General features: G+C 42.3%; 6 protein-coding genes across 8 annotated transcripts; 2 read left to right on the plus strand and 4 right to left on the minus strand.

Moving 5' to 3' along the window:
- Positions 1-2498: 2498 nt before the first annotated feature.
- Positions 2499-26771, minus strand: galt (galactose-1-phosphate uridylyltransferase). The gene is made up of 11 exons (XM_076758848.1): positions 26586-26771; positions 25457-25626; positions 25155-25230; positions 23480-23528; positions 21318-21447; positions 20096-20152; positions 15689-15811; positions 10433-10565; positions 8398-8481; positions 4469-4623; positions 2499-4265 (listed from the first exon to the last, which is right to left on the minus strand). Exons 1-11 carry the CDS (start codon positions 26620-26622, stop codon positions 4167-4169), a joined length of 1113 nt encoding a protein of 370 aa, XP_076614963.1. The 5' UTR covers positions 26623-26771; the 3' UTR covers positions 2499-4166.
- A 284-nt stretch (positions 26772-27055) lies between these two features.
- sigmar1 (sigma non-opioid intracellular receptor 1) lies at positions 27056-30751 on the plus strand. Its single transcript, XM_076758823.1, has 5 exons — positions 27056-27336; positions 27495-27546; positions 27945-28093; positions 28387-28479; positions 28632-30751. The coding sequence occupies exons 1-5, from the start codon at positions 27192-27194 to the stop codon at positions 28859-28861; spliced, it is 669 nt and encodes a 222-aa protein (XP_076614938.1). The 5' UTR covers positions 27056-27191; the 3' UTR covers positions 28862-30751.
- A 1673-nt stretch (positions 30752-32424) lies between these two features.
- katnal2 (katanin p60 subunit A-like 2) lies at positions 32425-37851 on the plus strand. The gene is made up of 16 exons (XM_076758371.1): positions 32425-32556; positions 33155-33225; positions 33573-33739; positions 33873-33909; positions 34029-34125; positions 34225-34323; positions 34627-34698; positions 34877-34954; positions 35357-35455; positions 36231-36294; positions 36383-36501; positions 36614-36705; positions 36966-37076; positions 37200-37362; positions 37436-37538; positions 37631-37851. Exons 1-16 carry the CDS (start codon positions 32503-32505, stop codon positions 37768-37770), a joined length of 1566 nt encoding a protein of 521 aa, XP_076614486.1. The 5' UTR covers positions 32425-32502; the 3' UTR covers positions 37771-37851.
- Positions 37852-37996: 145 nt separating this feature from the next.
- On the minus strand, positions 37997-41699 carry hdhd2 (haloacid dehalogenase-like hydrolase domain containing 2). 3 transcript variants are annotated; one of them, XM_076758373.1, is made up of 9 exons: positions 41646-41699; positions 40387-40496; positions 40065-40167; positions 39863-39968; positions 39473-39557; positions 39020-39185; positions 38791-38841; positions 38531-38594; positions 37997-38383 (listed from the first exon to the last, which is right to left on the minus strand). In XM_076758373.1, the coding sequence occupies exons 2-9, from the start codon at positions 40485-40487 to the stop codon at positions 38280-38282; spliced, it is 780 nt and encodes a 259-aa protein (XP_076614488.1). In that variant the 5' UTR covers positions 40488-40496; positions 41646-41699; the 3' UTR covers positions 37997-38279. The 3 variants fall into 3 exon arrangements, with proteins under 3 accessions (XP_076614488.1, XP_076614487.1, XP_076614489.1); XM_076758372.1 differs by lacking the exon at positions 41646-41699 and adding an exon at positions 40644-41595; XM_076758374.1 differs by lacking the exons at positions 37997-38383; positions 38531-38594; positions 41646-41699 and adding exons at positions 38612-38747; positions 40644-41602 and having other exon boundaries at positions 38787-38841.
- A 1504-nt stretch (positions 41700-43203) lies between these two features.
- On the minus strand, positions 43204-44322 carry ier3ip1 (immediate early response 3 interacting protein 1). Its single transcript, XM_076758375.1, has 3 exons — positions 44149-44322; positions 43838-43939; positions 43204-43553 (listed from the first exon to the last, which is right to left on the minus strand). Exons 1-3 carry the CDS (start codon positions 44237-44239, stop codon positions 43498-43500), a joined length of 249 nt encoding a protein of 82 aa, XP_076614490.1. The 5' UTR covers positions 44240-44322; the 3' UTR covers positions 43204-43497.
- A 568-nt stretch (positions 44323-44890) lies between these two features.
- Positions 44891-57369, minus strand: skor2 (SKI family transcriptional corepressor 2). The gene is made up of 9 exons (XM_076758249.1): positions 57163-57369; positions 53044-55061; positions 52283-52346; positions 51506-51583; positions 49080-49145; positions 48861-48959; positions 48543-48610; positions 47246-47309; positions 44891-46837 (listed from the first exon to the last, which is right to left on the minus strand). Exons 2-8 carry the CDS (start codon positions 55030-55032, stop codon positions 47253-47255), a joined length of 2421 nt encoding a protein of 806 aa, XP_076614364.1. The 5' UTR covers positions 55033-55061; positions 57163-57369; the 3' UTR covers positions 44891-46837; positions 47246-47252.
- Between the last annotated feature and the right edge of the window lie 12719 nt (positions 57370-70088).

Below are 70088 nucleotides of genomic sequence, written 5' to 3' on the forward strand. Positions count from 1 at the left end.
GTTGCTTCTAAATGCATTGCTCTTGAAAAAGCCATCTGCTAAATGCCTGGTCTTATTGACATTTGAAAGAAAGCATTGCATCACCGTGGTCAAACGGTTCGGTTCCCTCAGTTGCATTTCCATTGGCTGTTCACTCAGTCACTCTGACTCACAGTCTCCCGCCTCCACGATATCCCGATAGGCCATTTCAAGTCTATGATGTGGTTAAGGTCAGACCCATATTGAGGCTAGTAAGTAGCAAGTTGTATAAAATGTGTTTTTGTTTTCAAATTACTACTTACTTTACATACACAGTATTTCCATGAATGAGAATGACCCTTGGCTTTTTAAAGGAGGGCTTTGTTTGTGTGTGGTTTAGTTTTTTCATGTTGTACATTTTACAGTTAGCACTACCTGGTGTTTTGGATAGAGGATTGGTAGGAATGGACAGCTCTGAGGGAGTTATTAGTGGAGAGAGACGATGTAACATATCTCTGTTTTTTCATGGCACCACTATACCCGCGCAAGACATGTTCAACATTGGCACCAAGACTTGTGCGCTGGATTGGCATCACACACCCTTTACTGCACCCCACCTCACCCTGTGGCGAAGGGTGAGTCGCCAAACTTGCACAGCTGAGGAAATAACCTCAGTACTCCCCAGGAAAACACCAGATTGTCGGTGCGCCAACAGGAAAACAGCCCAGCAAGTCTCTGCAAGCTGATTTTTTATATCATACTGAAATGAAGTGGAATAGTGGCTTCCTGGAAGGTGGGAAATAAAACTGAAGTGGTTTTGGGATAAATGGCCATATGGTCCTTACCAATCCTTACCATCTGACTAATTTGACAGGCAGTTGGAGCGCAAATTGGTTTAATTAAGATATGAAGAAGGCACACACTGGTTTGTACATCTATACTTGTGAGGACCCCCATTTATATATTTGATATGAGTTTTTTGGCCCCTATGCTTACCCGCAGCTATCATGACTTCATGCTGTCTGTATATGTATATGTATGTAATTGAAAGAGAGAGAGAGAGAGAGAGAGAGAGAGAGAGAGATCTCCAGTGAGCTTGAGGATTCATGATGTGAAGATACTCTAAGCAGGCACTAGAATTAGAAGTTGTAGCAGTTGATGAATGTGTATGCGTATGTATGTATATGTTTGTGTGTGTGTGTGTGTGTGTGTGTGTGTGTGTGTGTGTGTGTGTGTGTGTGTGTGTCGTCACTGCGTCACTTATTGCCAGCTAATCATAAAATCAGTGTTCTTACAGCATTGCATGCATCAGGTTGAGTGTTAAGTTGACTAATCATCCGTTATCAGGCACTGTTGTTACACAAGATTGTGAGGCAGTGATGGTCAGGAAGTGAAGAGGAGTAGATCCTGTAGATCCCGTAGCAGCACTGTAACCGTGTGTTTCTTAAACACAGGCAGTGAGAATTACTGGGATGCATACTCTTGTCTCATTAATGACGCACATCTTGCTCAATCCTGAGTACGTATTTTTGCTCTAGGGGAACTATAGCTGACCCTGACCACCCTGCTGAGGGAGAAAACATTTCCAAGCATGCTCAGAAACCTTTAGTTCAACTGATGGAAAGAGGGAGTATTTAAATGTGGTGGTGCAGGCTCAATCAGAGACGGATCCTCAGACTAAATCCAGGTCCCCACTTTTTAAGCAACACTACCATCTGCTGTTACTGCAGTGAGAGCACACCTCATTTAACATGTCAAGAATTAAGCTGGCATTTTATTTGCATGGTTTAACAATCACCTGATAAACACACTGCAGATTCTCTTTGTTTTTAGCCATTCTCCTGCAGTGGTTCATGCAGTACGTTTGGAGGACGCCGGCGTCTTAGTCCACATGAATCCTCTCGCTCGCTGAATCTTTGTCCACCCCCTCTCCAGTGAGTAAATGATTGTCAGGACAAGGGCTCTCAGTGATCCTTTTAGGCTTTATACCAGTTACAAGAGTATTCATTCAATTTCTCTGCATTCATACTTGTAGGAGCAGCTGATATTAAGATTCTAATTGTAATTAGTACATAATTATAATGAAGTAATTAGAATGAACATGGACATACCCACGTGGAGCGACTGTAGGGTCGTCATATCATGTGAAATCCATATTGTTCCATTTTAATACTTGATAAATCAGCAGCACGGTCCTCTGTGTCGAACTGTACTCTGCTAGGTGTCTGACAGATCTGACACTGGTACTGAGACGGTACATCTGGAGCAGATCCTGCCATTACTCTTGAGCCTGTGTGGTCTTCCAGCTGTCAGCGATGTGAACTGAACGCATAATCGCACCAGTGTAAACCAACTCTGCAGCTACCTAACAGCCTTGTCAATGAGTCCTAAGTCTGAACAATATTGCTTCAGGAGTGTGATATCCAGCAGTCACACTTCAAGAATAAGTTTTTAATTTAGATCTCCTGTTCATATTTGATACAAAGACATCATCTGGAAACAATATTGAGGGAAGAAATGTAAGACAAAAGAACACAATTAAGAATTATTTTTTAATCAGGACTGTAGATTTTGTTGCTTGAGGAAGGATCTCATTGCGGCTAGCCTGGACAAAGAAAACATCACAGCAACTAATAATCTTTCCAATGCACATATGTACATGTACTTAATATTATTAAGATACACTTGGACTCAATGTGATCCCAGCCTGTATCATGCATACAGCCTCTGTCCGTGGTGCTGAAACAGTCAAACTCGGCCACTCTGTGTCTCTGTCTGTGGTGCTGAACTATTCAGAGCCATGCTTTGTCCCAAATTGCTCCCTCATTCATTAATTAGCTATTCATTTATCTCTTATCTTTTGCGCCACCATTGTCAGGTGTACTGCTGAATAAGAATGATTAGCACATTTGTCAGTACGGTACTTTAGTGTACCACCAAAGTAGACCAAACACTCTAGCATTTTGGATTTCATTCCAGACTTGTTACAACTTGTTAACAGCTTATTATCAAGAAGAATTTCAGACTCTGAATCTTGTGATATTTATGTTCAAAAACACTGTTGCAGCATAAGAATGCCATGAAGTAAACTTGATTTTAATGCAGGGTAATACTGGCTCTGTTAACGCAAACAAGAGACATGGCAGTTGTTAAAGCATTTATTTTCTATATAAAAATAAGCATTACTCTAACACACCTTGGAGGCTGAAAGCTGTTAAACTAATTCAACAATTGCTTTCCATAAAAAAAAGCATTTTCAAGAAGCAAGGGCATTCATTTGAATCACAAATAACTCATTGTGTTGTTGGAGGGGGAAAAAAAAAAAAGCTCTGTTGTTGAAACAACAAACAAAGTTTGTTTGAATTGAGCAGAAGGGACAGCTGAGAAGAAAAGAATAATGTTCTCTCATTATCTCCCGAAAACATGGAGGACGGGTTCCATAACACATTTTGTTAGAAGCCCATTTTATAATTGCGGTAAGGAGACCAGTACCAGCTTCATGTACAGAACTCGAATTACCGCCTTGTGGTTGTCTGCCTCTGCCAACCAGTCAAGCTGTAGTTTAAATCCATGTCTGTCCAGACTCAGTACAGAGGACCGATAGAGCTTCATCACGTGACGCAATGACGATCACCTGAAGCTTGATATCAGCAAAACCAATGAGCTTGTGGCGACTACAGTGCTTCAAATATGGATGTAAAATTTTTGCTTCAACTCTCCAACCGGGCTGCACGGAAGATCTTTACAATCAGCACAGTTTGAAGGCGGACGCCCAAGATTAGTGTCACCAAATCAGTATCTGACCAAATGTCAAACATGGTCACAATCTCTCCTTCTGTTCCTGAGTTATGGTGTTGAATAAAGAAAGATGTTTTTCCAGGAACATTACGACGTCACTGAGAAGTTAACCTTTGACCTTTTGGATACAAAATGTCATCACGTCATCATTTTAATCCGTGACATCGTGACTAATGGCCAAATTTGTAATCGTAAACATATACAGTATCTTAAACCTCTGTGCTCAGAAAGGCACTTTAACATGTTGCACCGAGTGGGTCACAGTTACATATGATGAACTTTAAATCTTATTTTTACAGTCCTTTCAAAACCAAAAGCAATACACCAACCGCAAATGTCCAAAAAGACCACAGTGGTTTAAAAAAAAGCTTTAAATTCACGTCTCTTCTCTCCACCATCCACTTTGACCTTTACTTTCCTCCTTCGTCTCTCTCTTTTCCTCCTCCTTTTTCCTGGTTCTCTCTGGTTTTATAGTGCTCTTCAGGTAGGTTCCTTAACTTCTCAGCAGCCTGGAAATACAAAGAACACAGCGGTTTACACAGATTTAAAGACAAATCAGAAATTAATAACGCAAACATTTGAAGAAAGGTGAAAGTGGAATCTCTAAAGCTGGTACTTAAGTTAGGACTCATCTCTCCACCCACTCCCTTACAACAATAAGCTAAATTCCAGTGGTGTGTAAACCTGCAGATGTGTGTGTTTCATTACTCACCTGCTCAGGAGTGAGGTCCCGTTGTTCCTGGGCGAGCATCTCATACCCCACCATGAACTTCTTAACTGTGGCTGAACGCAGCAGAGGAGGATAGTAGTGCGCATGCAGCTGCCAGTGAGAGTTGTCCTCCTTTAAATGGGGGCCAGTCGGGGCTCCTGGATGAAGAGAGGAGGACGTTAGACTGGAGACACAGCACCAGCTTGACTCATCCCAGACTCTGTGTACCTATGCGTCTATCTGTCTCTGTCCGTGTCCTCGTCCTTCATCCAACCAGTCAGTACAGTCTGTAATGCGTTGTGTGTTTCGCTCCTGAAGGAATAAGCAGGTAGCTTTATCTCATCCATAATTTCCCAGGTGACTCAGCCACCATCCAACCACTTCTCTCTCCGCGCCGCCACTAATAAGCCTAGTCCCAAATAAAAGCCGGCTGCTTACAAATGAGCTAAAATAAAGCACAAACACAGATGGGGAGATAACGCGACTCATTATGTGGGCCAGGTCTGTGTGTGTGTGTGTGGATGAGAGTGTGTGTTTCCAAAATGAGGTGGTCAGCATGTGTGTGTGTGTGTGTGTGTGTGTGTGTGTGTGACAGACAAACCATGTGTTAGCGTACTACAGCACATCTATTATAATCTCAGCAGTCTCTTTTCCCTTAATCCCTGTTGATGACGTTAAAATAACACCATTATTTTGGGAGTTGAAAGTTCTCATGCCAATTAAAAAAAACGGTCGGAAGTATTCTGTTAACTTCTCGAGGAGCAATGCAGAACACCTGGAGAGCAGTCGATTGGGATCGGTAGCACGCCACAAGAAAAAAAAAAAAAAAAGATCTCTACCATTTGACACCACAGTGAATAGTAACTTTGCCTCTTCACCTCGCCCTGGATCTTTGCCTCTATTTTTCTGGCATCCTCTTCTTTATAGCTGCCCAGAATATCTCTCTCTCTCTCTCTCTCTCTCTCTTTCTCTCTCTCTCTCTCTCTCTCTCTCTCTCTCTCTCTCTCTTTCTCTCTCGACATTTTCCTGTCACTCTTTTCATGTTCTGAATAATGAACAATAGGTGGGTGCTCATAAACCAATTTGTGATACTTAACAGATAATTAGGCAGGTAGGTGGAGTCTGGAAACAGAAGATGAGGGAGGTGGTGTGAAAATGGCATTGTGCGCAATATTACCCCATTTTCTGGTATTATGTGTTTATTTAAGATTACTTTTTCAGTTTTTCTGCTTTACTGGAGACTGGAGAGAATGGGGAAACATCTGCAGCTCTCTTTGCCAAAATACAATGAACTGACTAAACACCTGCCTATAACCTTCAACACACTGCTGTAGCGTGACCTATGAGCTTTAGTCACTATCTCAGAAATAAAACAGACTCGGAGATTAAAGCCGTAACTTAACACAAGCCTTCACCACGGGCAACTTTTAGAGCGAGATTTTTACTTCAAAGATTTCACACCAGATAAAATAAAAAGAAGAGAGCGAGTCGATGACTGTGCCCTCTCGTGCCCTCTGTCCTTTTCTCCGCACTCCTCGCAGAGTGTATCATATCTCTCTTTTTATAAGCCATCTTTCATGTGGGCTGCCTTCCTTTGAGGAAAAAAAAAGAAAAAAAAAGGAGAAGAAGTAGAAAAACACAGTGCTTCATTCTCTGAACTGGATCTGAGTTCATGTGATCATGGCTTAAAAATAGGTCTCTTCAGCGTCTTTAATTTGATGAGTTACTTCACGACTATGGAGCTGTAGACTCAATCAATCAAAAAAAAACAAAGAAAAAACCTTGTACTCAGAGTGTTCGGCACTAAGGGAGAAAGAGGTCTACCGCCTGATGAAAACTATTGAGTAGGTTGCTCTTGTTAACATGGTTTTTTTCTCGCAGACAGCGATCGTCGGTCTGTGTTGAAATAATGCAGATGTACACGAGTGCCCTTAAACATCATTTCTCTGATTTCATTCAAACCTAATCAAATTAGATATTTCAGTCAGAGCCGAAGCCAACATAGCTAGCATGGCTTAAAAATAGAAAATTAAAATCTGGTTTAAAATGCTGCTCGAGCACAGAAACAGGCCTAAGGTCTGTCAGAGAAAAGTGCCCTATATGTGTACAAGCTGCCATCTAGATCCATGCTGTAGTCTTTATACTCTTATTCAGAATGATGCACAGTCAGCAAGCAGCGAGGCCTCCTCCCGCTGAAACAACTCAGCGGGACACAACTGCTACGGCGATTGAACCTGCAACCTTTAGTTTATACAAGGACGGCTGTGACCGCTCGGCCGTGATGACACCGCTCTCCTCCCTGTCACACATCACTCATCGCATCACTGCGCTCTGCTAACCTTTGTTTCAGTTTGAACCCGCTGCGAGGCGCTTCGCTGACATCGTTCACAATCGCTGTTTCCCTCGCTGTCTCGGTGCAGATAAATATCAGATGATGCCCCTGTGTTGAGCTGCGGCCGTCTCGCCGGTTATTCCTCACCTTTCTGGACAGAGCTTACAGTCTTTGGTGCGTCTGCGCGAGCTGCTTTGTCACGCCGAGCCGATCAAACGCTCGCCTGGCCGTGGTTAAAAGAAGATTCAGACCCACGTCTTGACTGCTGTGATGCCAAATACATGTTGTCACTGTGCGTGAAAGGTAATTTGGCCCTCATTACAAAAGGTGACGTTTGCCAGCATTGTTTTTGCAGGTGTGATTGCTCGTTTAACTGGTTCTTTCTTTGCCTGTGACTGTGGCGTTCTGCTGGCAGAAATGATGGGATTGGGACTGATCAAAATGGGCAAAAAAAAGGGCTAAACACTCAGATAACCACTGTCATGATTCCTTGCTTCAATTATTAAGATGAGCATAACGGCAGAGACTCGTAAAATGCACATATCTGATGCTTCGGTTGTTTCTGGGGCTCAAACACAGGATTACAACTCCTCTCAGCACCAGGCCCAGAGCGAAGTTCAGCGAAGCAAAGCAAAAACATTCTCGCATTCTGTAATGATTATTCAATATTTCTCTCGGGGATATGAATACGGGAGTCAGGCAGCACCTGGAAGGACAGGCATGAGAGAGAGAAACTCTTTTCATGGGAAAAAAAACCTAAATAAAAAATCCGACATATGTAATTTTGATGAACAGAGATGAGTTTTTAGAGCTTTAATCAATGCCTGGAGAGGAACTTTAAATAGGCTGATCTGTCTTGAGCGTGAAGGGGTAATAAGTGGGTGACATCAAAGCCAAGAGGTTCTCATTTGTCAGTTTATTACAGCAGAGATGAGTGAAATGCAACAGGAGTTATCTAACCTGAGGGAAGCGCACGCCGCACCGCCACTTATACATCTTTCCCATCACATTGTACAAGCTAATGAATATTTGGATTTGATATTAATGCCACGTTCATGCATGACATTAACTGATGTAAAAAGGCATTAAAGAGAAAAAAAAAAGTAGAGCGCACTGGCTGATTTGCAGCTTCTAATATTGCAATAGTATGAATAGCAAGGAAAGGAAAGAGAAGAGGAAGGATAGAGATAGGAAGGAAGGGAAGACAAGAAGGGTGGAAAGGAAAACGTGAGGTAAGTTGTGAAAGCATTTTAATGCATCTCTTCCCTCTTTGTCGCTCGTCATTGCGGTTTAATTTGGTGCAACACTAGAAGTCTTTTAAAATCCCGACTGCCACAAGACTCATACACACATTTCATGACTGGCTTTTGCAGATAATGACGCAGATGATTCGCGAACAGCCTCCAGTTTGTAGCAATATTTGTGTTATAATCCACCCATCCATCCACAGATTTTCATGTATTTAGATTAAAATTATCTCTAATCTCTCCCGCCATCTGTCCCCCTCTCCTTCTGTCACGCTACAAAAGAGACTTTAAACAGGTCATCGCATTTATACCCACACGATTTCTTTTTAGCACTCGCCCGCTTTTTGCCTTACCGTGCCAGCCCATGGAGTAGGGGAAAGAGATTTCAAACAGATTGTCGTACTTGGTCAGCAGGCGCTTCATAATGTCAGCCAGACCTGGAAAACAGGCGGACAGGAGAGAGAGAGAGAGTGAGATACAGTGAGAAACAGCTGGGAGGTGCGCAAGAGGAAGAAAGAACACATTTGTTAGGGAGCGTCGTTAAACAATGAGTGACAGCAGGAAGGGGAGTTGAACGAGGGTATGTAAGAGTGAAAACCAATATAGTGACTGAAAATTGAGAGAGAAATGTGAAACTAGAAATGCTATAAATTGAAAAAAGGATGAAACTATTATTATTCTTGGGGGGGGGGGGATTAAATATAAAAGAAATGCACGGCTACACGAGGAATACGTCAGACCAGAGCAGAGACAGATAAATACATAAACGCACACAAGTTTCTCTCTTACACACCAAGCACGGACAGACAGAAAGCATCAGGATATGGATTCAAATTTGAAGCAACTTAACAATCAATGAAGCATTAAAAGCCTGTAAATCATGTAAAGCATGTTTTTTCCTCCATGCAATCTTTATTTAATAATGTTTTATTTAAGAATATGAGAATATCTACTTAGTCAGGAGTGAATTGTCTATTTACTGTACAAATTGTAGGCTTTTTATTGGCAGAGGGACAAATGCCAGAAGGAGCAATAACGGTAAAGTGGTTTGATGTAAAGCTGCTTTCAAACCCAGACGTCGGCTGAAAACCGTCTGAAAATACTCAGAGAACTGATGTCCCAGCGATACACAAATGCTGTTGAGCCAACTTTGCCCATAATCAGCTAATACACTCGTCATTGATCTCGTTCTTCATAACAATCAACATCCCTCCATCAGACGCCAACAAAGCCATCGGTTGTTCTAACGGCTGCAGGCGGACTACAGGCGAAAAATTGATCCTGGCACCTCCCCACTGCAGGAGGATTTTGATTTGTTATTCGGCGCTGATTGGTCTCTTGTTCAGTGTGAAAGCGTGGTAATGGGCTGTGTCTCAGAAGACACCTATCCCGCTGATCCCTCTTATCTATGTGCCTTAGGCGTCACGTGTTCATTACACGCGAGCTCAATCAGCTAAACAGACTTTCGGCTCTCAGCAGAAGTCTCCCAAATGAGCCCTTAGTTAATTTAAAGATGCAGCGGTGTTTGTCCTTGAGAGGGAAGCGGTAGGTAATCTCACCAGATCACCTCGTTCTGAAGAGAATTCATTCCCCCGACAACAACAACAACAACATCTGCTGTCGTCATTTAAATGCCATAATGTTAGGAAGAAAGGCACATTCTTTTAGCTATTAAACAAGCATTTTGTTATCTTTAAGTTACACAATGTTGGGAGAGTTACTGGAACATAATATATGGAGCCACCATCAACCTAAATTCACCACCTCCAATCAACCCCGATGCCAAAAAGTGCTGCTGTGTGAAATGTAAATAAAAACCATGATATCATCTCCTGTTACCAATGGACCTGTTTACCTGTGGAACGTTCCAAACAGGTGTTTTTGGAGCATTCCACAACTTTCCCCATCTTTAGTTGCTCCTGTCCCAACTTGTTTGAAATGTGTTGCTGTCATCAATGACTTTGATGGTGAGAGAAAATGAGAGGAGCAAACCTTCACATTATTTATTTCCAGAAAACAATGTTGTGTAATAATGAGTTTGATTGATTTGATTCGTTTTTAGATTCACCTTTAATTTCCATAGTGTTACAAAACTGATTTGAGGTCAACTAAACACCATTGCCATGAGGTGAAAGTTCACGGAGGGTGTACAATGAAAAGTTCCCTCTCCTGGGAAGCCTGAATGTGTTGTGAATGATCATGGAAAATGAAACACACACACACACACACACACACACACACACACACACACACACACACACAGGAGGCACCTTGGCTGAGAATCAAACCTGCGGGTTCCCCACTGCGCCAGAGTCACCTTAAACTCGCCTTAATTGCCTTATCGCTCTCTCAGTCACTCACTCTGTCAGTATCTTGACACACACTCACCCTCCCTCTCCTCTGTCGTCAGGTCAATGATTCTGAGGACGTGTCGTCGTGGTAACAGCAGCGTCTGGTAGGGCCACGTTGCCCAATACGGAACCACTGCAAGCCAGTCGGAGCTCTCCACCACCACACGTTCCTGGAGAAGAGACAAAATCCTTTAATGCGAAAAACACGAACAGGACGTCGGAAAAACTTTCAGATTCTGTGCAGAAATAGAACAGAATTTAAAGTCACATGACATTTTTAATGACGCATATTACTACAAATCCAACCTCGTAGCTTAACCTGGCGCAACAGTACGCTGTGCGGTTCACTCTGTTTTTACATTTTAAAACTGGAACCTCTGCCATGGTGGATGGTGCCGTGCTAGCATTAGCACTTAGCTCAATGTGCAAGACTATAGACTCTAGTGCAATAGAGAGCTACAACTCGTTGGCCAGCTTCACATTCTATCAGATGCTTTTCCAGGAAGTGTGGCAGCCCATGTCCCTAGTCTGTGCTGCAGTAGAAAGTAGATTAGGTGCATATTAAACATGCACGAGCACTGAATGCAGACCAGGCTGTTGAGTTGTAGAGACTTCAGTGGAGCTCAGCAGAGCTACCATGCCAAAGATTCATCGTGGGTTTTTTTTTTTTTCAGATTTCCTCTAAAATAAGTAAAAAGCTGTTTTCTAAAAGGATTGAGAATTGTTTAAATCAACGGGAGCCAGCGAGCCTGACCCTGCATGTTCTGAAATTACTGTGAACAATGTGAGCCTCATTCAGCTGGTAGAGCTCCTTGAACAAATCTCTTCAGTGAAGGTTTTCTTCAGAAAAAAACAAAAAAAAACAGAACCATCTTAACAGTAAATTTATCAACTAGAAACCTTGTTCTCCACGCTCGAGAGGACTGCTACTACTTAACCTGTTGTCTCACTTCTTCTCATCTCATGATTTTGTTTCTCCTTTTCAGCTGTTTTGTGTGTTTTTTTTTCCCAATCCATCTTCTTTTATGTGGGCTGACATTTCTCCTATCCTGCAATAGACAATTCACCTCATGTAGGCTGTTTGTAGCAGCTAATTACGAAGCCATTTTAAAACTGAATCCCAGCCGAACGTGCTGATGAAATGATCCTGCATCATGGACGTTCACCTACACACATTATCACCAACACACCGTAAACAAAAACCAATAAGAAACACATGAATTTGATCAGACTGCTTAAGCCTATTAAGACGCCTCCCGACATGCGTTCAGACATGAATAAAAACGTGGAGTGCTAAGTAAAAGAGAATATGCAGGAAAGCTCGACTGAGTGAGCTCTTACTTTAGAACAAACTGATTTCAAACTGGTCGCAATGCAAGTCGGTGAGGATTGGCTGTTTGCAGCGAGAAGCCTAATTATGATAAACTGTTCAAATGCAAAATAAAATGTGGCATAAACTGAGATTTAAAAAGTGCATGAGTGGGCACAAACACGACCTGACCTTGGTATATCCATCAGAAATAGATTCACTCAGTGTATGCGTGTGTGCGTATGTGAGTGTTAAGGTCTGTAATGAACACGTCAGCTCCATACGAATCTCCAAACAACACGGAAAATCTCTCTCTCTGTTGTTTTTCTTTGCACCGGATGTCCAGTCACTGCGTGTTAACATACATATCCAGAAACACAACTCAGTCTGATCATGAACAGAAACGGAAATGCTGGTGTGTTAAGGCCTCAGAGCATAAAAAGCACCTTGCCATCGGATCGATAATCAGTGGAGTGTAGTTATTAGAGCTGTATTAATTGATTTCTTTGGCCACTTGAGGGCGGAAGAACCGAATAACAAGCCGAAAAACTCGCAGCCCTGACAGATTATATAAAGTTGTTACGGCCATGGTGCTAGCAAGACAGAAAGCGACACTGGCATTCATGTGCTTTCGGCCAAATATTGCCCTTCCTATTTATTCTTTACCCACATGACAGCAGTGACATCACATCCTCTTTCGGGGTGAGCGCAGGGCAGTTTCATTGAACGCTCAACAGCCCAACACTACATGTCCACTTTCAGATATGCTGGCATGGAGGCTCTAAAATAGGAGGAGGTGATGCTGACTCTGCTCTTGAGACACCTATTTTCAGATATCTATGGGCTGGATATTGTAGATTTCTATTCCTACAGGATATATTTTAGGATAATCCTACTTATTCTTAGTATAGAAGCGCCTCTATTTAGATCAAGCTACAGCCTGATGTTAACTTTCCATGCTGTGAGGATCTTGTCTATATTCTTATGTATTCTTATGTTTTTAGCATGTATTTCTATTTAATATAACTTCTTGTTTGTGGACTTTATGTTTCACTGTGCTGCTGGCTGTTAAATAAACAAGAAAACAACTGATTATCAGTAACCAGATGCCAAAGCAAAGAGTCTTAGGCCATCCCAGGCTGTAAATCTCCCAGAGGTCTGAACAAACTTGTCCAAGCGTTAGTGCCTAATTACGGGATCTACGGGGAACGAGCTGGTGTTTGATAACTGCAGGAAAACACGGAATCATCAAACAGAATCCCAAGGTGTTCGGTTCTCCTAATGAACCGTATTAACAGTAAAGGCTTCTTCTTAACGCCTGGTGCAACAACGCTTCGACTGTAGCTTCCCTTTCCACATTCTTCAGCCTCTCCTCCTCCTCAATCTTCCCCTCCACACACCCTTTCATCCACTGCATTTGTCATCCGCCGCCATTAACGGGATTATAAAAGGAGTACGATGAAGATAGAGAAATAAGAGGGAGCCAGGATGGAGAGGGAAGACGGAGGAGGAGTGGAGGATGTCCTAAAACACACGCCTCGCTGACTGCGAATCCCAGAGAGCATTATTCAATTAGTTGAGAAAGTTTTTGTTTCAAAGTCAAGAGTGTCACCAAGGAGCCGAACCCCAATTCAGACTCCTCCAAACACTGCAGTGTGCCAATTTACGGTCGTAACCCCGGCTCAGAGAGGCAGGTGCAGAAAGAAACACTCCCGCATGCGCGCATGTCCACACACACACACAAACACAAGAATGAGTAGTTTAAGGCATTCGTGCGAACACACACACACACTCCTGCTTCCACTCTGATTATATAAAGGTCAGTCCCCATGAGCTGCTGCCTTGTGTCTACTCTGCTCTTCTCCAAACCTTAATGCTATCCCCTCTTTCTCTCTCACACACACACACTCCCAGCAGAACGGGTATCAGCTCCTGCCCTGAATGAATCAGTAGCTGTCTGATTTCTCTTTTCCGTCTTAGCTGCACATCTCTCTCTCTCTCTCTCTCTCTCTCTCTCTCTATCTCTCTCTATCTCTCTCTCCGATGTTGTGTCTCTGCCCTTACTCGTCTCCGTCCACTCTTTTGTCTCCTTTTGTTCTCCCTCCCCTCTCTGGTCAACCGCTCTCTCTCCTCTGCCTCCGTCTTACTTTGCGCTCAAACTCCTTTGGTCAATTTTACACTCTATCATCAAGCCCATTGTCCCTTTCTCCGACTATTCCTGAAGAGGAATTAAATACTTTTCCTTCAGTCACTCGAAAGAATCAGCTTTGATTCGAGGGTAGAAAAAGAGTAGAAAAACCCTGCTCTTAAGTTAGACCCCGAGTGGATTCCAGCTTCATGTGTGAAGTGGCTAATCAACCCAAATAATGATTGTGATTTGTCCCAGGAAATCGAACAAGTCGCAGAAATGAGACCCACTGAAGGAAAAGACGGAGAAGAAGTTGCTGTTCGGATTTTCCCCAAACTTCTGAGACGGCATGATGTTTGAGCCACTGATGAACTCAGCCAGTATCCGTCCAGTCAGCTCCTGGAGTCTACACCGGTTGCATGCCAACTACTCCAGGCAAGCTGTTTCCCCCTGTTTCCATTCTTTATGCTAAGCTAAGCTAATGGCTCCAGCTACACATTTGCAGTACAGCTGTGAGAGTGGTATCGATCTCCTCATCAACCCCAGACAGGAAAGCTGATAAGAACAAGGAAACATGGGAAGGAAGATGATAAACAGCGACATCATCATACGACCCGAATGACAAAAACTTAACTGTTCTTCACCGTTTCGACTCAAAGGCCGACTTCCAGGTGGAAGCCTAAAAAGGTGAGGCGATACCAGTTAATCTCATTAGGACACTGGCAGCACATTTGATTGGCTCATCGCTGGATAAACACAACTGAAGGCAGTTTCAAGAGGGGTTATGGCTGCGACTGTAACCTGAGATTATGTGCGTTCAATAATAAAGTATAAGTGAGCCGTCTCGTTTCAGCTCAAGGGAGCAAAGCAAAAACGTCACGGCTCTGTCAAGTTTAATTCTCCTGCAGAGAGTTCGTTCACGCTTTCCACGAAGTGTCTGCTTACTAATAAGACATTTGCCAACATGCTTAATGCGCTCACTGCTCCGTTAGACCCCCTCTCCTCGATGGTTCCCGCCGCCGCACACACACGACTGGAAAATCGCTCTCACGCTCACACGCGAACACGCAAACGTAGAGTTGCTTTTCCTAATCTTCATGCAGGTTGGAGATGGATGCCGCAGCATTATGCTAATGAGGGTCTCTGCTGTCCAATCACACGCTTCACTGACTGAAAGACAGGCAGAGGATGCAGATGGGAAAAACAAGAGGAAGATGAAGTAAGAGGAAGAGAGAGAAGCATGGCGGGAAAGGGGGAGAGTAGATGGATGAAGGGAGAGGCAAGGGGGGCATGAGACAAATATGGCGCCGCTGTTTTGCATATTTAGGGTTTTTTTTTTTTTTCGGAGCGAGCCTCTGAAGTTTATCATAAACCATTATCTCACATAATGACTCCGTTGGCCATCACCGCTCATGATGCTGCCCGTGATCATCAAATCCAAATTTCAGTGAGGAAAGTCTAATTCAAAATAAGCACCTCATTTAAGAAAACACGACCTTTAAGCCGTGCGTTATTGATTTACTGTGTCTGACCTCTGTTGCCTGGGACGCCAGATTTGTTGAACAGCTTCCCATGATGCACAGGTTTTCTGCACTACTCAATATGAATTCCAGGACTGAACACTTACCGCTGCTTTTGTATCCATTTCGACCCTGATATGTAATAGAATCTATACATGTTTTATTCCAGAAAATGCACTGATTTCATTTCAATTTTCAGCACTAAAAGTCCCTGAACGTGGTACTTAGTGAGGCCAGCCGAGCAGTAAATTGCACATTTCCGAGGGCGAAATTCTGCCATAGATGTTCTTTTAAAACATTATTTGCCTTTTGTGTTGTGCATGTGTACAGCTGTACCTTTCTCTCAGCCTCTAGTCTGGCGTACTGCAGCAGCAGCGGCTCTCCGTGTTTCTGATAGTAGGCTCTCTGGCAGCGGTCCGACAGAGCCGGCTCATTAGGCAGGAAGTTGCTGGCCCACACCTATGATGTCACAGGAAGATGGAGGAAGATGACGATGAGACAGATAAATCGAAAAAGTTATTTGTTGTGTTCCCCTCTTCCTCTATAGCCTCACAACCTTTATGTTCTCTTCTTGCCCCCATGAATTTTCTGGAACTCAGACCCCACTGAACGCCCTCAGAGTTTCCACCCTTTGCAAGAACAGGACTCTTCTTCCTCCTTGCACAACTGTTCTTCATTAATTCCCAGAATATATACCAGCGCCTGCCCTTCTCCCCTCAGCCAAGGCATCTATACAGTCTTTGCCAGCCAGTTGGTATCCTGACCCGCTGCTGGTCTGTGACCTGCTCTTTTGGACGTGTTGGCCTGTGCTTACCTGCCCATCCATTTCTGAACTGGACGCATTCTGTTGTTTGACCTCTATCTCACTGCAGTGCCTTTAACCAATCCTGCCTGCGTGTCTGCCTTTAGGTCCTCAACCCCGTTGCCCAAAACCTAAATTCTGACAATATCTGCTTTCACGTCATGGTAATGTTGAGTGGCAATGCTGCTGAAAGTGTGGATTGATTAAAGAAGAATAATAATATGTGCTTAACCACACTACAGAGCCTCTGCAAAATATATTTCATACTGAAAATATAGAATGATTCGGAGATACTGACATGATGTATTATTGTCTTTTACAAAGTTACATGCATGTATTGCTAAAGGGGGGTTTAAATTGCACCATTTTACATTCATGCAAAATACATGAACAAAGGCATGAATTTAACTTACAGTCAGACTGCCATGCATGATATTAAAGTCACAATAAATTAGAGCTATAGCAACTAAACATTTTAGTTAACTATCACAACAGTTATACCGAACATACTGTAAATGTCAGAGCAATGATACACACACACACACACACACACACACACACACACACACACACTGACAAAATTGGCTCCCTGACTGTGATTAATAACCTCTCTAAACAAAAATGTAAAAGTTAAAAGCAGCTGTTTTGACGGCAGACAAACACATTGTTGAAACGTTCCCCTCATCAGCCACCAACTGTCACCGTGCAGCAGACAGTGTTTACTCCAAATGAGCCGCTGGTATTAACTGTGATTGAAAAAGTAAACATCCCTGGAGAAAACAGGCGGACGGATTGAGATCCCGCAGGTCATTCCATTTGCGGAAAAGCATTCGTCTGCGTTACTCACCTCCACAAACAGCGCTCCGGTTCATTTTCAATCTCACTTTGGGGAAAACACTTTTAGCCCGCAGAATTAGCTTCATAATGCACTTCTGCTGCATTTAAGAAAGCTTTTTATGGACAACAGTGAACGTCACGGCAGACATTCGGATAATTTATGCTTGCGCTCGATGGTATTTTAATGGCTGTAAAAGCAGGGAAAGAGTGCCAAATGACTCTAACGTGTAACTACTGGCTCACTGCTGCGTGATGAATCACTACCTGAGATAACAAGTTACTAGTGCTTTGAATAGGAAGCATTTCCATATGTGTTTAGCGTAATGAGCATCCAAACTAATGGGCACACGTATATGCAAGAATGCAATACTCAACATATATTCATGCTCTGATGAGTGAGACCTTCACCGGAATATTGATTGCTAGCTACTGGGGAGCAAAGCTGTTTGTGTGTGTTCATAGCTGACTGTGGGCTTTTGTTTGGTCTTGAGTTTGAGTTGTTTGCATTATTCGAGATGCTGCCCAGGCTAGGAATGATTGTAAAGTGCTTTCAGGGGGCATTTTTTGCCCCTTTTCCTTAATTGTTGGAGAGATTTTAAGCCTATTACAGTGTATTTGTGTCACCACGAGTAGCTCTTCCAATTGTATTACCCCATCAGCACGAACAGAGTACCAGTCAAAGGCCTCCTCTGCTGCTTTAAGGAGCGCTGCTCCAGGCTGCATGGCAAATTGTTTTCTGATTAAACACTCCTCCATTTTTTTCACCCAGAATGCAGCGTAGGAATCACAATGTCACAGGCAAGTTTTTCCTTTGCAATGTGGGGGGGGGGGGATGCTTTCACTTCATGGTGGAAATGTAAAAATGATCCTTTTGATGATCAGGAGCTTTGTCATTTTTTTTAATTTTCACACAGTTTGTTAGCGTCCTGCTGGTCGAGGAAACATCATGCAATGTCATGCAGCTGTATCGTCCTGGCTTTAGATGCACGAGTGACGCTTAACATGCTAATAATTAAGCAAATGCAGTAAAATAATCTGGAAATTATCAGTGTTTTGGGCATTGGGTAAGATTCACCACACAATTACTGCAATGGAAGCAGAAAGCAACTTCAAGTAATATGAGTCATGATGCTTGAGAATCCGAAAGGGACAGACGTGGTTAATGTGTAAACTATATGTGTGTGCACGTCTGCAAGCCTCCAGGCATGTACAGTGGCGTGTGTGTGGATATACAGTGTTTGCACGCATACCAGCATCTGCAGCTGTGGGTCTCTTTTTGCACACCTGTGTTTTTGTATCTACGGATCTATCATCTGTCCTGTTGACTCAGAAAAGAAAGTGGAGATAACACCCAAGATAAAAACAAAGTATACAATCCTCTCCAACGAGACAGAAGTGAAAATAACAGGCATCACAGTCAACAGCTATTATAACACCATCCAGCCTTTTAACTCCATCTCCAAATGTTGTTATTCAAGAGTGAAAGGCATACAAGGGATTAAATATGGATTCAATAACCGTCCACATCTGAGAGGCAAATGTTTTCAAGTACTTCTCAAAATTAATACTGTATATGGTTTGTGCTACTTCTGTAAAAAAAGCATATTACTAGTCCAGAGGCATAAGGTTTCCTTCCTCCACTTACATAAAAATACATGCAGCTCAGTTCCTATGAGAGCAAAGTTATCAGAAGTAACGCTGCCTCCAGAACATGATTTACATTTTGGTTATTCTTCAAAGTTTTAGATCTTTGCTTCTTACGTTTTTGGCCTGAAGGGCTTGTCTGGCCGTAAACACGCGCACACATTTACGCATTAGTCTTTTCTTGGACTTTGATGTCTTAAGAAAGGGAAATCTGGAGTGCAAGGGGGAAAAAAAAACAAGAAAGAAAACTGCTAAAACTTTTAACAAGCTCCATCAAAGCCGGGACCCAGGTTTGAGAGTGAATTCTTTTCTACTGGACCGCATGAAAATGAAACATATATTGTTTGATCTGGCAGCAGTTATGCAAGTGCAAACAAGCCTTTGGCGGCATCTGAATGTATTAATGGGGCTTTAAACCATCTCAATCTGACATTTTCTCCTTTTGCAGTGGCTGTATGTCGACTTTTTTTAAAGCAACTCTGTGTCATAATGAATAACAAGGAAACGGATCAGTCGTGTAGCATCAGTGAAACGATGTGTTCAAACCATGTTAATGCGAGGTCACACACTGCCATCTGCTGTTGATTTGTGTATTGCAGGACAAATTCAGCAGGCGTTTGAATGAAGTCAAATATGTTTTTTTGAGGACTCAAAATGTCTTTGACCAATCAGGAAAGGTGGCAAAACTTCCAGCAAGTTGCGTTTTACTCCCAGGCTGAAAACAGGGATTTTGCTTCCGATGGTCCTGTCTTTGTTTGTGTACTTCCCAGTGACTGTGGTCCTTTCATTTAAGCCTGCCTCGCTTGTTTTCTGCATTGCTGGGAAAGCTGACATATTATTTTGCCCACATTGAGAACAATATCGCTGTTTAAAATTCAACATATCGCTCTGTCTAGCCCCGGTCCTCCTGTTTTTTTTTGTCAGTCTCCTTCCTGATTGTGCTCCTTCTCAGCATCACACTGTGAAGTGACAGTTTGACAGGAAATGCCTCTCTCTCACTCTCTTGCTCCGAGCTGTTAATCTCGCCTGAATCACCTTACTGAATAGGCAAACATGAAAAGACAAGAAAACACCCGAACAGTAATATAGATGTGATTGTGCATAAAAAGAAAAAGAAGACAAAGAAGAAATAACAGACGAAAAATACACACTCGCACAAAAAGAGACGAGGGTGCACAGTCGTTTCTGAATGAGGAGTCGAATAACAGCTTCTGTGTTGAGACTTGTCTGGCTGCTTTTAACACATGTCAACGTCATTGTCGCGGTGAGTCTGAAAAGCCAGCCTCTCAGATGTGCAAATTGGACCAGTGACACCAAATGGTATTGTGCCTATGTGATAAAAGCATTTGTTATTTCATGTTAATGCTGCACCTTTAAAGAAGTGGTTTGTGTATGAGTGCTAATGTGCACTATGTATGCATTACTGAACGTTTGTGTGTGTGTCTGTGTGCGTTTCCTACCTGACAGTGCGGATGTGGATTTGAACAACCCATCATAGCTCCTTTATTCTCAAAGATCTGAAAACAGGAAACACGAGGAAAAGTTAGTGGGCTTTATTTTTCTTATTTATTTTGTGCTGAGGCAAAGCAAATCTAAAGGACCGCAGAGGCGAAAACAGAAGAAGAGAAGAGCCCTTTGGTGGTGGCCCGCTGGATGTCAGCACTGGGCTGTGCAAGCAAACTAAAGGAAATGCTGTTTTCCATCAGAAGGTCAAAATCTCTCTCAAGGACTCCTGAACAGAGCGAATCCTTGCAGATGCAGGCGACTAAAACAGGATAGTCTCAGGAGGAACCGATTTAAGGACAAATGTGGCAGAAAGTTGCCGTCCTTATTGCTCATATTTTCTAGTCCATACATCCAATTCCCCCGTGGCTTTGTGTGCATTTGTCTATTAAGTGTGAATTTTTCGGGATCCCAAGTGATTCGGTGCCTTTCTATGGGACACTTCAAAAGATTCCTGCACTCAAAGGCGTTTTTAAGCCTCAGGAGGGAATTCTGACTTTGATGAGGAAACAATACCATAAGCTACCGACATCTATCACCGTCCAGGGTACAGGAGCGGGGATGGCCTCTGGGGGATTTGATTTGTTCAAGATTTTAAAGTTGGTGTTTGTGTCTTTTCCACAGTAATGGCTTATGGGGGTCATGGGTATTGTAGTAGTTAGTGCCATTCAAAACACTGAACTAACAAACGAACAAAAATAAGCTGTGGTTTTGTCTGTTTTCAGTTAGAATATCACTCCATCAGTAAACCTAACAATGTACCATGATCAGCAAAGATGTACGTCAGCGTCTAACCTCTGAATCTGTCAGCAAAAATGCAGCGTCTCCGTTGGTCGTAATAGTCTCAGCATGTGATATAGGAAGAATTTAATTGCTCGTTGTATCAACTTCAACACATTATCTTATTCATATCCTCCTCTATGCTGCTAGCCGCTGCTGTTTGAATTTGTGAGTTTGCCCAGAGGCATCATTAAAGTTTTATCCCATCCAATACAAGACACATTAAAATGAAAAACTGGAAAGAGGAGAAAATGGAATGATCAGTGACACAGGAGCGCGGGGTGAAAAGTCGACCTATTACGATTTTACAGGTATCCCGCCCTGAGAGAAACGACTCCAAAGATGTGTGAATGTGAACAGGGATGAGCGTGTGTGTGCGTGTGTGTGTGCATCCCATACCTGAACCCAGGGATACGTGGCACCAAGTTCTTCAGCAAGCTCCACCCACTTGTCAATCACCTTCACAACCTCGTGTTTCTTCATGAGAGGGAGGGTGATGTCAGACCAGGGATGGAAACACATGACCTTACTGAAAAGACAACACGTTGCATCAATATCACACACTTGATGGCTGACATGCTTTCTTGTGTGTGTTTTTAGAGCTTTTACTGAGTCATGAGTAAAACCTCCAACCATACCATCACTTTGTTCTGAATTATCTTTAAAAAGTAAAGTGAGCATGACCAACTGAAAAATATATATATATGGCTTTAGGGCGTGATTATATTTTAACAACTTCATACAGAGTTTCGACGTGTATGTTCGCTCCCAGCCTTACCTGTGATACCCGGGGTGCAGCAGCTCCACTGTCAGAGGCAGAAAAATGAAATTCGTATCGACAGACGGGCTCTTCTTAGGGCCCGAGCAGCTCGAACGTGATCAATTATTGAACATGACTTCGGTGTTTATGCTCTGAGCAAAACTGACTAGTCATATTTATGAATTGTTCATGAGTATTATAGGAGCTGCCAGGACTCTAGTGTATACATGCGTGTGTTTTTTTGTGTGTGTGTGTGTAGGCCTCCAACAAGCACTGAACTGCACGAACCCAACACTGACATTATCATCCTCACATGATGCTAACATATTGACCCGGAACAGCTACAGTACTTGTTTACCATGTTCACGGACGTGTTAGCGTGTTAAAGCAAAGTGAGGCTGAGGCTGATGGAAATGTCATTAGGTATTTGGTGATAAACCAAAGTTTTGCACACATTAAAATTGTGAACCGATAATGGCGCACAGTTATTACAACCCATCCTTGTGGAGGGCATGAATGTCTGTACCAAATTTCATTGGAATCCATCCAGTAGCTGTTGAGATATTTCAGCCTGGACCACAGTAGTGAACCCACTGATTGATTGGCATTGCCTACCCAGAGCCACACCACTAGCATGGCTAAACACAAGTGCAAGCAAAGACAGAAAATTAAAAGACAGAAAGACAAACATTCAGCTGTGCTAAGACTCTCTGGATTAAGCTCGAAAATAATTGGAATCAATGTGAAGTGTACCAATTGACAAGAAAATTCATTTCTCAGTCAAATCAAGGACACTTCTTCCGAAAATTACAGTTCCTGTCTTGGAACTTCTAAGGAATTCATCAGGAGCCTGTTTCAGAAAGCAAGTTTTACAGATTCTAAGTGTAAACCTGAACTGCTGAGAGGGAATGTATAACCGAGAAGGGGTGATGCCAAGTCATTAAGAATTTTTCTCAATTCTTCCCTCACTCCATTTCTCCTTTTGCCTCCCATGACCCAAATCCCCCAAATCCCATTTCCCATTTTGTTTTCCCTCTAATTGGCTCTCTGAATGTTGCTGCAGGGCAACAAGCACTGGTCCAGTTTCCGAGGTCCTCTTTGTTTGACATGGCCACGAGGCTGTGCGGACCACAAACACTCAAAAACTGTGTTGACCAAACCTGCATACAGCCACTTAAGCATGAAAAGAAAAACACAGACTGAGTCAGGAAGGAAGCCTTACAGAGGAAAGAGAAATACCCTGAAATTTAACAATCAGCACAAAGACCAGAAAACATGTAGCAGTGAGAAAACGTCCCCATCTGCTGGCCTCACAGAGGAAACACACGTGATAATGCATGTGTGGTGAGGATTTGTTGTTTTTGTTTGTGCGGAGGTCAAGATGTCCTGAAAACAGGTGGCATGCAGTGCATTGATTAACAAAATTAGCTTCACCTAATAGCTGATTATGATGATAACGACCGCAACAATAAATGAGACTTGCCTCAGCGTGACTGCTCTGATTGCACTCATCAGCTCGGGTTTAATTAGTCATAAATTTGAATGCATCATATTTTATTTTTTAAAAGGAACGCTGATTAACATGCATGACTGAATACGTTCTAACCTTCCAACCACATGTTAATTTATGTTTGCTACGTGTTTTAGCTCGGGGTTACGTTCCATCTTCAGTCCATTTCAGTAAATAGCACATAGGGGGCATCAATCCAAATGATGATTACACATACTTCACGCACCTTCACATTAAAAGACAGCACACATTGATTATCCTGTACTATGTGACATGAAGCTTTGTTCTTACCAGACACCCCTGGCAGCTTTAGACTGGAACAATGGATGCTGATCCGAACCTGAAGAACACGACAGTAAATGTGATTTGTTTTAAAATTCCACAACGTGTTACACTTTACTTGCTTAGATTGTAAAGTACATTGATCCGCCATTAGTTGCTATTGAACAGTTCACTGCACCATGAAATTATCCCAAAAATAAAATAGTTTGTGCCTAACGCATGCAGAAATCAGCTGTAGATGTGTATATAGAGGTATGGTGCTGTCGAGGTTAAGTTGAACCTTGGATTGTCTACACTCAAGGTTAAATGTAACCTGACATGGTAGAAGGTTTGTTCCACAAAACTATCTGGGAAGTCATCCATGCAAACTGTTTAGAAAAGAGCAGGACTTTTAAAAATATACTTGACAGGGGACTTGATGAACCATCTGTCTACGACCGTCCATTACGGCTAATTTCAACCAGTCAGTTCAACAAACCATATGTTGTAGTCGGACCCTTGGCAAACTCAAAAAGCTTTCAGTGCTGTTTTTTTGCTCATCTTTCAATGAAGAAATACTCTTCAGTTCTGCTATAACTGGAACTATTGCAGCATCTACGTTGGGTGTGAGGGGGGCCCCTCAAGCCTCAGGGCTGTATATGGTCCATTTAAACCAGCCCGCAAGGCAGTTCATAAATACAAAGAAGCGATGTTTCAGTGACACAAAAACAACGTTCTGTAAAAGAGCAGACCAGCACAATCTTCCGAGTGCCTCCTATATGCAACAAGCATGTAGCGGTTGATGGCATGTGAATGCATCGTGGCAATGGCAATGGTCGCTGCTGCAGAGCTGCTACAAAACAAAGTAAATTTGTTATACAGTGTCTGTTTGTCTGGAATGATTCACAGAGATGAAGGAAAACCTGTTGTGGAAACTCAGTGATAGCAAGTATGGTTTGGCCTTCATGGTGGACGTTACCAAGAACCTCTTCAGAGCTGGCCCTCCAGCAGCTTCTCAGCTCCCTGCTTTCAAATGTGAAGTTCAAGCTGTGGCAAGAGCAGCTGGGAAGTGCATTTTCCTACTCTGCGAGAACAAAAGCCTGCTGTGACATCTGAATGTGCTGCTGAGTGTGAAAACTCCTTCAGGCATTTGATGAGAGGTTTCAGGGCATGAAAACGAAACAAAAGGAACTGAACATATTTGCTGCCATTTAATGTGGAACCAGCCGATGTGCCAACAACCAACAACATGAAATCACTGAGCTGCAAAGCAATGACAACCTCCCTCCGCTCGAGTTCTACAAACTGTACGTCCTGAGGATTTTCTTATTCAGAGGAGACATGCACTCAAGGTTGCCTCTGTGTTTGGGACAACCTACTGCTGTGAGCAGTTCCTTTCAAAACTGGCTCCTGCAAAGAGCTTGAGCTCCCACTCAAGACCGACTGGTTGGTCCAGACCATTGTGGTTTGGCCAAAAACATAACCTGGAGAGATGGATTCTCAGCTTGCATGAAACTTGCAAATCCAGCTGCCTCCTAATGTACGGTTAGATCAAAAAATTAAGAATAGGCCAAAAAATTCAATTTTTGTAAGCAGTTGAACAAGTGTTTATACACTGATATTGCAACCTGTTGCTTTAATATGTTCTATTATGTAACACAATGACTTGTTCCAGTACTTGTACAGCATCAGAAACGGTACTCACCAGGATCTGGAGCGTCTGGCTGAAGAGCAGGGAAGTCATTTTCAAACACAAAAGTGCTGTCATAGTCTGAATTTACCTGGAGAAACACAGACAGACAGAGGTATGAGAAATGGGAAAACAGGCTGTTTGGTTGCTTTGCTGTTGCAAAGTTGTTGGAGCAAGGAAAACAATTTGGGCTGAGATTAGAGGGTGGGGTGAGGTTGGAGTTCAGAGGAAACCGTGACCAAACAAGATGCCATCGGCTGTGTAACGTAGACCTATGTATTAATGCTGCTGAATTACCTGTATCTACCTCTTCTTACCTTCCCATTTGCACGTGTGTTCCCAGGACAGAGTGGATTGCGGGGGTCGTATCTGGGTACATGTTCCTCAGGAGGTTTTTCTACCTGACCTGCCCAGGGTCTCTTCATGCGGTGGGCCGACACCAGGACCCAGGTGTCCCGCAGAGGGTTATAACGCAGGTGCTGGTGCTCTAAAAGTTTTTGGTAATGTAAAACATACAAACACACATTAAGAGCGTGCTGGTTCTGTTAAGAGCTAAAACGTGATCCAACAGTGGAATCTAATCATGTGAATGTGCACAGAAGTCAACCTGATGAAGAAATCTGTTTAATCCTCTTCATCTGCAGAGTTAACACAGCAATTAATTGGTAATTTTATGACAAAAATAAATAATTTCATCTAAAAAATGGGATGCTCCAGTTCCTGTATATAAGCAGCTCATCAAACACTGAAGTGTGAATTGAAACAGCATTCAGGCACAGATGATTAAGGTGTATCTGTGGATTACAGGGATGATTGTTGTTGCTACAACTTTAAACGCAACAGGAACTGTTGGAGCATGTCACGAGACTGCACAGCTGCCTGTGCAAAGCAATAAGGGCTCCTCTATGATCGGCCTGATACATTAACTTCATCATGAAAATGTGTCATTGTGCTGGACTAACTGACTTGATAACCAGATATATTGAAATCTACACGTTCTCTTTTACACGGAAGTTCGATGTGGCCGAACTCCCTTGAAAATAATATTAATTTAATGGTTCCTCTACTATCGAAAAATCCAGCTGCGAGATAGAATACATTTTTATACATTTTATGAATAGCTAGGATCTATCAGTAAATTCGGTTTGTAAATAATCCACGAAGCATTACTTTGATTAGACAAATTTGTAGTAATTGCTCCACGCTGTTTTAATTGCAAGCCTGATACGCTGAAGAGGAGGTAGAGGGTGTGAAAACAGTGACAACAGTGACTGAGTGACAATATGGATAAAAGTAATCTGTAGTGTAATGAATTCATTTCAAGTTCAATAATGTATGTTGATTATTTGTAAAATGTCTGTGGAATTACTCCACTGCACAGTTGTAAACAGCACCTTCTGCAGCTACCGATATCCTGGATGAATGAAAGTTCGCAAAGCTCCATACCTTTAGGATCAAAAGTCACTTCTTCTTTGCAGCTCATGTCGATCGCTCGGTGCTGTTTAAGAACTGTCACCTGCCCGATGTCAAATCACTGAGACCATCCACTCGTTCTGAACTTCAGCTAACAGCTACCAAATACTGTCCCCTCTCCACAAATCCGCTGGGCGTACTTCCTGTTTTCTGACAAATGAGGGAAAAAGTGTGCTCTTTGAGACAAAACTGCATGTGATGACAAGCCTCAAAAAGTCCAAAAATAGGGGTGAGAACGAGACAATAATAATAAAATGGAAGCTAATACATCACAGCTTCTTAAACTGTATCTTTGTGAATGACTCTATTTTATATAAATATGTAAAATAAATAAAACTTAAAAGGGGTTTCTACATTTGCTGGCAACCCCGAAGCCGCTGTCGCATACGCGACTGACGTGCCCTGTGATTGGCTTAACAGCCACTTCCCGCCCCCTGTTGATCAGAGTCAGGAAGAAGCTGTCCCTTGGACTCCACGCCTCCCCTGCCGATGGCGAGTTTGAGGCAACCTGTCTGCCACTTTCTCCACGTGTAGTCAACCCTGCTGCCTCGTCTCTGTCTGTTTAGTTTTGTTTCCACCATGTCTGTAGTCACAGCGAGTGTAAAACTGCTCGTGTTAGCCGCAGTCACCGTCCTGGCCGTGCTGCTGCTGCGGCAGTGGATGGCCACCAAGCAGTACGTTTTCAACAAAGAAGACGTCGCCAAATTGGCTAAACAGTACGCAGGTGAGTTTGGGAATGTAGAGTTTTATATCTAACTAGGGTCAACGCCAACGTGCAGTTTACTAAAATGCAGTTTAAAGTAAAACTAACGTTACACGAATGGATGTCGTCCTCCCCTTTGCCTTACATAAGTAACAGTTACTGTGCATGTCTCCCCTCAGGACAGGACCATGAGCAGGCCTTCTCCAAAGTGGTGGTGGAGCTCAGGAAGAGGTAATGATTACATTAATTTGCTTCTGAAACATATTCAGACACCTGATGGCAAAGAACCGGGGCATGTTGTTTACTTTTACTTAAAGCAATGAATTAATTCCCCCAGCTGTGATTGACACACATTCAGCCAATCAACATACAGCTTTAGACTCTCTGTTCAACCTAACCAGAGGTTTTACAGCCACATGGTAACATGGTGTGTTATGTTACAGTGCTGATCCTGTTCCAGTTGCCATAAACTGGTGACCTACTCTGCCTTGCAGACAAGGCTGCATTGACTGATTTATCTTGAAGTTTTTGTCTTGAGCCAAGTAATGTAGTAACCATTAGCGGTAACCATTCTAATGTGAATATCTGTTACTTGTTTAAAATCATCTAATAAAGTGTAATTGAACCAGGTATCCTGGCCACATCCTGCCAGACGAGGACCTGCAGTGGGTGTTTGTGAACGCCGGAGGTTGGATGGGCTCCATGTGCCTCCTCCACGCCTCGCTCACAGAGTACCTGCTGCTGTTCGGTACAGCAGTGGATACAGGAGGACACTCAGGTGTGGACTGAAGGCGGACAAAAGTCTGTCTGTGTGGTCATACTCTCTTCAACATACTTCTTGTGTTGAGGAGAACCACACTCAGATTTTACTTACATGATGTATGAAATATATTTATATTATAATAATATAGGCAGTACATGTTTCCCACTCTTTCAGAAACACGACTAACTGGGAGCCTTTTTCTTGGCACTTAAAGGATAATCTTTGTGTCCTTTTTCAAGGATTTTGTGATCAATCTGTGTAGAAAACAATGTAAATTAGACTCCGTGTATGTGCTTTTCTTCCATCAGGTCGTTACTGGGCTGAGATTTCTGACACCATCATATCCGGCACTTTCAGGCAGTGGAAGGAGGGGACGACAAAGAGTGAAATATACTACCCTGGTAATATATTTTAGTCTGTAATAGAGAGCAGGGGTTGTAGTGAGGTGCTGGACACAGAAAGTAAACTTCTGGATTCATATGCATTTCCCTTTTATTTTCTCTTTCATTCCCTTTTTTGTTTCTCTTCCCTTACTTCCATTTTTTTCCCTTAGGTGACACCATCGTACACAGCGTAGGTGAGGCCACATCGGTCCAGTGGAGTGCCGGGACGTGGATGGTGGAGTACGGCCAGGGTTTCATCCCCTCCACTCTGGGATTCGCTCTGGCCGACACCCTGTTCAGCACTCAAGACTTCGTCACGATGTTCTACACCATGCGTGTCTACGTCAAGGGTCTGCTGCTCGAGGCTGGCACATTTCTTACAGAGGCCGGGGTGTTCTGAGGCACGGTCGAGGCTCGGATGCCCGCACGGGGACAGTAACGTCAAAAGTTCAACACTACATTTTGCGTCATTTAAAGTTCAGATTTCTACCTGGAACGGTTGACAGTTCAAATTTGCATCAGTACAGTTAATCCCATCCCTTGCCTGTCATTGAGGCAGTCCAGTAGAAAGTGTTGGGGTCTCTTTCACATCAGCAACAGTGCAACACTTACTTAAAGGCTGTACCACTTAGCGAACCCAAGAACATATCATTCTGAATGAAGCCTTAGCCCGTCACCTTCAGTGATACTCAGCATCTCACTCTATACAATGAACATTCCACTGAGAGCTCAAACTGCCTTCACAGACAGTGAGGTCTTCAGTACTCTGGCTGAAACAATCAAGTTTGTTCTCTTCCTAAATCTGAGATTCTTCTGGGAATAATATGACCCCGTCGACACCTGGCGTTAACGTGCACCTTGTGTGATCCAATCATAAGTGGACAGCCGTGACACAGTATAAAATGCTGAAGCTGTGATATGAAGAGTGGGTGTTGACCATCAAATCTGGGGACTAAGGATTTACTTTTAAAACAAATATGCAATACTTGATTAGGCATGTAAACAAAACATACTTAAGACAAAGCTACTATTTTCTTAGGAAATACCCATTTCATATGTATATGCACGTGGACTCCAATCACAGAAACCAACATCAGGAAGCCAAGAAGTCAAGTTTGCTCCAAAGATCATGATGCTCCATTTCCTCATTCCCAATCAGTGATCTGTACATAGTATATATTTTTTGAAAATGTTGAGAGGATATGTTGAAGAAAACAGCCTGGATATATGTACAATGTCCCATTTTCGGCTCAGTGTGAGTCATAGTCCAAACAATAGCAGCTCAGAGACAGCATTGTTTTAATGATTTCAGCCACTCTGTCGTCTCTGTGTGCTCGGCTGCTTCAGAGCCAGTGTGCAGCGACAGATTTCGATTTTACTGGAGCAATTTTCACTTTTTTTTTCTCCTCCACAATCCTGACGTTTTTTTAGGCTTAATGTATAAGGGTCCAGTCCTTATTTTCTCTCAAAACTTTATCCATTAAATCTAATCACAATTGTAGCCCTGTGACTTTCCAAACTACAAAGCAGTTCATTTACACCAAGTACTGTACCCACTGTGTGATGCTGCTAAACACCAGCAGATATGTCTTTGGAGAAATATACAAACCCTTTGAAATGTTTGCGTTATTCATATTTGTCTAAGAAAACGGAAAAAAAAACACTGTAGTTCCATACTGACCTCTGCCGTGTCATACTATAAATGGGACACGTTTCATTCATGCAATGGGGCGGATGAATTGAGAGACGGTGACTGAATTCAAAAGCTGCATCTGAAATACTTCGCAGAGCTTTATGAGCTTAAATGGTTAATACAAACATTTTAATAATGCAACTGTTGAGAGAAACTTGAATAATTTTGCGCTCTGACCAAGTAAGACTGCTCCAGCCTCCGTTCATCGTCGGGAACTTTGCACTAGCCCAACAGGGCAAAACCGAAACCGTAGAAAATCAAAGCCACTGTGGAATATTACAAGCGAATCACTGCTGCTGAATCCAACATCTCCCAGTTTGAACCCTTTCAGATGAAATAGCCTTATTTTCAGACTGATGCCAGAACCCATCAAGGATATATAGGGTTTCAGAGGGAGTTCAGTTATACTGTATCATGCTGTACTACCCCAGGCTGCACTTATTTGGTTTATAAACAGAAGCATCAGGAGCAGCGTGGTCTCGTGGATGGACGGCAAAACAATCCAACTTCCTTAAATGTTCGGATGTGCAATTTACTGTAAGGTAAAGCTGAAAACTGACGGTGCCAAAAGAAATAAATGTTTTTGAAGGAAAACGATGCAAGCCTGTTTTATTAGTGATGACTGCATGCGTCTCAGTGACTTATAATCACAGTGTGTAATCCATCACAACTTCGTTCTGCAAAGCAAACAAAAACAAACAGCGGGGGGTAAACACGACCTGAGCGAAATCACAAAACTGACCTTATATGCATGGAGAGATAATAAAAATAGAGGTGAGGTTAGGGATTGCGCATAGGTGGAGGGATGCTGCGTGAACAGACGGCGTTATTCAATAAAACAGGCCCGCAGAACAGAGGAGAGACACATCAGTCCTCATCTTCGTCTGTAAATGTCAAGAGGATGCAGACAACCTGATTTGTTGTCATCATACCCACCAGAGAAGTCCAGGTGATGATGACAGAAGTGTGTGTATTTCAGGTGGGTGTGTGTGTTTGCATGCACAGGGAGGAGAGGATGTGTGAATGTGCATGCTCGTGTACATGTTCTACATACCGTAACACGTGTATACTGCTTGTACCTGTGTGTGTGTGTGTGTGTGTGTGTGTTACAATGTATCCACTCCGTTCTTTCCCCTCTATTCATCTGTGTATGTGTGTGTTATCATATTATCTCAGATATAGATTTAATGTCATCCTAACAGACTGGCCTGACCCCGCCGCCCTCCTTCTCTTTAAGCCCTTTAAAGGAGATGTATTCAGAATCGAAGACGGGCGACCGGAGCTGAAATACCAGCGTGCCCGAGCGGCAGCCGCACCTTGATGGGATAGATGACGGCCTCTTTGACTAATCGCTTTGCGTCCTCCAGGCCGATGATGTCCTGCCACCGCACACTGGGGCTGTGCAAATAGATGTCCTTTCAGGGTGAACACACACACACAAACAAAATTATGGATGCAAGTAGGTAAAAAAAAAAAAAAAAAAAGCAAAATAATGCAGAACAAGAATCACCGGTAGAAAGACAGATTGTGTATGTACACACACAAACACCCACACACACATCTTCGTGCGAGCAGACAGGCTTGCATAAATAGGTGGCCTTTAGAATGAAACATCAGATAAGGGAAATAAATAGAACTTTGGCCTTCAATAATACATGGCTTCAATTTATTCACAGCAAAGCTCTTCACTGCTCTCTAGTGGATACATTCAGTATTACATCATTTGACATTTTTGTTGTGAGGTCTTCTAAAATCATACCAGTAAGAACAACACATGTTGCTCACATGAGGCTGAAGTTTCTTTCTTGCTTTCTTTCTTCTTTTCTAATATTCAGTCTTATCTGTTTTAATTGCTGGTCACACATTATTTTTTTTTTGTTCAGCAAAAAAATCAATAAATAAATAACCTATTCTAACCACGTCAACCCCATCTAATCTCACGCTCAATTCTAATCTTATATTGATACAAAACATGCTTATAAAACATGTTTGGCTTTATAACTAGGACTTGGAAGGCTGTTTTATTTAATTCATCGTATTATTTTAGAATAAATAATGTACACTTCCAACAGGCTTTTTGCTAATAAATACAGGCTTGTTACAATGTATAATTTCAGCAGTTCTGTGGCGCTGCTATTGTTTAGCAGTATTTGTTCCTTTTCAGTGTTGTAGTAGTTACACACCTACAGGGAGAGACAGAGACATCATAGTAACGTTCCACCTGTCTGTACGGCAGCCCGGAGGGGAAAGTCTTCAGACCTCGCATTAAAACACGGCGAAGGAACCTCACAAACACAGTGACTGAACACTAGAAAACTGACTTTGGGTCTCACTAACTTTACGGAATCATGATGGAGCTTTCTTACCAGTCTATGAAAATCGCCCATCAAGCGCGGGAGGCGGTGAGTGAAGAAGTTCAGTTTTGTGTGTATGTGTGTTTTGTCGCAACTGTTGGCCGGCTAACAACTTTAAGCTAACAGTGATACTTGGGAGAGGTGACGTTTTCTCTACTTATGGCCTAATTAGCTGCCATAGATGACAAGTGACGTTACGCTGAGTAAAACACGTATTCAGGGCTAGGTTATTGTATTGTAGACATACATTATGCAGAAAATAGCCGCTAAAATGTCGTAATTAAACGTGAACCAGTTAGCCGTTGAGCTAATCAGGCTAGCTGTGCATGCAGCTGAGCCACAATTACTCGGCGTCTGCTGGTTGCCTGGATACTCAGGCAGACGCTGGGTGTCACTTATGGCACTCTGTCGCCCTCTACTGGGACTTTGTGTCCTCACACCCCAATGTGTCGGTAGGATCTCCGCTACGACGGGCTCCATAATAATCATACTAATTGTGTCATACTTTGAAACTATGATATCATCTGAAAAGGTCATTGTACCTGTGTTTTTCTAAACAAAACACAGATAATAGTAATGCTAGATAATGCAGCAGTTGTGGTTGAGCGGCTCCTGAGTCTCAAGTTTGTGTGTTGCTGTCCAACAGGATGAGCTGAGGACCGAGACGAGGAGGAAGAGCCTCCTCATCCTCATTTACCAACACCTGCTGGGGCAAGGGTCAGTATGAATGATGAGCAGTGGTCTTCAGGTGGTCTCACCTGGAGTTTCTTAAAGCAGGTAAAGGGTAAATATGCAGGGTAGGTTTTGGTTGCTGCAGGTATGTGAGTAACAGCAGTATAATGGCTGTGCCAATTTATACTGTGTTCATAATAACAAGCCTGCAGAGGGGCGTGTGTGTCTGTGCAGAATGTGTCTGACTTTGACGGCTACATGCAGTTCATCAACTAAACACATCAAAACTAAGTCATAACAGACATATTTGACCTTGTTTGTGTTACTTCTTGATCTTCCCAACGTGCATGCACAAGCTCTCGTGTGTGTGTGTGTGTGTGTCCATTCACCAGCTACGTAGCTGCAGCGGTGGCCTTGGACCAGGAGACTAATGGAGGTGTGAAGAGGTTCGAGGTTTGCGATAACATCGATCTGGAGATGGTGCTGATGGAGTACGAGAGCTATCACTACGTCAAGTTCCAGAAATATCCCAAACTCATCAGGAGGGCAGCAGAAGCAGGTACACGACCACTGAGCAGGCCACATCTGCAGCTCGATGGGATAAACGCTGCTGTTAAATTGTGAATTATTGGGGTGTACTCAGTCAAACTCAGATGGTAATTAATATTTTCTGTTGTTTCTTTTATGTCAAGGTGAAAACAGATATGCAAGAAGTGGTGGAGTGAAGAGGCGAGTCTCTCCAACTCTCACATTTCATAAGCATTTCATGTTCAGGACAGAATTTAAAAAAGAAACGAAATAACATCTACCAATGATAGATGTCCTCTGTGTCTCTCTTTGTCCCTCAGGAGTCCCTGTTCAGCTGTAAAGCCTCTCCCCAAAATCAACCCGTCCCAGAGCCCGCAGTCTGGAAATGGAGCCAAGAGGACAGCCTCGCATACAAATGTACAGCATTAAACACGAGACATCGTAAACACCAAGAACAGAGTGTTGAAGTAAGATGGGATCGCTCTGACATCCCGACGACTGTGCTTCGTTTTCCAGGAGAACGGCTCTGCTGCTCCTCCAGAGTTGTCAGAGTTTGGCCTCAACGTTTCCTCCCTCAGAAATGGAGCAGCTGGAGAGGCAGCCATGAACAGAAAGGTACCGGAGAACTTCAGCCATTATCAGGCCTCATCCGAGAACACTAGAAATGAACAGCCAATCCCATCATCCAGACTTCATCAATGTCATCTGTGATGATTTCACACAAATGATCTCCCAGCTTCTCTAATATGTGTCTTTGTTTATTTTTTTACTCTCTCATAAAAACAAGGGAACGTCAGTACCTAATCCTGCACCTGTGTGTGAACAGCAGACAATGTGAAGTCCCTCATGACTACAAAGCATACACATACTGATAAATATGTACACACCCTTTCACAAAATATGTGTTGCCTGTCTCAGGGTCAGATGACTGACAGCAAAGGTTCAAGCCATGATGCTGTCAAAGGAGCTGGCAGTGACTCAGACCACATGGTAATGATACTGGAGCCTCTGAGCAACACTGAGGACATAAAAATATCCTTTTCTTTTCAGTATTTCTTACGATATTTGACCGGCACACAATGCAGGAGAGCAAACAGATTAAACATCAGTAAATCCACTAATAGTACCACACTACTCATGATGATGATCGGATGCTGTGTTGTTGCAGGAACGACTGTTGAAGCCCCTCAGTGGCTTTTCTGGACTGAGCGGTGAGATGAGAGAACTGGCTGCAATCATCAGCAGGGTACTACACACACACACACACACTCACACACACACACACTCCAGTACTGTATTACAAACACTGACAAACAAGAAGCACACATGCTGAAAAACAAACATGTAGTGGGAGCTGATTTTCTCTGAGCACAATGTGAAAATATGCTTTAAGTGATTTATGTGATACCAAATGTGTCCACTGGAGAGCAGTGAAGAGCTGCGTTGTGAATGAATTGATCTGTTGTATTAATGAAGGCCCAGGTTCTATCTGTTTCCCTTATCTGATGTTTCATTCTAAAGGACACCTATTTACGCAGGCCTAATGGCACCAGGATGTGTGTGTATATGTGTGTGTGTGTATTTCCAGCTGATCTCTTCCACATACATCCCTCACTCTGCCTGTTTGTGTGTGTGTTCACCCTGAAAGGACATCTATTTGCACAGCCCCAATGTGCGGTGGGAGGACATCATCGGCCTGGAGGACGCAAAGCGATTAGTCAAAGAGGCCGTCGTCTATCCCATCAAGGTGCGGCCGCCGCTCGGGCACGCTGGTATTTCAGCTCCGGTCGCCCGTCTTCGATTCTGAATACATCTCCTTTAAAGGGCTTAAAGAGAAGGAGGGCGGCGGGGTCAGGCCAGTCTGTTAGGATGACATTAAATCTATATCTGAGATAATATGATAACACACACATACACAGATGAATAGACAGACAGGGAGGAGGGAACACACACATGCTATGACATGTAGAATTTATACGCACAGCCACAGTCTCAACATACAGAGATTGCACATACAAATAAAAGCTGCCACATAGACACATTAGCAGAGGACACACACACACACACACACACAGAAAATACATACACACTTCTATCATCATCACCTGGACCTCTCTCATGGATATGATGACAACAAATCAGGTTGTCTGCATCCTCTTGACATTTACAGACGGAGATGAGGACTGATGTGTCTCTCCTCTGTTCTGCTGGCCTGTTTTATTGAATAACGCCGCACCTCCACCTTCCCACAATCCCCAACCTCTGCCTCCATTATTATTCATTCTCTGGGGTATAAGGTCAGTTTGGTGATTTGACTCTGCCTCCGTTTGCCACCTAAAATTCAGACTGATTTGCGGTGTGTGGTATTTGCAGCACTGACTCAACCACCAAAGCAAACAAATCGGTTTTATGTAAATGCATGTTTTGTCAGTGGAAGAATATGGTTATAGCTTTAAAATATTCTTATAAAGAATTGTGATGTGATTTACTAAAGGTTTGTTGGTGCCGTTCATATTTGACAGTACCCCCAGCTGTTCACAGGCATCCTGTCTCCGTGGAAAGGCTTGCTGCTCTACGGCCCCCCTGGTAAGACCTCCAGTGCTGTAAACCTCTGTCAGGTTTGCTCATGAAAGAGAAACTTACTCAGTGGCCGACATGCGCCTCTTATGACCAGGTACAGGTAAGACGCTGCTGGCAAAGGCTGTGGCTACAGAGTGCAAGACGACCTTCTTCAACATCTCAGCATCCAGCATCGTCAGCAAGTGGAGAGGAGACTCTGAGAAACTGGTCAAGGTAGGTCGTTCTTCAACACACACAGCAGATCAAACACAACACACATTGCCTCCCATGCTTTGCAGGTTTACAGTTTGGATTTGTGTAAATCTGTGTTTGTATATGTCTGCAGGTGCTGTTTGAGCTGGCCAGGTACCACGCCCCATCCACCATCTTCCTGGATGAACTGGAGTCAGTGATGAGCCAGAGAGGAACCAGCATGGGGTGAGCTGAACCACAAAGAGTGGGAAATGGAAATGCTGTTCCCCAGTGCTGAAGGTTGTGGCTTTGCCCCCCGCAATAGGCAGGAAGGCTTCAGGTGAACATAGTGTCCTTGGACTAGACAATCTGTCTGCAGACAGACTTGTAAGTGCCTGCAAAAGTACTGAAAATTGCCTCAGTGGTCATTCCTGCTACAGTAAGTGTAATGTACTGATGTCAGTATAAAAAGCATTGAATGACAGCAGACCGATGTGTGTTTCCAGAGGAGAGCATGAGGGGAGCCGCAGGATGAAGACTGAGCTGCTGGTTCAGATGGACGGACTGGCGAGGTCAGAGGATCTGGTGTTTGTACTGGCGGCCTCCAACCTGCCTTGGTAATACTTTAACACAAACACACCACATACGTACTGCGTATAGAAACCTCAACGGACATCAGTTTATCTTTGAAAAGTAGGAGTGAGCTGCTGGATTTGTAACTGTTCCTGCTCTCGTCTCAGGGAACTGGACCATGCCATGCTGAGGAGGTTAGAGAAGAGGATTCTTGTCAGTCTCCCCTCCTCGCCGGCTCGCCAAGCCATGATCTCTCATTGGCTGCCTCCCCTTAGCTCCACAGGAGGGGTGGAGCTACACACTGCACTGGACTATGAAACTCTGGCAAAGGTGTGTCACAGTTAAAACAGTTCAGGAAGCGTTTAATCGTTTATCTACTTCGCTTTTTCTTTGTCTTTCTCAGGGGATGGAGGGTTACTCAGGCTCCGATATAAGACTGGTCTGTAAGGAGGCCGCCATGAGACCAGTCCGCAAGATCTTTGATGCTCTGGAGTCACATCAGGAAAGTAGGACAACACACACACACAGACAGCAGCCATGTTTCTGTCCAGTGTCCCTGAATGAAATGCTGTAGCCTCACTGGGATCCTCCTTCCCAGGAGACACTGCCATGCCCGCCATCCAGCTGGAAACTGTGACGACGGCGGACTTCCTGGAAGTCATCGAGCACACCAAACCCTCGGCCCGTAACCTGATGGACAGATACGCAGCCTGGGAGAGCGAGTACGAGTCTGTCTGACAACCCAGAACATTTGAATATTGGGGGGGGGGGGGACTTTTATACCAACAGCATTATCATAACAAACTGACCCGCCCACAGCAGGATTGTGCTCTTTATCAGCATACACACGCTGACATTTTCTTACAAAAACAAACTCATCATTACTTTAACTTAGTAAGTTTGCTAAAATTAAGTTGAAGAAAAAGTGTGAATGCAAATCACCACGCACAGTGGACTAGCAAACAACAGTTACCAGCTGAGTATTTTTTATTCAAAGTTAGATTTCTACATTATTACACTGCATTTTGTTGTTGCGGCAGCAGCTGGTGGCTACTTCTGAAATGAATGCTTTACTTTTACTTTTTAGCATTCTGGACGTATAGAGAGAAAGTAGTCCCACACTCACATGGACATATTTGTGTAAGTGTATCTTTTTGATTTAGGGACAGTCACTCAGACTTATGTCTACAGCAGTGATAACTGGAGTCTTTTATGTGCAAATGAAAGGTTCTGTTGACAGTAATAGCTTATAGCAGGTTCTTCAGGATGTGCTCCACAGCGTCTGTGAAACTGTCGCATGTCAGGTGGGGAGGAGGGTTGATTTTAGCCTCGTCCCCTTCCCTGTATTTACCTGAGAGATGACAGGAGAGAAGGCGGAATGCCATTAACCACAAAAACAGACAGTGACGTTTATGTGGAGACAGGAAAGGAGAGGACAGGAAGAATAAGAGAAACTGATGGAGGAATGAGAATAAACTGGAGGAGTTTTTTTTCTAACCTGTTTTGACTAGAATTCCTAACATTCCTGCGTTCTGAGCCCCGCCCACATCGTCTCTGGCGTCCTATGAAAAAAAAGTAACACACATTTGGGATGGAAGTTCCAAAGGAAAACAAGACGATAATATTGTCTAAATGAATGTTGTATGATATTTAAAAGAAATGCACGTTTGGAGTGAACAGTCTCAGATTTGATTCCTGTCAACAGCACACATTCTCTGTGCCCTTTGTATAAAATATTGAAAATGACAACATACTTACATCTCCTATCATGACCGCTTCATTTGGGCTGCATCCTATATCAGACAGAGCCTATGTGAAGGAAACAACCAAACGAAAATGAGACTCTAAAGTTGGTCAAGCATATCATAAGGTGAATTTCAGCCAATTAAAAATAAGATTTCAAGTGAAAATATGTTTTAAATGTTTGTGTGTCTTCTCTCTTCTTCCTTGGTTAAAAAGGTGGAAACACATAATATCACATTCTAACCTGTGTGAAAAACGTCTTCTCCGGCTTCCCAACCACAGCAGCCTTACAGTCTGCGGCGTACTCAAGTCCCGTCACGAAGGGCCCGGGGCCGAGGGCCAAACCATCCTTACGTTTGTAGTAGCGAGCCTTATGGATGGCAATGAGAGGGGCTCCATCCAGAATCATTCTGTGGAGAAAAACACGCAATTAACGGGCTGCACTTTCCAACCCTGATTTTTTATTTACACTTAACACAGCATCCCAATTTTTCTGGAATCAGAGTTTTAATTATAAAAAAAAAATACTCAAGATCAATAAAGGTCTTAGATGATTTAGACCTACTTTTTAAGGAAATGATTGCACAGTAAGGGAAAACAGACACCAAATCTAACCTGTCAGCACAACTTGTCACTGACTGAAACTCAAATGTTCTGTGACTGACTGCAGAATGTGTCTAATGAATGAGTTTAGCACCTGAAAGCCTTATTGAGTGTTTGGTAGTTGAAGTGATCGGGAGCGAGTCCAATGACGACAGCGTTTGGCTCTGACGTGTCGATGCCTGGAGACGGAAAGACGGTTAATATTGTGTACAGTAGGATCAGCTTCATCTTAATATGATCGTTCAAACGCCTTCAGACTCACAAAGAGTTGTTGGGTCACAAGTTACCAATCAGGGCTCTCGTCATTTGGAAATTAGTCACTATTTTTGACAGTTTGGTAACAATAATTCTGTCACACTTTTAGTCATCCTACTGAAGAACTTCCCTTTACTTGAACCCTCTTCACAGAGAGGTCAGAGGTCAAGATCAGCTACAACAGCAGTTCAAAGCTGGGTCTGTCACACACATACTCACAGCTCCGTACCAGTGAAGTCTTCCAGCGCGCCGTCGTCCACCAGCAGCAGCGGCCTGTGTTGCTTCTGCTCTAACAAACTCCTCGCTGCACTCAGAGAGGTGAAGATCTCTTTTTCCTGCAGAGTGACGCACCCGTTTCTACTCATGTCGTCCATTTTCAATTGAACATGACGGTAGAAGCATCTACTTGGATTTTGGCTTGGCTGTTTTACCTGGAGGTCGAAGTTGAGACGCTGCAGTCGCTCCAGTAAGTTCCTCTTGCTTTCCTTTGTCGTGTTGGTCACAAACTTCACAGCGACAGACGCCTGCCGTAACCTGACGGCGCCGAAACAGAAATGTCTTGCAGATCAAAACACGTTAAGAATTCATATGAATTTATAATAACACAATGAAGATGGAGATATGTGTGCATCAAAGGACTGTCAGCGGCATTTTTTTTTGCATCTCCTACCTACATGAGTGTGCAGCAGTGCTGTAGTGTGTGACATTCATTTCAGTTCCACGCCTGTCCCTGGTTTGGGGGCTGTGTCCTACCTGTTCAGGGCATCCTGCGCCCCAGGCACCGCTGTGTCCTCTATATGCAGAGTTCCACTCAGGTCGATGAGCACGGCCTTCAGAGCCCGTCTGCCCGCCATGCTGGAGACCTGAGGAGGAGGACGGACGGTGAACCCTCATTTCTTCTGACACAAAAACAGTGTTGGACAATTGATAATCACTACTGTGAGATAACAGATTCATCTCCTGTTTACAGATTTTATATAATTCACTTGTATAAAAATAGCATTAATCACCCTCCTTGCCGTTTGGTTCATGATGTTCTACCTTCACAGAGGATGTTTTCAACAGGTTTCAGTCCTCAACAAAACCCACAGCCACCAAGTAGGCTGTTCCATGAGAGCTGTGTGGACTGCAGTCTCTGATTCTGTTTTTCTAACCTGCCAAATATGACCAAGGTCCGCTGTAAACGGAGCTTTGCTCAGTTTAAAAAAAGCGTATTCTGCCATAATAATGTATTATTTTAGAGATTATATGTTCATAATCATAATTCACATTGGTCATGGCAGAACTGATCAGATTATTGCGTTGTTCAAACCTGCATCAGGACAAACTGAGAGGATTATTGACCAGTTCGGCCTGAAAATTTATGACTTCCTGCCTGGAATACAGATTTTGGGATTGTATTTTATGGCTCTTTGACTGTGTGATCCCCTATTATTTAGACATGCTTGGATTTCTGTCATGTAGTTATCAATGTAAGGGTACAATTAATGCTCTTAATGCCCACCCAAAATAGCTTAAACACACACACACACACACACACACACACACACACAGCCTGTAGGTCATGTGTCTATTATCTGCATTTAGCTCTAATGATATCAGGATACTATGTTGTATTTTACTGTGTTTATGTATGTGTGGTTCTATAATAGTGATTTCTTTAAATGACGTTACTGAAATTTTCACATTTTTAATAGCTAACTGTAACAACAAACTCTAACAACTACGTGTATAGATTTTTTTTTTTTTTTTTTTAAAGAAAAAGAAAAAAAAGCTGTTGCACAAGTTATGGTCTACTACTGGTAAGTTAGTCTAAAAACCTTCTTCATTATCATCACTGTTGGACCATGGTTGCTAAAAGCTAAAGTGGCATTCACTGAGTGCTAACTTTTCATTTCCACGCATTCAGCGACTTCTTGCTGATGTAAAATCCTGCGGTTTTAATAGCAAAATCAACACAATCACTAAATAAAGTTTACATATTTAGAAAGTCAGTAAACAGCGGAGCTAACCTTTAGCAACAGCAACTCCTTCTGCTTCCTGTTGACGTTTTCTTCTTCGCTGGTTACAGCTGGGTTTTATTCTCAATGGGCTCACTGCTGCCCCCTGCAGCTCAAACACCATAACTGCTTCTACTCCTTTTGAAATGATTGTATTGTATTGTATGTAAGTATTTTGTTTTTTCCCCTCTTTCAGGAAAAAAAATATATATTTTTTTGTATCACTGTCATTTTGATATGACTCTGTCTTCTTCAATAGTACTTTATTTCCAATTTATACATTATAATCTGATAAGAGGGTTATCCTTAACCACGTAATCACTCATTAGAATAATAATAATAATAAAAAAAGAAACATATGTTTCCCATCCCACTAACAACCAACAGATGTATCGCATTAGCAGGTCTTTTAGGGCATTCAGATAGATTTAATATGGTGGGAGGTATTATCAAAGCGATAATAACCTTCTCTCTGCACGATGCCAGACAACACAGATCAAATCCCCTTTCCATATACATCCAGTGAATAACACTGCTCCCTAATGTTGTTTTTTAGTTTTCAGTTTTTGTTTTCACATAAATATTTTGGACACTCATAACTGTGAAAAACACGATGTTGGAGGACTAAGCTCACACTTTAAATATCTAAATCAGCACCATCTTTAAAACCCCTTATTAAAACACTACTAGCTTAGTGTAATGCTTTGTTGCTGATTTTATTTGTGTTTTTCTTTCACTAACCTATTTTATTGAGTGTTTCTTGCTTTTGGTGCTTTCATTGGTCTGCTATTAATGGGAACAAACCTTTGACTCTTGTTATCAATGGGGGAAGAATCAATCATTGTCATTTATATGTAACTTTTCAATATTAATTCAAATTCTAACTAAAAGCTATTTTCATTTATCTACATTGTTCTGATGGACAGACTTTTAGTTTGACTTTTTTTTATAGAAATATATTTTTATGTAGATTGTTTTCATAAGTTACTTCATATATCTATTTTTAAAAAGCAATTTTATTTCTGATTTCCAAATGTATTTCAAAAGAAATGAACCGAAAAGCACACATCCTGACCTGTGAAGTGCGCACACACATTCACGCGCCGTCGCCTGTGATCGCTTACAGATTTCACTGTGAACTCACAGCTGAACTCGGACTAATCACAGATCAAAGTGGCTTTACTGCGCAAATCTCCCTGATAAACATATGCTTCTAATTCCAGCAGATCCCCTTTTCCCCTCACCCCAACCTCAAACGTATTCAGGATCAAAACTACAGTAGTGTTAATAAAAATGATTGTGGAGCTTAGCAGGGAAGAAATAGCGACAATTCACAACATATGGGGATTAATGAAATGGAGCAGGGATAGAAAAACAAACACATCTGTAGTACATGACAGTTCCCAGGTGCTGCAGGTGTACACAGCTGAAAATAATGTTTAAATGACAACGCTTTAAGTTAAGATGAGATGCTGCCCAGCACATTACAGTGCAAAAAAAAACACTTTGTGTAACTTACTCAAGTTTCTGAACTCCCCAAATTTCTTAAAAAGCTAGCTATAGCCCTGAATAGAAATGTAATAAAATTTAATAAACATTTACACATTGCCCAGCCCAACTGCTGACAACACAAAGTTTCTCATTTCTAACCACATTATTAAACATATGACACATATTATTAGAGCATGGAAACAGATTCCTCTCAGTGCGATGAAAGTGAGGATGGACACGCTCTGTGCAGCACAATGATGGAAGAATCATCCTCTAGTGTGGCGTGAAGACTTCAAGACTTCATGGTAGTTGTGGTTGTTCCTTGGCAAATGTCTGGTCCTCCAGCTTTGTTTTGGCGCTTGTTGTGCCGCTGTCAACCAAACAGTAACAGCAGGACAATAGAAGCTGTATTGACTATGATTAAAGGCACTGTGGAGACAGAAAAGGAAAGAAACAAAAAAGTAAATTGCAAATTATCTAATGAAAAACCTGCATCAGTGAGACAAAGGTATGATGGTATAGAGAAAATAGGATACCTTTGTGGAAGCACCAAAAACTCATTCATTGGCATCAACGACAGGAAATATTTAAGCATACCCAGATCAACTAAGTATGGCATTCAATCAACATTTCCTGTGATTTTCAAAACTGAATCTTTTTTTCTTTCTTTCTTTCTTTCTTTCTGGACATAAGCAGGAAAGAAGTTTTCCAACCTCTCATGACAGTCCGGACTGAGCGGATGAGATTGAGGACCTGGGCTTTGACTCCTGGATCATCCCCAAAACCTCCAACTCCCTGGTCAACACCCCAGCCGACTGGAGACAAAGAGGAAAATTTAAAAAGAAAACTGCACGTTTATGTCTAATGAATGAACGTCAAGTCCCAGCGTAAAAATCTCCACTCCGTCTCCGGCAGTGTAGTGAGGTTACACACTTACCATTAGCTAGCTGCTTTTAGCTCTATAAACGGTTTATTTCAATAAAACGCGCGACGTATGTTGAATAAAACATGTCAGAACACTTACTCTTGCTGAGAAACCTCTCCTCGTGCAACACAGCGATTGCATTAGTGCACAGAATAGCTGTCTGGATGAGGGAGTATAGTGTAAACGCCATGCTGGCAACTTCTTCTTCTCCTCCTCCTCCTCCTTCCTCCCGTCTTCTTCGTCGTTCCCTTCACCCAGAGATGCTCGTGCCGTAAAGAAGAAGCGGAGGTCGTGCAACAGAAGTGAGGGGCGTCCATCCGTTCGCGTCAAAATGGTCTCGTGAAAGGACTTTTCCTTTTAAAATATGTATCTATTTATTCCAGAATTAGTATTTATTTATTTATTCATTTATTCATCAAGCCATATTTACACATTGTGTGTCCTCCATTTTTAGTCGTCTTCTCCGAAAAGAGAGAGAGAGAGTTAAAGTGAGCTATATATTATTGAAAAATAAGATTATAATTGATTTATGAAAAACAGTCCCGTTTTATTTCCTTCTTCTTCCGAGCTTTGATTAATAATCATAATCACACAACAACAATGTTTTGGTGGTCATTGTTTTTACAGTGTTTTTACCTTGCTAGAGTGCACAAATTAAATAATTAGTTACCAGTATTTTTGTATTATGGCATCAATTCATCGCTCTTACAACTGTAAAGTTTGTTCAAAACCAGTGGTGGGTTTTATTTTTTGTCTGAGAAACTGAGAATGAGTGACCACATCAACTTGACAAAAACCATGATTTCAGTTTTTATGTTTATAGTAAATAAGAGAGCTGAAAACAAGCCTCTTCTGGTTTCAAGAGCATCAAATGACCAAAATGGTGAGTGATGTCAGAACATAAAAATTAGGGACTTAGCAAATAGGCCTTGACATGAAACCACATTCTGGTTATTGTATAGACTTTTAATTTACACATAAATAGTAGAGAAACTACAAGAACATATTTAAATACATCTGCATTGACAGTTTATAATGGTAACATTTCTCTTAGTAAATGACAACTTTATCCATTCATTCACTTCATTCTATAAACAAGGTGGCTGAGTTCCCATTTTTATTCTTTCTGACATACACTTGACTGCACCATCATCACCATCATCATCATGTCTCCTTCTTTTTCTTTTAACATTAGAATAAATAATATGTTCACAGTCAGAGTGTTAAGCCCTGATACTCAAATAAATAAATAAACAAACAAACACATATAGATAGACTGAGCACGAGGTTCAGTATTCTCACATATGACGTTATACAGTCAGGTGAAATCATTTACAGGTAGATATACAACACTGACAGACTTCAGTCTTTTGTTCCTCGTGGCCTGGACGCTCATTTGGAGAGCAAACAAGTACACAGAATTGGCCTTTAAATGTGTATTCATCATCCGGTGACATCCCAAACACATTGAGCTAATGGTGGCAATGCTGCCCTCACCTCTGGGTGGAAGTGAAGCCTGGAGGTGGATGGTTAGAAAATCTGGGTGGAGGGGGGAAAAAAAAGTGCCTTCAGGGTGCCTCCAGCTGTTCGATGCGCTCAGAAATTAACAGTAGAAGAGGTGAAGATGTAGCAACATCTGTACTGGACATAATACTGTAGTTTTTTTGTGCATTCAGAAATCACTCCCAAATATTCAAACGGTGAGCACAAACTGCTGTGCCGGTGTACAGTCTGCATAAAGCATGAATCCGTTTTCTGACACGACCCTGTATTGATACTAATCTATTTGCATCATTAGGTTTAAAACAAACAAACAAAAAAAACACCAATACTTCATTTACTTCCACCTCTATTTTGTTCTTCATCTGGCATATTCAAGCTAACAGACCAAACTTGGGTGCATCAAGTCACCACCAATGTCTTCAGCGATGGCTGACCCCTGACCGTGTCGATAATTTGCGTTTGGTCAATGAACATAACTGGACATGATGAGCGGAATCCCTTCGGGATCGAATGTTGCCAATAAATAAAGGCTGGTGTGTTTGTTTCTCTTCAGATTCCCCCATATGGTGATACCACGAAAACAACAATAATAACAACAGCAACAGTCTTAGTGTGAAGCCCGTCCTCGTCCACAGTCTGGTGTATGTACAGTTGGGCCAGCAGCAGTCAGAGTTGCGAACAGTCTTACTGTATTTATGACTCTGTCCTCTTGCTCTTTATCGAGTAAGAGCTTGGAAAAGTTCAGAACAGCATGACTGCCTTCCTGGTGGTCTTCAACAGCCCTAAAATTCACAAAAGACAAGAAAGGGTGTGGTTGCTTTGGTCCTGGTTGGGTAAAGCTTTGAGTCTGACTGCCAGCGCAGCAATGAGGAGAGAGCAGGAGTCATTCTGTTTCCCTGATGTCGCCAGTTTGGGCCCCTTTCAGTTCAGTCAGTTCGAGGAACAAACTGGGCCCAGGGAAAAGGGAAACAGGGATGAAACATTTACCAGTGTGCTACCCCATGGCAGTACCAACTGGTCCAGATGTGTTCTTATCAGGCAGAGTTTAAGTGCAGGGCTATTAACAGAGGCTGTACTGCAGAGGCAGAAACATCGCTGTCCCAGAGAAGTGTAAGAAATGTATGCATGTAATATATAATGTCATGGTCCTTTCTGCTTGTGTCTCCAGTAGTTCTCTATCAGCTGATGTGTGACTGTTTTTTTTTTTTTTTTATTAATTATTCTTGGGACATTCACAGAAATCCAGGCAGCTTCCTCCTCTTGCGTGGGATTTTGTTGACTCAACCTGTGAACACAACAAATAAATAAAAACCCAACATTAGTGCCATGCTCTGGTTTAGTGTTTCTGAAAGACTGATGCTGGTCTTGATGCGTAAAGTCTGTTGCAGTCAGTCCAGATAGCGTTCAGGGTGAGGCAGTGAAAGCCACTGTGAAGTAAAACTTAACATGCTTTACACTGTAGCAAAAAGTGATGTAATTTAAGACAACCAGTTTCGGTCTTGCTGTAAATGATCAAATTCAGGCTAAATGTGGCTTTAAAAAAAAAAAAGTCCTGAGAAACAATCAGTTTTCAAGGCAATTAAACTAAAGTTTTCTAGCTGTAACCAAATGTTTATATCCTCATGTGACTACTAACTATGTTGACCTTTTCCCAGTAATAAGCTGTATTATTAAATTCATTAAAAATAGTCACCTTTTATCTACTTGTTCAGATGGGAGCTGATCTTCTCTTTTCTGATGATGTTTGCGTAGGGAATCTGAAAAAACAAAACAAAAAAACAAAACAAAGGTTAGAAGCAAAAGTTAGATTAATCCTGAACAGACAAGATTTGGACACGTGTGCACACAACACATACTACAGGTTTTTCTTTATATATGCTGCACAGCACAGAGCAGCACAGTATATGGTCTTGATATGGACCTTGTAGCTGAACAAATGTGACACGTTTCACACCAAATTGTTAGTTTCACTATTTTCACTACAATCATTTGACTGGTTTTCCATGCAAAATGGCTCTATAAAGTAATGTATTATGTGAGTGCGAATACAATTACTTTGTCTCAAAAGCACGTGAAGAGAAGTTATCGTGACTAATATCAAGATTCCATTAAAGTTCTACGTCACAAAGGGAAATTAAAAAGTCTGAGCAGGACGTGCAAAGTTCAGCTGTGATATTCAATCAAATTCTAAAACATGTTGCAGCAACATAAATCCAAACTTTTGCTGGAGTTCATTTGAATGTCTGTGTGAAATTAATGTGTCATTACTCCCAGACAGATCCATCTGCTGCTTCTAGACACATTTGTCAATTCTGAACGTTCCACGCGTGCGTGTACACTTCAGTGTGCACGCAAATGAGCTTGAATGCCCGTTCAGTCGTCTGATTTTGTGGTTACACGATGCGGCGCGCGCTTGCGTGTGTCTTGGCGCAGCGTTTGCGATCATGTGCACGCAAGCATGCACAGTTGTTGCATGTGTCAGAAAGCGGAGACAAACGCCGTCTGTCAGGCTGTCTGCCAGCTGCTCGGGTGATTGATGTGGACGGAAACAGTCGGCAGACGGCTGCAGAGGAGCCGCTCACCCGTGAAAGACAAACCGGATGATTGGCTCTGTCTTTTGATGGACAAATAAGCAACAGCGGAAGTGTCCAGTTGAATCCTATTGAGGGCTTTATTTATTTTTCTTTTTTTTCCTGTTTTAGTTTGAAGACATGGCTTTGGATTTCATATTCGTGTCTTCAGTCTGCTGTAATTGTGGCTTTAATTGAGTTATTAATGTCACATTTCCTCATGCGACCTATCAAACTGTGTTCCTATATTTTATTAAAATGTGCTTCATAGTTAGTCTTAATTATGTTCTCTCTCAAAATCATGACTAAGACTGGCTTTCAAAGCAAAGAGTGAGGCTTAAAAGGATGTTTTATTTGTCATTTAAAGGCAGAGAAATGATATTTATTTTCCAGCACTGATGGTATCATTAGTAGTCTTACCATCTGTAACTGTTGGACCATCTCTTCTCTGTAGGCGAGCTCTCGTTTCATCTGGTCTTGGAAATTATCTGAAATTAGCGAAACAATCTATGATTAGCCTGAGCAGCATTATCATTTGAGGAAGTGATGGAGAAAGTTAGAAAAGGCAGTTGATGAAGGATGGAGATTTAGGAAAACAGGAGGAGGAGTGAGGTTGGGGGGGCTAGACAGGTACAGAGGAGAAAATAGAAAAGACCTTAAGAAAGACAGAGAAGGGGAAGTCGCCCTTCAGAGTATGAAAAAGGAAAACGAAGTGAGTGGAAAAAAAAAATGACTTACGGAAGACAGGAAATGGTGAGGTGCCCTTCAGAGCGTGAAACTCTTGCTCCAGCCTCCTCCTGAAGTCGATCTGCTCCAGCAGAACCTTCTGGAGCTCCTCTGCGGGGGAAGGAGGACAGATGAAAAAAGGATTGTCCGCTAGAAATAAATGCAGTAAAATACATCTTACTCTGTGAATGTTCACTCACAACCTGCGTGACTCAAATGAACAATCTTTACCCTTCTCCATGTTCTCCACGTCCTTCTTCAGCGGCACAGGAGAGGCGGCCCCTTGGCTTTGATCACCTGAAAACATGGAGAGGTATGCCGTACTTAGAGACAGAGACAGCTACAGCACAGAGAGGCGTCATTCCACTCTATTCTACCACTACATCAGACAGGATATTTCGTATGCAACACATATCTGAGGCACATAATCACACTCCCAGTCTTGTCTGACTGTATCTGTATGTATCCTCTCTTTAATTTTGCACCTCTCCATCTTCATCAGTCTTCAGAGGAGCGCTGTGATTCAGTCTTTGGCCTCAAGGTGTCAGTATAAGTTTGTGGTAACAATTTGACAGCGCTGTAGATGGAGACTTTTATTGCACTCAGTCTTTGACATGTTCTTTAAGTGTCAGACCATATTGTTTTCTTACGCCTTGCATTCAGAAATAATAGAAAATTGATTTTTTTTAGCTCTTAAAATTGAAGTGAAGGTTCACTATGCTGGAAATTAAATGTTCTAATTCCACCAATTTTCCTCAAAAACGACAGGCTTTCACGTTACTGTGCTCTCAAATTTCTTATGTTTTGGCAGGAGAATTGTTTTGACTGATACCGCTGGCTGCATGAGGATAGAACAGGCATAAATTCATGGAAAACAGTGTTATCAAAGCTTCATTTCATCGTGCTTTGTTACTGCTGGAGGAAGCTGGAATCTACTTGTTGCTTTAAAACTTCCCTCATCTTCCATCTTTCTTTTTTTTATTCATCTTCATCACATGCCGTTTTCAAATTTACCAGTGGGAAAGTTTCTATATTGTTCTGCGTTTATGAATGTGTTTGTGCTGGCGCCTGACTTGTGACAATGAGGCATCGTACGCCTTAAATGAAGCGATCCAGCAAACTCGATATGTATATTCTCCTCCAGTCATTTCACATCCTGGCTCCTTAAGCCTCCCTATGCTTCCCTCTCTCTCTCATTTAGAGCAGAGAGAGCTCTCCTCTCCTCTCTCTCCTTTCCTCTCCTCTCTCTGTCTCATTTGACAAGCAAATTTGCAGACAGTGCCCGAGGATAACAACCTCGTTTGACAGTCAATTAACCGTGAATAGTCAAAGCCAAGGCGGTTTGCATTACATAAATGGAAAATTAGATTATTTTTTCTCCCTAGAAACAGAGGGAGAGTTTAAAGACAGTGGAGGGGGGTTGGTGGGACTCGGAGGAATCGGGCCTTCTAATCACGTAGAGCTTCCCACCGCCCAGGGAGACGTTTGGCAATCAGGGGAAAGGTGGTCTCATTTAATTTGTTTCGTGTAATTTTTCGAAATACATTATACATTATGCGCAGGGATCATTACGGTGTGTGTGTGTGTGTAGGGGTTGAGGGAGCGGGGAGGGGGGGGGGTGAGATATAAATGTTGGCACAGATGTCATAAAGCACTTTTAATGTCTTCCTGACAGATATAAAAAGGCAATAAGCTGTGATCTTTTTCAAACAGGAAAGGGTTTTTTTGCGCTGAGGAAGGGGAAAAAAAAAAGAGGCAATTATGTCGACGGCGATATGGGTCTAGGATGGAGATTGCTAGCGCGGCTGCTTATCTCTGAGCTGATGTTTTCTTGTTGAACTATAACGGCCCCCCTAAGAGTAACAGCCCTGGCGACAGCGCCGCTAAAGAGAGCAGCCGCGGCAGAGTGGCGGCAGAGGCGGGTTTCCACTGCTGTTTCATCTCTGTGTATTTATATGAATCCCTTAACTCGCTGTCTGAGAGGAGGAGGAGGAGGAGGATGAAGCTGAAGACTGAGGAGCTTTAAGTATTCCGAGTCTCATTTGTGTAATAAGAAAAGATGCCACTGTAGCTTGTGTGTATAAAGTCATATTATTTTCCAAATGAGAGTTTTTTTGTTTTTTTTTGTAATCAGCACTGTTTGTTTTATGCATGAAAATCTTTACTTAGTATTTTCATCCACACCGTGTGTGCTGAATTACAGCAGGGAAGGCCAAACGTAGCTTTTCAATCCTTTATATGATACAAATTCTATGAAATAATGAGTTATTTTTTGACTTACTTTTCAACATTGATGATTCTTTCAATTCCAGACTGCAAACAAATTACATTTCTGCTTTGTGGATGAATTATCAGAGATTCTAACTTGTCTTGGTAAGTATTAATTGTGTTTAGTTTCCTGATGTAAACGTTTGATCATGATTCAATCAATAGATTCATACAGACCTCACATGTGCTCTGCGATGTGAGATTCAAATTACACTGGAGTAAAACCAAATGAAGAAATTGAATTAACCTTGCCATTCTAATGATTGTACATTTGGGAGCACCTTACATGGCATTTTAAAATTTCGCTGTCTTCTCTTCATTGATTAAGCTGTTGTTTAGCGTCTACAGCTCCTCCACAACCACAAAAAAACCCAAGCGAGTGTTTGTACCTGAGCTTTCCCTCCAGTAGTCGGGCGCTGATGTCTCACTCTCTGGTACAAAGAAACTATTCTGCTCTTTGTTTTCATCTGCGAGAAAATGAGACAGAGAGACAGACAGCATGGGAGTTTCAGTAAGGCCCATTGGTTGAGCTGGTTATCCAGGCACATGGAGATAACTAAGTGTGTGCATGGTGTGTGTCCTTTGCGTGGATGTGTGTGTTTGTGAGACATTTTCTTCAGCGAAAGGGTCAGAGCTGGAGATGAGAGGAGCAAATGAAACGTCACAGGAATATGAGCCTCGCAGGGACACAGAGACACTATAAAACCACTCACTCAGACACTAAATGAAACAAATATGCTATAATACAACTGACTCAGACGTCTGATGAAACAGATAGTGTGTAACAGTTTGCTGAAATAGGTTGTGTAATGCTGTTTGATGAAATGGTGTAAAAAAACCCGTTCAAACATTTGATGAAACCAAGACGTAGTAAAACAACTGCAGGGTGAAAGATGGCGTGTCAAACAAGCCGTGCAAACAGTGCAGCAAGCAAAGCGATTTCTCTATGATACAAATGAAAGAGAAAATGTCTTTTGATTTTGCAAATGCTAAATAGTGTATGATGCAAGAGAATAATATTTTACAGTGTAAAAAAGAGGGGAATTTCACAAAATTGTACTTTTGATACGAGCCACGGTATCGTGTTAACTATACTTAACCTGTGTGTCAGAAAATATGGATTAAAAAAAAATGTTTAAATATAAAATTAAAATGTCTCTGCTCACCAGAAACGCTGGAGTTGTCTTTGGTCGCGTAAGCAGGGAGTCCTTCGTCTCTATTTTTGTGAACCTGCAAACAACACATACCCAGTTAGGAACCCGTGCCTGTTATGCACTGTACAGTTCAGTTACAATAGATCAGAACATACGCCCTATAGGGCAGAGCAACAGCTGTGTGATTTGGATTCTTTAATTTGACGGCTATTCTTTTAAATCAGCATTGCATTTCTTTTTTATTTCAAGCACCTGCCACATTTTCTAATTCATCTGACTTTTTTTTTTGGTGCAAAATGGAACTAATTATTTGGCAAATGTAATCTCTCTTTTTTAGCAGCCAACAGCAGCATCACTGTGCTATGATCTAATTTGAAAGATATGGTTAAACCCTTCTCCTCTGAGATGTATTTATAGCATGTTACTCAATCAATGATTTAACTTGTTCTGGTTTAAAAAGGCTGCTCATAACTCTACCTCCTTCCTCCTCCTTCTCCTCCTCCTCCTCTCTCAGAGGCCTGGTTAATGTGGGAGTCGACAGGTTAAAGATTAGACTTGCCCTAACAGGCTGAGGTGACAGAGGGAGAACAAACACACCGTGGCCATTAAACAATCCACACCTGGGCCTATTAGCCAGGATCAGAGTGGGGTGACTGTTTCAATTTCTACAGGGAGGAACCAGCCTATCAATCTGCTTATGCAGATCACATCACTGCCTGACTGCAGCACCATTTAAATAATAATTAGCTAAAGTGGCCTGGGGGGATATTTACGTTTTTGTAAGCTGGGTCCTCTCGGTGGGGTGGGGTGGAGCCGGAGAGAGGCAGGCTGGCGGGAGGGGAGGCGGGCAGGCTGGGGGACTCCTGCTGGATGAGGTTCGAGGAGGAGGGAGGGGAGGTGCTGTTAAACGCGGTGCCACTCCCTCTCTCCTTCCCCCTCTCCTCTCCAGGATTGTCGCTCAGCGCAGAGAGGTACAGGTTGGTTTGAGTCTGTGACGGCCTGTTTGTGAAGCTTGCGTCCTCCTCCTCATCCTCCTGCTTCGACGACTCCACATCCACCTCCCCCTCCTCCTCACTCTCCACTCCCTCTGCCTCTCCATCGCCTCCGCTTTCGCTTCCGTAGCTACAGCTGCTGCTGGGCGATAGCCGCTGGTGGCGGTCTGACCTGGTGACCACAACCCCAAAATCCTCATCCATAGCCCCAGAGACTCCTCCACCATTGCTGTGGAGCTTGGCGATGCTTTCAGCATCCTTAATGACGGGGCGGAAGGCCGAACCATAGCTTGGCTTTCTGGTTTGGATGGATGGGGTGTCCAGAAGTTTGAGCCAGCCCTCCGATGTCACAGGGCGAAGGTCAGGGGTTACTGTTGTGCACTCTGGGTCAAACAACGCAGATCTGGGTGTGGTGGTCCCACTGCCAGGGGCCATGGTTGAACTAACACTGTTTCCATTGCCAGCCACAGCTCCTGGCTCGCTGGGGTCTGAAAGATCCAAAAACGCCTGCCTAAGAGAGGGGTTGTCTGCCAGGGAGGAGAGGGTGCTGGGCTGAGGCTGGAGGTAGGTGGGGACAGGGATTCCTCCTGCCGCTCTTGGTGGCCAAAACATGCAGAAAGGAGGATAAAAAGTGTCTTTACGCCCAGGCCATAATAGACCCGACAACCCTGCTCCTTTCTGCCCGCCTGAAACATCGCTGTCGTCTTTTTTCTGCTGGCAGAGGCCGAATGCTGGGAAGGGGTAAGGTGAGGGGAAGAGCGACGTGGGAGGGAACTTCTGCAGCATGCTGAAGCCTTTGCTCGGGACAGGGATGACAGGGTAGCTGCGAGGTGTCTTACGGGGAGACAGACTGCCTCCGTCCAGGTCATCCTCGTCTTCATAGCGGGCTCTTTTCTGAGCACCCAGGTCAGGTCCCATCATGTGAGGCACCACCGAACCTGGGAGAGTCTTCATCGAGCCCATGGAGGAACAGTGGGCTGAAGAGGGCAGCGCTCTCTTCCGGCTTCCTCCATTGAACATAGCTTTGACGTCTTCCCATGCGTAAACTAACTCTTCGGCTGGGATTTTGTCAGAGAGTTTGAGGTGCCGTCGCCAAGAGTTAAAGTTGGCAGCGTCAGGCTGGGTGTATTTGGCATCTGGCGTGCGGTGGGAATGGAAAATAAACTTATTCGGGGAGAAGTACATGTTGCAGAAGGAGCACTTGATGCATTTGGCCCTGGAGCTGTTGTAGCGTGCCGGGATGAAGTTACCACGGCAACCCCAGGCGCACTCATGCGTCACATCGAAGGCAAAGTTGTCGGGCAGTTTGGGCGGTGAGTTCTCTCCCAGGAAGGACTTGCAGAGGCGCTCGGCTTCACGCTTGGTGATCATGCCACAGCGGCGTGATGAGATGGGCATGGCGCCGGCCCGACGAAGAATCTCCAATTGAACTGGAGTGCACTGGACACAGGTGATACCCAGCGCCACGCGACGATTATGGATCTCATTATAACTGTAGTTCTTGAGGAGCGTGTTGGAAATCTGTGCCAGACAAAGTCTCTCATTGTTGTCAATGACCAGCGATACAATGGGAACGCCATACAGGATGACCTGGCCAACCTGGTTGGGCTTGAGCGGCGAGGAGGAAGAGGACGGAGAAGGGGAGGATAGTGAAGAGGATGAGGAGTGGAGATGGCTGGGTCTGGGTGGAGTCAGGGGTTCCTGCTGGTAGGGGACTGTTGAACTCGTCATTATGATGTCATTGGAGCTCGAAAGATGGGTCTTGTCCATACTTGGGGGAAAACTGCTTGTAGAATGACCTGAAGGGAAGAAAGAGAAATCCAGACGTATTGATTTATATTAATCTTAAAAAAAATCCTTCATGTTGAAGTTTACACACACACACACACACACACACACACACACACACACACCCTTTTCTCTCTGTATTACAGTATAATAATAATAATAATAATAATAATAAATAGTAATTATCTGACAATTTCATATTATGTATTCTAATTTAATTCAATCACATAATTGTGCCCAAAAACTACTTGGAAAAAGAAAAAAGAAATATCAATTTAAATCAAATGCATTTAAATTAAATGCATCTGACTCCCAATTTATGACATGTACGGCTAAATTTGGAAATACAACACATCACAAGAGAAGTTAAAAAAAAAAAGTCCAACATGCATTTGCTGTTATTTTGAACTTCTCTTACAAAATTACAGAGGGTGCAGAAAAATGTTATGCTTAAGTTTTATTGTTCTGTGATAGTAAGTGTTTGGTTAACAGCAAATACCAATACAAGAGTTGCTTTTTCCATGCAGCTCCTCTGCATTTAAAAAACATTACATCAGGAAAGTCAGTCAATTCGTTTATTTTTGCTAAGACGAAAGCATTTTATAGCTCTCCGTTCATAGCTCTGAAGTAATGAGTGTGTTCGCGTGTGTGTGTGTGTTTTCAACGGCAGCTGACCACTTATCTAACTGTGAAAGAGGAAAATAACACACTCCTCTAAAATAATTCACAATGGATGTGCAGTATTATTCAGATTTCTATAGAGGCACAAATTAATGTTTTAATTGTGAGTTTTGATATGATAAAATGTCCTTTACATCTAGAAAATGGTGTAACCTGCAAAGTTCATCCCACCAGTTCTCAATAAAACATGGGTCAAAATGTGGCAAATTTTGGCAACAATCAGACAATTTTATGACTATTATGTCAATTTTCTTATTAAGTTTAAATCCTGTATCCCTTCATCTTTTTAAAAGTCTTCCTATTTATTTCCATACATTATCAAAAGCATCGCCATGAATTCACTGTGAAGAGAAAGTATTTTTAACTACATTTTCATGTGCCGGGTGACATTTATCGTGCTGTTATTTCCACAAGTTAATTCCACAAACGTAATGCTTTGAATTTACAATATAAAGCAATTGTTTTACTTGTTTTGTTTGTTTGAACAGTCTGCTTAGTGGTGAATATATTATATTACATAAAAATGAAAACTTCTAAAATTTACATTTTAGAAATTTTCATTTTACCTGCAGCACAACAATATCAAATCTTTTTTTATACATTGCATTTGTGAAATGTTTTCAGAACAAAAAAACAAAAAACAATCGAAAAAAAAGAAACTGCTTTCAAATTATTTTCAGTAATTTCAGGAAATGTTTGTTTTAAGAAATATATTCCCCATGCAATTACTTTCACATTAGAGCTAGTCAATAAAACTATACTAACTAACTATACTACTATAGGCCCAACTGCAACATATAACAGAGAATTAGAAGAATTTTATTAATTTATGTACCTATTTTATAAACACACAGGTGTGTTTTGAGCTGGAACAGAACAATATGGACTAATATGGTCAAACAAATTGACTGAGGAGGAGCAGTGTGCAAAAACCAGTCAGCCAATTCAACAACTTTCACTCCAACTCGTGTGCGTTCAGAGTTTGGCTTCAAATTACGGTATACATGAAATTATTTACATTTTTTATCATTTCAGTACAGCCAGAGTTTAATTTCTGGCAAAGTAAAAGTATAGGCCGTAATTAAACTGCTGCTGCCAGTTTAGTCGGACATCATGTTCAACTTACAGGGAGAACTATTAAAGAGGAGGGTTTTGCTTATCAAGGAACAAGAGATAGGCCCGATAATAATAATAATAATAATAATAATAATAATAATAATAATAATAATAATAATAATAGCTAGTGTGTCATTCTAAATTACGGTTAATGCAACGGAATGTGAACTATTCACACACATCTTTCCAAGCATTTTCTTCCTTAAATCGTTGTTGGAAGTCTGGTTTCTATCCCACGCACTTTTCGTTGAGAGGATATATTTTTTAGCAACATGTTAGCCAACTTTACCGCAGTAACACTGAAGCAGTCCTTACCTCTGACTCTGGGGTATAATCCCAAAACGGTCACAGCGTAAAAAAAATAAAAAAAATAAAAAATATCCCCGTCACGAGAGGAATCGATTTATCCTACACATTACTTTAAAACTCATTTTTATCACGTAAATTAACCGGTTTCACTGAATTATATCCGGGGAACGCATAGAAGCGGCACCAGCTTTTGTCTCCAAGTGTCGAGTGAGCCGCTCGTGAGAGGTGAGTAAACTGCGCCGCTCGCGCCGGCTTTATTCGCTTTTCAGAGACACCACGCGCCCTCCTAATCCGTCTCTCTCTCTCTCTCTCTCTCTCTCTCTCTCTCTCTCTCTCTCTCTCTCTCGACCACGCACCTGCCTTGCGTTTGATTGGCGTGTAGCGCGAGCTCAGCCCACCATGCAGGACACACACACACACACACACACGCACACACATATACACGCACGCACACTTTATTACTTTATTTCTCCTCTCATTCACGCGCCGTACTGCCCTGTCCAGCGCGCTAAAATGACGTCTTGCTAACTGCCATTCAAACGCAGTAAAAGTCAAACTAAGAGCACGAATGGACGGAAGGAAGGAACGGCGCACGAGTCTGGACTGTGCATACACTGCGCGTGCACGAAATGACCCTCCTGAAGTCTCAGAGGATGAAACACCAAATAGCCTCCAACACTATGCTAATGACAACACAGTAGACTCATCCCAGAATTTATGATTAGCAATATTTTAGCTAATTTACTCACCATATTAGTGACTTAATGAATATTCATTTTAAATTAATTTGACACTGCACACAGCTCCACCACCAGCCATAACTACAGTAGGAGCTGTCGCCATCAGATGGCTGTCTGGTGGGTGACTGTAAGTGCTCTGGGTGAGGGGGTGTCTTTGACATTTAACAGTTTGGGAAATCCTGGAATGAACAACAAAGGAGTGTGACTTTTGATGCACAACCCCTGAGCTGCAAATTAATTACCAACAAACTGATAAAAGCCATGCTGGCAGCAGACGCAGGCAGCGGAAGAGCTCGGCATTTGAAATGTGGCTTTTAAACACTGACCCAGTGTGGAGTCAAACATGAGCCTGACCGTGGGGGCCAAAAGGAAGAAAAAGCAGAAGCTGAGACAGCAGACAGACAGACAGGCAGGCAGGCAGTCTGGGGATCAGAATAATGTCTGTCAGGACAGCTGATTCCCACATTCAACGCTGGGAAGCTTTGCCAAATATGACTCTCCGTGCATGTGCAGGTCGCTCCCTGGAGATGAAAGGCAGCAGGAAGTATACTGTAGCCTGTATCATCTGTTATAATTGAGGGTCAGAGAAGCTCTCAGCCAGCGCCCAGTGCTGTAAAAGGCAGTTATGGGCCTAAAAAAAATTGCACTTTAAGATTATTTCAGTGAACAAAATGGGGTGTCCGGATCAGTATCCTCTCAAGGGGCCCAGGAATTCTGAGCTGCACCCCTGCTCCGAGCTCTCAAACCAGGCATGTTGCTCCTGCTGCTCAATTACTTCTTCCACTAAAAATATGTCGGCAAATTACAGATATGAAGGCACAGACCTAAATATGAAGTCTATAACCCAGATATTAGCTGCCTCACAGTCATCAGCAAATGGCTGAAGGATGCGAGAAAGGATCTCATTTGACTCTGCACGGGGACGCGGTTGAAGCGGTGTCCCGAATCCTGTGTCCTTGTTAATTAAAACAACTTAATGAAGTTGTTTTCAGGACAAATTCTTCCGTGGCCCGTGTTTCATGTCTGGGGTGGAAAAAGGAGAACTTTACTCCTGCAGTGGTTGTTTCAGATGAGATGCTGGTTTCACAGTGCAAATGCATGCTTGTCAAACATGACTCAGGTGTATTTGTGTCAGTTTCTGACTGGATTCTAAAGAAGGGGATTGTTGGACACTTCTCAGAAAAGTCTGCTCTTTGATGACACATGAATGCATTTTTCTCCACAGGGCTGAGGTTGGAATAACTTTGCATGAAGCATATTCGTCATTGCTGTTTCAAGGCCTGCGTGCATTCAGATTGGAGATTAAATAATTACCACAGGGTCACAACAAGCAGGGATCCAACGAGGCAGCTGGCATGACTAATGAAAGTTTATTTCTGTTGCACAGTCTGAAATAAACTGCCCTGCATAACAATTTAAGGATTTTTTTCATAAAGCTGCTGTCTGCAATGTTACTTTAATTTGTCTGTCTTATTATTATTATTATTAATTTTTTTTTTTTTTTTTTTTTTTACTTTTGTGAGCAATTTGGTAAGACTTTAAAAAAGCAGATAGACACAGGTTAGAGTGAATGAACCCCAGCCATTCATTTAAGGGTGTCAGAAGTTCCTTTTCTAATTGTTTTAGACTCTCAAACAGGAAACTCATCTTAGATCATCTACAAAAGTTATTGAAACTCACAAAAACACTGAAAGTTGAGAGAAAAAAATTTGATCCAACTTTAAAAAAAAAAAATCTAAATGTATCTGTTTAACCAGTTCTCAGTCAGGTTAAAAGGTTGTTGGATATGAAACTGGTTATATTTTATTCTCACCCAATCTTGTCTCCAAAGCATCTTGATGAACATGACTGGGTCACTTTTGCGCTCAGTCTTAAATCTGTGCGTAATGTGTGCGAGCAGCTCGTGTGTGTGTGTGTGTGTGTGTGTGTGTGTGTGTGTGTGTGTGTGTGTGTGTGTGCGTAAAAGAGCACGAGCCCCATCTGCTCCGTTTCAAACCAATTTAGGTTGTCAGCGCGCGTGCTTTTGTCTCGCGGACGGACGCCACGGGAACAACTGGCTGCGATGGGACAAGGGGGAGGCGCGACGGGCGCGAGCCACGCACGGGCCGCAGCTATTGAAACGGGTGACGTCACAATAGAGCAAGGAGAGGAGATGATAATAGGATCTTAAAAAAAGAGGTAAAATAGCTTTAAGAGATAATAAATAATTATTTTTCCGGACCGACAAAATCAATGTCGACACATATTTCTATGATACAGCCGATAAAGACTCCAGTGATGAGTTTATAGCCATAAAATAACTGTTTTTATAACAGTAACTCAGAGTTTTGTGAGGTTCAGCCTTCAGGCGCAGATGTTTCTTAAAGTTTTTAGTCCACATTTGGAAATTTGATGCAGAGTCAACCTGTGTGTAAAATATGTTTTGTTCTGTTTTTTCATTTTTTTATGAATGTGTTTTATTAATTTGTTTATTCCTTCGTTGCAAGCTTTGATACTCTCGCCGAGCCATGCGCTTTTTCAGGTACAATAATAAGAAAGAATGAACTGGGTTTATGGCTACACCGACATCTCCAATAAAATCTCAATTAGTTGACCGGCGAATTCCCTGCTTTTAAACCACCATAATGAAGCCGCTTTTGTAAAGGGCCTAATGATGCACAACTTTCTCTCTCCCCCTGAGAAAGACGCCTCTGACATGTTATCAAAAGCGGAGCATGTCTAAACCATGTGAAGCAGGAAAAGGCTTATAGGAATACAATAGCGCTATTAGCCCCTTTGGAATACATTTCACTTTTTTCATAATGCATTAGCCGCTCGCCCTGCTGAGAAATTAATCATGCGTTTAAAAAAAGAATTGCTTGCGTGACCTCGAAGGGTCAAACCAGGGAGAAAGAAGGAGAGAGACATAATAAATGAAGAGCTACAACACTAAGTGAGCTTGAGACATTTAACAGCAAATCTGTCAATAGATGAAACACGCCCCAGGTGAGTGATTACCATGCTCAAATGCATCGCCTCCTTTTCTCAAAACGCACTGGAGCAAGCCTGAATCACCACACAGCATCGATTTGATTTTTAGAACTGAACTATTTTCCAAAAATGAAAATTTCCCCCAACAATTTAATCATATGATAACGGTCTTTTACTGATAGTCTTTCCAGCCGCATTTCAAATTGTTCAAATATATTCCAAATATACGACAATCGGTATTTAACCATATGCCAAGGGACATATTCCAGCCCATCCTGTAACAACCCACCAGTGCTTTTATTAATCTTTTGTGGATTTAAAGGCAGATGTGGGCTACAGTATGGTTAACAGTCGCCCCGCTCGCCCCAGTTTTAATCCTTACTTAATGCCGCGCGTCTTTTACTGAATAAGAGTCCTCCGTTCATCTGCAGCGAAGAATCTACTGTGCATTACAATTAACACGCGTCTCGTAAACACTGGAGGCAATGACGAGTATGGACGTCGGTTTTAAGTCAATTCCTCTTGATGAGGGGGGAAAAAAAACATATTGTGGATTTGGAGAGGAGTGCGCGCCCCGCTGTGCCACCATGCGCGCGGGTCATCATCATTCTCTATCTGTTTTATTCCACTATTAATGTGTTGATTATAGCTTTTTTTTTAAAATTATCATTCTAACATTTTGGTCAATTTTTGTTTTATTTATAGTATTATTTCAAAAGTTCCAAGCACGTGCGTCAGATGCGTAATATTCCTAAGGTGGGCATGTGCACCCATCTGTTCTAATTTCGCTTTTATTTGTCATCTTTCTATTTTTACATGTTCCCACAGACAGACGCAGCCCTGTGGAGGATGCTGTCCTCAGTTGGTTGGATGTGTGTTCGCCTGGGGCGGTTGTACCAATTAGCACGGCAGACCAACCACTAAAGATTCCCGTATTTCATCGAAGATCTGGAACATTAGCCAGAGTGAATTATTGGAAAATTATTCTAAAAAACGCATGCAATGTTCACAGAAGCTGAGTGTTTTTTATCAACCATAACTGCACTATGGGCCTTTAATCGTTTCTAATTGAATGTCTAGGCCCCATAGGATATTATTCATTCATTTACTTTTTTTTTATATTGTTTATTATTCAAGATAAAGTAATGAGCTTTTTTCTCAGGTTTCTCCATAGTAATTAATTTGACCATAATGTACTGGAGGCAAGCTATGGAGGGAGGTCAAAGATTAAAGTGCATTTTGATTTTTAATCCCTCAAATTACTTTAAAATCCAGACGTCAGATCAGATTTTTTGGCTGGGGGGCTCATTGGTGTGTGCGTGCATGTGTGTGTGTGTGTGTGTGTGTGTGTGTTTCCTCCCCAACTATAAAAATGGTGTAGTTGCTGCATAAAAACATCATTAGATGAAAAAAATAAATAAATAAATACAGGAAAAAAACGTGTTGTGACAAATATGAAATAATAAAACTGGAGCAGTTTAGAAAGACAATTAATCGTGACAGAAATATAAAAAAGAATATTATAAGAACCCTTCAGCTCCCTTCAGGAATATTTCAGAAATCCCATCATGACTCTAGACTCAGGTGGTTGCAGGTTCATGTGAGAGTAGGTTAACAGCACTGTGGGTTTCACCTGCTCCAAATCTGTACCTCCAGAGATGTCAGTCAGAGACTCTCCCTGACAGTTTGGTTATGGAAGCCTGTCTGTTCCAAAATACCCCTGCAGTGTTTTGAAAAGTGAAAAAACAAAGCCCATCCGCCTTAATTTAATTAACCTGTTCCACTTCAGCACAGGCAAATCTTCCTCTGAGATGACAACTGGTGATCTAGTCTGTCTCTGCACACACTGTCAGCAGAGCAGACCAGTAAAACACAGAGTGGGAGCCACAGGAAGAAAATTAATGTTTGTCATTAGTCGTTTAATGACATGTGGACCCTTTCCCCATCCACCACGGGCTCGCTGTGTTTGTGTTTCACGAGTGATTTTGAACAGGACTGAGTCAGGATACTGTACATTCAGAGCTGCTGGGAGATGCAACTTTACTTACTGAACAATCCGGGTTCGTAATTAAAGGCTTGCTTGACTTTTAATGACCCCTGAACACAAGCAAACTTGTGGAAGTTATTCTAAGTGGAATGAGTAATGAGACGTTAACAGTGAACACTGAGCTGAAGCCAATTAGCTCCGGTGCAGACAGACTGCTGGGCGCTACAGTGCGCTTTAAAGGCAAGCCGAGAGCCTGCAAGGTCAGAGGGGGTGGGCTACAGTGTGTGTGTGTGTGTGTGTGTGTGTGTGTGTGTGAAGAGGGAGCACACTACATGCCTGAACTTGTTTGGACTATACAAACGTTCCATATTAAGGCTATTTTCACTGTGTTTCTTATGAAGTGTTGAAGTTTTGAATCAAGCCTTCACGTGCTTCATTCTGATGTGTGAGAGCACAGATTTGTTTAAATTGGCCGAATGTGTGGAACAGATTTGTCACAGCAGGACGGACAAGCCGATCCACATTTCACAATTTCCCCCACGCGGATGGACAAGTTCACTCCGAAAACACAACAGATAGCGGCTCTGAAAGATGCTCGACATGGTAAATCCATCCCGGCGAGTATCTAGTTGGCTTTATTTTCATTCACATTAAGTTTCACTATCGTCTCTTCATAATGGACTCGAAGTGTTTTGACAACACTTTCTCGTTTCCATGTTCAAGTGCTTGTGGGAAAGCTCTGATATCAATCTAAGCCAGGAAATCTATTAAAAACTTTATGGTACGCTATAGAAAATTGGTGGCAATAATGTAACGTACACCATACAATTTGAGGTTAATGGGCTAAAACATGTTAACCCACTGGTCCGGTTCTTTAAATGTTTTATCGCTGTAATGCAGCTCGGATTGATGTTTCGAGAAAGACTGCGCTGCTTTTGAAATAGTAATAAGTCTGTAGAACTAATTGTACATTTCTGCTGTTTGTGTGTGTCGTATGTGTTTATAAAAAATAATCTCTTATTTCATCAGAAGAGGATTTAGCAATGCAATGCCCAAGTTGATCATTACATTGTGCAGATTTACCTGCTGCTGTTAAGCAGAGCAACCTGAAACTAGAAAGTAAATAAAGAGGCAGCTGGGAAGACTTCTTCCGACCTAAATCCAGTCAGCTTGTTATTACAGGACGTTCACACTGCTTCATGAGTGTCTTTGTGACTCAAACTTGGTAAAAGTTGCTCAAACACTCATAGATAAAACACTGTTTGTCTTCTGTCAGCCGCTGTACGCCTAATTACGGTTAACAGCATTATACAACACTGAACATACAACTTATTTTTGTTGGATCAGGTTTGTAAAGAGAGGCAGAGAGAGAGAGAGAGAGAGATCATAGGCAAGCCACACTCTGTATAAGACTATTATCTCTCGTCCAAGAGAATCATTCAGTTCTCCGCGGGGTGTCAAGGCGACACATCTCGGCGGGGAGAAGATAACTAACCGAGATGATCTCACAGTATCACGGCTTAATTTTCTTTACTGGGGAATATTTGGCGGTAATGTAACTTAAATAGGCCATTGTGGAGGAAACTGCATCGTTTTATATGGGACATAAAATCATGGAAACTCACCAAAAAGGAAGATTGGCACTTAGGCCTGCACAATGCGTTAAAATGGATTCTGAATGAATTACCACAAATGTCGTCCCATAAGGCCTGTACTCAGTATTGTCTCGCTCTGTATGTGTGTGCGCGTGTGTGTGTGAAAGCTTGTTTTTCAACAAAAAACTTCAGCTCCTCATTGTCACGTCCTAAATGATATGAGCGCATTCGAAAAGATCAGTGCCAGTGAAAGAAAGTGTCCCATGTTTGGACATTCACAGCTTATTGGAGCTCACATGCAGCGACTGACAGGTGAGGATTGAGTGTGTTACTCATGGACACATCAGCAAGGCAAAATCTGGCAACTGCTGGGACTCTAACTCGCAACCTGTTGGTTCCAGCAGCAGCTTGAATCTGATCAACATACCACATATGGCCAAAAGCACACACGCGCCCCTGTTCAGCCCTGAAAATCTCAGCGCTATGACATGAGGTCATTTTAGTGCACTTCCAGCTCCCCATGCAGAAAGCGAGGTCAATTAGGCAAATTGTTTTCAGAGTTTGGTGTGGATGAATTTGACTGGTATCCTGGTATCCCCACCCAACACCTACAGGAAGTCAAACGATTCAACAATCCCGTGTTGGTGTCATGTTCTTATGTCCACATACTTTTGGCCATGTCCTTTATATCCATTGTGCTGCACGTGATGCATCTATGCGTCTCGCCTTTCCCTGTTTCTGACTTGTCTGTCCATCTGCCCAAGTAAACAAGAGCTATGTTAATGTGAACGTTAAGGGCTCTATTAGTGCTGCAGACAGGAAGCGGAACAACCGGGGCTTTTTCTATTCGTCCATTATTAATGAAGACTGGAGGTTAATCTACCGCTTAATCACCAGGCTGCATAGAGAGTGGCGAGGAGACACAAGGAAGGAGGAGGTGAATAAAAAGGAGAGTGGAGAGAGTTTGGTTTCCCACAGAAATCAAACGTGGGGGGGGGGGGGGCAAGAGAGGAGAAGAGGAAGATGGCCATCGGTGACCTCATCAACTATGATGTCAATCAGCAGGTGTCTCTTTGCAAATGTGGATGTGTAAACGCTGCTGTTATTGTCCCAGTGAGATCTGTTAAAACATGAGATCATCACATTAGAGCACCGTTTCTGTCCCGTCCTTTAGTTAAAACGATCTTCATACTTTCCTGCTTGTCTTCATTCAGCTGTCTTCCTCCAAGGAAAACTTCCAAAACTCTTCCTGGTTAGCAAAACAGCTTTCGCTAACCAGGAATTTTGCGTTCCGTTATACTGGTTGTTCTCTTGTTGTTCCTTTATGCACTGGTCATTCAGAATGGAATCACAGTATCCCCACACAAGCTTTAATTGTGTAATCCTGCGATCTGCCTTGTAATCCCCTCAAACATACAGAACAATATCACAGATCTCTGACAGATTATACCATTGTAGAGGTGATCTCTGTTTATTGTTTATATGCTGTTAAAAAATAGAGAAAAATCTAATTTCAACAGTTCACTGACACTGACAAAATAAAGCAAATCATAAAATGATGCATTAGGTTCTTCCAATTTGCTGTATTTTTCATTAGCTATGAAGTGCAAAAGAGGTTACACTAGGTTAAGCAACAATTTAGAGACAACAATGATGTACCAGCAGTGACAACGTGAGCAGTTTTACCAGTCCAGCAGTGGAGCACCATAATCTATTACCATGGATGAGGTTTTTGGAAATTTGGCACATTTTGTTCCAACTGAAATATGCTTCTGTTTGGACAAAATAACTCCAAGCAATCACTCCATGTCATTGTACAACATGAATTCAGAAGCAAAATATGGAAAAATTGGAGATCTGACACCAAACCCAACCAAAGAAGGGTCTTCTGGGAATGAGCGGCTCGCACGTTTCACTGGCAATTAATGTTAAAACACACACACGCACACACACAAAAAGCAGCACTTTTATTTTTCAATTATTTCATTTTTAATTATTTGATATTTGTCTTAAATGCAGTTCTGCTCAAGGGCTCGCCATTATAGATAGAGGCTGGCTTTTAAAGAGGGGCCACCGGGCAAAATGGTAAACAACGGAATTAAATGGTAATAATTATTGTTCCAGAAAATAATTATTGTTCAGCCGCCTATCTGCTCTGGTGTTTAAATAACAACAAGTATTAGCTCTCTTTTTTTTTTTCTTCTGTGTGTGTGTGTGTGAGGATGAGGTGGCTTAAGTCGAATCACATATGCAGGACACAGATAGGCGCTCGTACAAGAGGCAAGCACAGCGACACACACGCAGCTGGGGATTCAAACAACACAGCAGGTTTTGCAGATAACAAATAACATATACGGCATGTTATTTTGTCAAATATGTAATCATTTTCATGGCCAAATGAATGACTCAAGCTCTAAAATTACATGTTTTGATTACTTTCAGTTATTTTCTGACTAGTTTGCCATGTGTTTATGGCATAAAAGCACACGGAAAAACTTGACGAAATTTGGGAAATTTCTTGGTTTGTTTATGTAAATGACATTTTGCATTTCTCACAGTCGTTTTTTTTCCACTGACGTACGTCTCCAAATGGATCCCTGATGACTTCTCGCAAACAAAACATACCGTCTTTGACACAACAACTTCCAAACAGGATCATGCGCCCGCACATACGGGTGGATTTTACATGTGTATTGTTTTTTGATGTGCTAATCCTCCACATTAAAACTCGCCATCAAAACAGCTTTTATCATTATTATTGTTATTATTATTCTGCCTGATCTCTCGCTGAATTATCGCTGATCCACTGACGCGTAAATACCCTTCTACAACGGTGTGTGAACTGCAGGATTAGCAACAGGGTTGAAACGCGCGGCATACATGACACTGATCTGACCGTGCTAATGATGACAGAAATGTGCTCGCTTGACATAAGTACATACAAAAACACACTGGGCTTTTTTAATACACGCACAAATATGAGATGCTGCAAGATGTTTTTCACGTCTATGTTAGGTGGATTAACTGAACATTAATGTAATCTATTTTTCACAGCCTAATGACAGATGTTATGAATGATGGAGGGAAGAAAAACATATTCATGCCAACATTGGACATCTACTGATGCTCGTATATTATCCTTATATAATTACTAGACTTATTTTGGAGTTTGATCACATTTTAGACTGATAATCATGGCAGTTAAATGTCTTCTGTACAGTAACTGTGATCATCAGTTGCACACTGGTGTTGGCTTTAAATTTTGAGTAACTTGACTGAATGACTTCACTTGACTTCACATACAACAAAACATCTTGCCGACTTGGCTGCCATTTAAATTGTCTGCGAATTAACACATATGATGACAATATTCTGACACACTGTGACCTAAAGTCAAATCAGTCTTTTTTATTTTACCAGAAATCATAAACAATCAACAATCATTCATGGTCCCCAGAAGATAAACTCTAATGATTTGGTGATCCTCTGAATTTCACTGTATTGGTGAAATAGCTTGACAGCTACTTGATAGCTTCACAAAAAATTGGTCATTGATGGAAAAGCATTTAAAGACTTGACTTTTCTACCAGCATGACCAGCAGCAGCACACCTTCATCTGGTCAAAATTTCAGTTTGTCCAGTATTTTGGTACATGAACAGGGGTGCTCTTTGAAGTGAATCCTCAGATTCTGATCGGGAAAAATCAGGACAGCCCGAGTTTCTAATGTTCAAGCCACAGTAGAACTTATATGTGGTTGTAAGGAGGAACTGGACGCTTCACACGCAACACGGAGAGAAAAACTGTTAATTTTAGTTCCAGTTGTCCTGAACTGGCCTTGCTGCCCTGCATTTGTCCCTTAAAATACTCTTCCTTTGCCAGTTTTCACTCTAAAACGTGGATTAAAAATCATAGCTGAGAGCATAAATATGTTTGTGGCTTTGCCGTGTGTATTTGGTTTTTATCAAATCCCCACAGCATATTACACGTACAGGGGCTCTGTGCGCTAAGTAAGAATCACAGAGTGTAAAACTGACAGATGGGGCTATTTGGGTTTCCTTAAGTGCTCAGGGACACTCACACACTTTGGGTGGGTCTCTTGTCATCAGTAGTGATTTACTTATTTTAAGAGTAAATCCCCCCCCCTCACCACCCTCACTCACCCTCTCTTCCTCTCTGAGATGAAATTAAGAGCAACATGTTGACTTCTAAATCTAAACATTAAAAACATATGCGGTCCATTAGCATAGTCCCCAGATGTTGCAGCGGTAATCCCAAGCCTTCTGCTGTTCTGATTGGCCCAGAAGTTTAATCATGAGAATGTTAATGCTGGGCATTACAAACAATGAAAGTGCTCTGTGTGCAGGGAAAAGGAAGTGACACGCAAATACAGATGTTTAAAAAAAACAGATTAACATAAAAAGTGGTACAGGTCGATACAGGATACAGCATACATTAAATGGCCAAAAGTATGTGGACAAAACTATGTCTCATTTCCTACTACTCTCTTGTGGTGTTCCCCAAGGTCCCATCCTGGGTCCTGTTCTGTTTGCCGTGTTCATGAGTCCCCTTGGGGAGATAATTTTGAAGCTACTTCTTATCATTGTTCTGTTCAACTACACACCTTGCTCAAGCCTCAAAATGTAGCATATGTAACTGTCCATGAAACATAACTGCATAATCTCTATAAAAACTAGATGGCAGATCAATTCTTACAGCTCATAGCTGGCAAACAAGTTCTTCTGCCTAAGGGCCGGAGCATGTTCTGAACAAGTTTGTGAGATGTGTTGTCTGATCAGGTCAGAAGTCATGTAGTCTGATCAGCCATTCATGGTGTTGCACTCAGTTGTTCACATGATGAGTGACAGAAATAGTAGTGTCAAGAATGAAATGAAGGCAGCCAGATAGAGAAGTTCAAACCCTGGTTCCTTTCTTTCCTCCCCATAGCTGTCCAATCACAGCACGACGTAAGTGTGAATGTCGGATTGTCGATCTCGGACAGTTAAAGAAATGGTCAGACACAACCCCCTCTAATCCGACATTGGAAATGGGGTGGGGCAGGGCAGCTGACAGCATCTGAAAGCAGTTCTAACCATCTAACTCCTTGAGCCACTTTGTGGTTTTCTTTTACTCCTCTGTTAAATCACCTTTCAAAATCTTAGAGTTGTTATAGACTAAGCACTGACTTTTGAGGCCAAGTCTAAGTCCAATCATGCCTTTTTCTGGCTGAGGAACACAGGCCCAGTGTGTCTTAAACTAATGTAGAGATGATTATTCAGTTTTATTTCATCCCATTTAGACCATTGTAACTCCCACTCTCCTTAACATTACATCCATGGATTGCTTAGAAGTGCAGAGAAAACAACAAAACTTTCAAGTCCTCTGCAATGTCTGAAACGTCAGAGCCAGACCATGCTGATGCTTTCAAGGCTGCATGGGAGCAACCAAAAACAGCAAAGTTCCAAATTATGGTGGAAAACCTCCCCCGGATGGAGGAGGCTGTTATAGTGCTCATGGTTTTGGAACGAGAGATACGTGTTTAACAGTTGGGTGTCCTCATACTTTTGGCCACATAGTATGCTCCTGCATATAGTATCAATGCTTGCTTGAACATGCGTACATGTACATGCAACACACCCGAG

The sequence above is a fragment of the Chaetodon auriga genome, chromosome 19 (assembly GCF_051107435.1).
Source record: "Chaetodon auriga isolate fChaAug3 chromosome 19, fChaAug3.hap1, whole genome shotgun sequence".
NCBI lineage: Eukaryota > Metazoa > Chordata > Actinopteri > Chaetodontiformes > Chaetodontidae > Chaetodon > Chaetodon auriga.

Bases quoted from the DNA above. Each gene is read 5' to 3' on its own strand.
- hdhd2 (XM_076758372.1), bottom strand. From the start codon at position 40,664: ATGAACCAAACGGCAAGGAGG. The intron at 40,497-40,643 runs GTGATTAATGCT...CCTCCTCCTCAG, and splicing joins TGAACCAAACGGCAAGGAGG to GTCTCCAGCATGGCGGGCAG. The intron at 38,384-38,530 runs GTTAGAAAAAAA...GTCATCTCTCAG, and splicing joins AGGAATTCTAGTCAAAACAG to GTAAATACAGGGAAGGGGAC.
- galt (XM_076758848.1), bottom strand. From the start codon at position 26,622: ATGAGCTGCAAAGAAGAAGTGACTTTTGATCCTAAAG. The intron at 20,153-21,317 runs GTATGGGATGCA...TCCTGTTTTCAG, and splicing joins CCACGTATCCCTGGGTTCAG to ATCTTTGAGAATAAAGGAGC. The intron at 15,812-20,095 runs GTAGGAAACGCA...GTGACATCATAG, and splicing joins ATCCACATCCGCACTGTCAG to GTGTGGGCCAGCAACTTCCT.
- ier3ip1 (XM_076758375.1), bottom strand. From the start codon at position 44,239: ATGGCGTTTACACTATACTCCCTCATCCAGACAGCTATTCTGTGCACT. The intron at 43,940-44,148 runs GTAAGTGTTCTG...CTTTGTCTCCAG, and splicing joins GGAGAGGTTTCTCAGCAAGA to TCGGCTGGGGTGTTGACCAG. The intron at 43,554-43,837 runs GTTGGAAAACTT...CTGTCTCCACAG, and splicing joins AGTCCGGACTGTCATGAGAG to TGCCTTTAATCATAGTCAAT.
- katnal2 (XM_076758371.1), top strand. From the start codon at position 32,503: ATGATGGAGCTTTCTTACCAGTCTATGAAAATCGCCCATCAAGCGCGG. The intron at 36,295-36,382 runs GTAAGACCTCCA...TCTTATGACCAG, and splicing joins GCTGCTCTACGGCCCCCCTG to GTACAGGTAAGACGCTGCTG. The intron at 37,539-37,630 runs GTAGGACAACAC...CCTCCTTCCCAG, and splicing joins TCTGGAGTCACATCAGGAAA to GAGACACTGCCATGCCCGCC.
- sigmar1 (XM_076758823.1), top strand. From the start codon at position 27,192: ATGTCTGTAGTCACAGCGAGTGTAAAACTGCTCGTGTTAGCCGCAGTC. The intron at 27,547-27,944 runs GTAATGATTACA...TAATTGAACCAG, and splicing joins GTGGTGGAGCTCAGGAAGAG to GTATCCTGGCCACATCCTGC. The intron at 28,480-28,631 runs GTAATATATTTT...TTTTTCCCTTAG, and splicing joins GAGTGAAATATACTACCCTG to GTGACACCATCGTACACAGC.
- skor2 (XM_076758249.1), bottom strand. From the start codon at position 55,032: ATGGACAAGACCCATCTTTCGAGCTCCAATGACATCATAATGACGAGT. The intron at 52,347-53,043 runs GTAAATATCCCC...TGTTGTTTGCAG, and splicing joins AGGACCCAGCTTACAAAAAC to GTTCACAAAAATAGAGACGA. The intron at 51,584-52,282 runs GTGAGCAGAGAC...ATTTTCTCGCAG, and splicing joins AGACAACTCCAGCGTTTCTG to ATGAAAACAAAGAGCAGAAT.